We start from the raw sequence: 69,714 nt of genomic DNA, 5'->3' as shown, positions 1-69,714 counted from the left end.
AAGGTTAGCTTGCTGATAAACCCCTTTAATACAATCAGTTGAGCTAATTGTGTATATAATAAGCGTTATGTTGTATTTATATAATAGGTATCTAGGACGTTTAAAGCAATATGTTCGTAATAGGGCACAATCAGATGGCTCAATTGTAGAAGGCTATTTATCTGAGAAAATCCTGACTTTCTGTTTTAGATATTTAGATAATATTGAGACTAGAATCAATCGACTAAGGCGAGTTGATGATCAACCCGTTGATGTTACCCATAATTCAGGGAAAACTATGTTCCCAACTATTGGAAAAGCATTAGGGGATATTTCGCATTTCGAACTCACTCCAATGGAAAAACATCAAGCACATCATCATGTGCTAGTCAATTGCGATGCCATGGTTCGATTTGTTGAGTAAGTATATACATATATTTTTAAAATACCAATATAACTCTTTTCTCCTAGTGACTAGTTAGACTAATTTTCTTTTCTCTCATAAAGTACATTTAGGGAAAAGACAAAGCGAAGCTTGCGGACTCAGACAAAGTTGCAAGCTAAGATAGACAGTGTTGTGCATACGAAATTTCCTTGGTGGTTCAAGCACGAGTTGATAGAATATTAACCTGACCGATATGTGTTTTTAGCCTAGAATTAGTGCTTTATGAAATCCGATTTTAATATAAAGTATGTTGCAATTATGTGGTTCCAGGTTTTAATGGAAATTACGATTCATTCGAAATAAATGAAGTTGCTTGCGTGCGGCCCCATGATTCAGGGAAGACGTTTTGGGACGTATAACGTTAACAGGTACAAGTTTAGAACTATCACAAAGGAAGACGGGCTGAAAACTCAAAATAGTGGAGTATATGTATCATCTAATACAAGAAGTTATGCAAGCATTCGTGATAATAGAGTGGTTGTTGGCAGTGTTTTGTATTACGAAAAAATTGTAGACATAATTGAATTGAATTATATGTAGCTGTCATTTCACAGTGGTATTATTCAAATGTGTTTGGCTGATACCACTACCAGTAGAGGCATCAAACAAGACCATTTGGGCCTTACCAGTGTTAATTTCTCTCGTCCGATACACACTGGTGATCGAGAAGAAGATGGACTGTACATATTGGCCTCAGAAGCTCAGCTTGTATACTATATGGATGATGAAGTAGCTAAGGAATGGAGTGTTGTGGTTCATATGAAACCACGAGATTTGTATGACATGGGAGAAGAGAAAGAAGAAGTTGAAGTTTGTTTTTTTCCACAGCTAGGGTTGAACATGTCAGCGGAAGGTGACATTGAAGATTTACACAAGGGAGGATGATATAGAAGACCCACAGAAAATGCTTTAGAGAATATCGATGATGTTGCGTAATGCTTATATGAAAATTTTTAACATAATTTGAAAAGGATCTTTGTGTCATGAACTAAGTTAAATAAACTCAACGTTGTACGTTGTTTTCTTTTGTTACAAAAAACTTTGTGTATTTTCGATTTGCAATTAAGTATTTATTGTATTGTGAATTTTCATGAGTAAAAGCAGATTTTTTGTTTATTTGAACAATTTTTTTTATGAAAAGTTAGTTTACATTAAATCTTTAATGTTGCGTCAGTTGTTGTTTTTCTTAGTGTTGCAATTTTGATAATCTTGATATCTATTATTCAATATCAATTCCAATAGAGTTACGTTTTTTAAACATTAGTGAACATAACATGATGGTGGAACAGGACAAATGAAAACTGAGGATTTTTCATCATCCTCTGCAAGGACAACATTCGCTACAGAGTTTTTGTTTAAGAAATTTGTCCAAACTACCAACAAGGGAGATGGTAAATGTCAAAAATTTGCGTTCAGTTTTAAAAGTGTCTTAGCATATTGTCATCTGGTTTTTTCTAAATCAGTATTTAATGACTTGAGAGTTCTCAGTTTCTTTTATGTATACTTATTTTGTTGTATGCATGTTGATATTTTTAATATTAACTAAATATTCCGGAGAAATAGTTCCTGACAGTCTAGATGGAGAAGAGTCTGATTCAAAAGACAATTTAGATGATATCTCCTCTGTTACAATTGACTGATCCATGCAGTTTGATCTCAATAAGGTTCCGAAAGAAGACAATGAAAGTTTATAAGAGCAACAAAGAGAAGATGATATACATGTTAAGAAAATGTGCCTTGATCTGAACAAAAGGCCATGCTATGGAAATAAAACATAAAATCCTGTAAAACGTGAAGCCCATAGATTCTCGACAGAGTATTTTTCGCTAGGTCAATACGATGTTGAAGAGAAATTTTGATATTTTATTATAAGAGTTGCGTTGATTTCCTTAATTTAATGATTTGGGTCGCAGTTATATTTATCTACTTTTAGAGTTTCTTGATTTATGTTTAGTAAGGCATAACTTCAGAGAGGAGTAACTTTAATTTATGCTCGTTAGAACTTTATTTTAACTTTATAAATTCATACTACGACTTTATTTTCTTATTTTACATTTATGTTTGAATGCAAATTTAAATGACAATAAAGTAAATAAGAAAATTTTATTGGTAAATTTGTTAACATGACACTACAAGGGATACGGGACATTGTGGCGGTTCCTGGAGTGATTTGCGGTGGTTTTTAGCCGCCGCAAAACATGATTCCAGCGGTTCCTTAAGCGTCGCCTATTTGGGGCTGGTTATATGATTTTGCGGCGGTTCTCAGGAACCGCTGGCACAACCGCCGCAAAACCTAAAAATAGCGTCGCAATGTTTGGAGTCGATTTTAAACCGCCGCAATCTGCCCAACCGTGATCCACACGAGATAATCGACGGTTTGAAACCGCTGCTGTTTAATGGCCACGGATTTGTTCACATGTAATGGCCGGCGGTTTGCAAAAGGCTGCTGTTTACTAGCCACTGTTTTTTCGAATGTAATTGGCGGCGGTTTCAAACCACTGCTATCTCCTAACATGATTTTTCAAATTTCTAACGGTTATTTCGCAACCGTCGCTATTTTTCAGATAAATGGCTGCAAAAATACTGTATTTTACACTGGCAATCAACGCTCTTTTTTATTTTAATGTACAATTTATTTTTATTTTTATTTTTTTATTGAATCCTTAATATTAGTAAGTTAAATTATTTTATATCTCGAAAAATAAATTGCAAGGTAAACGACACTAGCAAAACCATTAATTTAATATATATAATTATCCGAATATCAATAAAGTGTACTCCTTACTAAGAGTTGCATAATCAACACCAAAAAAGTGTATATCTGAAAGAAAAAAAAAGTTCCACAATCCTAAGATCTACTTTCTATTCTGTCCCTCCAATGCACTCATCCATGCGGCAACGTCTGATGGCAGCTTCCCACCTTGCCCTTGAAGTAGACATATCAAAGCACTCTCCATTGGCTGCATCCTGACCTTCCCAGCTGTTACTTCATCCTCCACTGCCTGTCTTTTTGTCTTCTCGGCTGCTACTTCATCCTCCACTGCCTGTCTTTTGGTCTTCTCGGCTGCTACTTCATCCTCTACTGCCTTCCTTTTCAATTTCTCTGCTGCCAACTCTGCTTGTAGTTCAAGAAGCACCCTTTGGGTCTCCTCCCTTTCAAAATTATTGCTCGGCTGATGGGAATTCATATCGAAGACTTGAATAGAAGTCGGCCCCAACCCCATGCCACGCACCCTACCCGGGTGCTCCTTTTCGAGAGTTTGAGCAAGCGAATCATTCTGAGACAATAGTCTAGAGGATTCATCACGTTGCTCAATAGCCTCAATTCTTTCCTACACACATAGATAACCAATTATAAGCATTTATTAGCTAGTCGCTAACCGCACAGACTTCCAATAAAATTTTAAAAACTAAAACATAGGAGAAACTACTTCCCGATTCTCAACACATTACTTACTCCAATAGCCCGAGCTGCATCATGGACATAGGAGCCATTAGCTCTTTTGTGCGTTAAGAGATACAACTCTCCTCTACTAACTCTCCTCCCTTGTCGTTCCGACTGTACCAATAATGATGACAAAGTGAATAAGTAGAGGAAGCGATAGTTCAAAAACATTCCCAAAATTAGATTACCTCTTCTTCTCCGAGCCTTGCCAAGCTTTTTGATCTGCCAGTGTGGTTGTAAAGCTGCTTTGATCGATTCTCAGCATTTTTCTTACACTTCTCCTGTCATGCCATCAAATTAAGAGTTACTAGAGACTAGTTCTGACTAACTCAATGTGACATAAATGGACTTTTTCTGTTATGAAACAAAACTATATTACATGTGTCTCTTCGCTATTGCGATAATCGAGAAACCATCTCCAATGGTCTGCAGTAATTCTATCTGGGCGGTTTTCAATATTTTCTTCAAGTGAAAGTTTTGGGTCATAGCAGTGATGGTATAATCTGTTCCTCGTTTCCTTCTAAGCCCTTCCTAGCATTTTGAATATTATATGGTTGATAATTCCTCTACTATCTTCTTCAAAATGGAACATTTCCTGGAACATTAAAATTAAGTTGTCAGTAGTGTTCAAATTATGAGTTTGGAATGGTACGAGGAAATAAAAATAACATTTTACCTTTACACATTCATTATAGACCTTGTCCCTGGTGCGAACTTTCTCTAGTCCTTCTCGCAGATTGGGAATTTAGTGTAGTCAGATCCTAGCAGTCCCATAACGCCGCTCAGTAGACCTGCTTCATCCCCAACTGGTTGCAGTGCACTGTTAAACCTGAGTACGATCTTTCTTCCATTAGGTGGCTTCATAGCTTCTTTCACACTCAGTTTGACCTATTTGATTGTGCCATCAGATTCTGTAAAACATATTTATTCTTAGTTAGTTACCATTGGAGCCAAGCTGCGATGACATCATAGAAAAATAGCTAAATGAAAAATAGAATTAAATGAATTCTCTTATACCAATTGTTTTAACATCCCAAAATTCTGTGGTCTTGCGTCGCTTGCGCTTCTGAGCATCCGATGCAGCAAAAAGGTTATCAACATGTTGGTCAAAAGAATCTACCTCATCTGCCTCTGGGTCTAAGTCTTCGGCGTCTGGCTCCGAGTTTTGAACATCATTCGTGCAAGCCTGTGGAGTAGGCAGTGGTTCGCTGCAGGGCAGACGAAAGGGGCGTAAAGACGAGGATGCGGGAGCACCACTGCCATTGGGTGGCGGAATTGGACAGTCTGCTCTCTACGAAGTTGAGGCTGCATCAAATCCTACTTGAGGCTGCTGACATGCTATGTCTACACGGGCTTTCTTCGTGAAACGACCTATCCTGGGCATCTTTTCTAGCTGCATTCGGATCAAAACAAAGTGATAATAATTAATATATAGATAATAATATGTATTAACATGCAAAAATGACACTGGCATACTCTAGTTACTATTATTTGAACTCGGGTATTTATGACATTTTGATACTAAACAATTTATAAAATGAGACCAAAGACCGCAGTTAAGGGTGATAATAGATAATTTAATCAGAATTATGAAATACATTAACAATTAAAGGTATTAATAAGTAATGATAGTTATGGTAAATCAATATTATGTGATACTAAGCTTACTTGGTATACAGGAATTATGCCCAAATTTGTGGTTTGGAATACACTACCAAGTCATACCTATTTCAATTGTATATATCATCATATAGCTCATTATATTAATGGTGGGACATAGCGTGTCATCACCAAACAAAACACATACATATAAACTATAATAAGAATAATATATAGCATGTGCAATTCACAATTCATAAATTCATTCCAAGCTCATATATAGATTAGGAGAGTACATGAGTACATGAGTTGAGAGACTCTATTAACAAAGAACTCAAAGTTGGGTCTAAAAAGGTTAACCATTAATGTATTCATAATTACTCTATAATGCCTATAATCATCATAATATTCTGCACTATTGGAGGTTAATTTTGGGATTGAGACTTAGCAGTAGCATGTTTATCAATTAGAAAATATCATGTTTAGTTATAATAATTAGGGGAATGTTGGAGAGTTGAGACTTGAATACTAAATGCAAACTAACCGTACTAGAGAGGTCATTACTTATTTCTATGTTAACAACGTCACAAGTCATTGCAAAATTTGGACAATGAACATTGTTTGCAAGAAATTTCTATGTCTTGGGTAGCAACATTGATAAACCACTATTTTATGGTTTATCTTGTATTTAATTGAGTGGTTTCATCAAGTCTTTACCCACTTATTCATATGATTTGTATGATTTTACAATCCCTTCCTAGTTTTGTTCTATGGTTGAAAACTTGCTTCCTAGAGATCTTTAATTTGTATATTTTAATCCTCCTTTATACCATTCGATGTCGTGATCCATGTGTTAAGTGTTTCAGGCTTTATAGGGCAGGAACGGCTTAGAAAATGGAGAGGAAGCTTGCAAAAATAGAAGGAACACAAGAAACCAAGGAGATAACCAGCGAGCATCGACACGCACGCATGGCTCATGCGAGCGCGCGACATGGAGAAATTTGCAGTGACGCGTGCGTGTGCCTCACGCGTACGCGTGGATTGGAGTTCGTCACGAAGACGCGTGTGCGTGGATGACGTGTCACGCCAAAATGACCAGCGACGCGTGCGCGTGACTAACACGTATGCGTGACATGCGCAATCTGCAGAAATAACAAAAAACGCTGGGGGCAATTTCGGGCCGAGTTTTGACCCAGTTTTTGGCCCAGAAACACAAACTAGAGTCAGAGAACGTGCAGAGACTCAACAGACATTCTCATTAGCATAGTTTTTAGTTTTTAGATCTGAATCTAGAGAGAATTTACTCCTCCTCTAGGTTTTCTTTACATTCATAGTTTTATAGTTTTATGCTTTTGCTTTGGATATTGAAGAGTCATCATCTCCGTTGAAGATACTATTCTAGTTTGTTTTCCTATTTCCTGTTTATTTATTCCATATTCTTAATTCTTGTTTAGAGCTACAATTGGATTACTTTTAGAATTTATTTATGCAAAGGATTACTTTTACTTTTAATTAATTTTGAATCTCTATTTTATTTAAATTATTATGTCTCTTTTCTATTCCAAACTTCCAATAACGAAGATGGTATCCATGTGGATAGAGTAGTCTCCCAACTTGACATGGGGGTTGATTAAAAGGAGACACTTGAGTTGGAATGCTCAAGTGCTTAGTTAAATTGAAAGTTGTTGGCTAATTCTATATTTACTAACGCTAGACCTTCCCAAGGGAGAGGACTAGGATTTGCGAATAAGAGTTAGCTCAATCACTTGACTTTCCTTTATTTAGTAAGGGTTAACTAAGTGAAAATAACAACCTCTTTATACTACACTTGAGAGAATCCCAACAAGGATAGAACTTCCGATTAATCATTCCCTCAGTCAAGGCTTTTTAATTTGAATATATAAATCTCTTTTAATTTTTATTGCTTTAATTTACAATTATTTATTTACTCATTGCCCAAACTCAAAATCACCCAGAAACTCTTGATTGATAACTTAGCACCCTTTCTAGCAACTCGTTGGGAGACAACCTGGGACTCATACTCCCAGTATTTTTATTCTAAACTTTTGTGACAACCTTTCTAAATTGATGGAGCGGATTTCAGCCGGTTAAGAGCTATACTTGCAACGTATTTCCTATATTGAATTCTTAATCGGTCGACTTGCCGCCACGCATCAAACATCTTCCGTGGTTCACACTTTAAGTTGATTATTAATTTCTTCCTATCGCCTAAATAGTGTCACTGTTAACACTGCTCACTTATAGACCAGTCACTTCAAAGTTGAAACCTGAAATTTAAGTCAATAGAAGTATCTAGAAAAGTAAAAAACTCAAGGAGCACTACAGCCTTTAGAGAATTCATGTTTTGTTATTTGATTATGCTTATATTGATCATACACGTTATTCTAATACTACATTTTCTAAGTTTGAACTAAGACAATTCATTTGACCCAAAATATATAGTCATGGATACATAACAAAAGTGCAAAGTCTTTGATATATAGCAAACAATATTTGATAATTAGAATCCTAATTCTTGTATATAACACTCCATGCCCATTCTTATTAGTTTAAATCACCTCTCCTGTATTTGAAAGTTACTAATTTCTAAAAGATTGAAAATTTTCCCCTTTTCTAAGGTCTAATTGTTCGTGTCATCATCACCAAGCATTAGATATTTTTTAGCATGAAATATAAGTTAAAAGATCCTATATGGTAAGTGGGGAGTGGGAGACTTGAGAATTATGATAAACTGGTTTAGCGTTATTAGTATTGACTGAGAAAATACTAATCGCAGTCAAACTGAGAATAAAAAACGCAGGCAACCATTATCAGCAGCAATATTCAAATATAACAGTGAGAAAATAAAAAACGCAGTCAAACTGAGACTTAATACCCAACTTAGAACTCATGCTCCTCATCAACAAAAGCCACTCCCCATTAACAAATTAACTCAGCTAACCACATTAGGAGAAACTTGCATGTAAACTTTAAACTCATTATTGGCCTCTTTTTCAAACACTAAACAAGCAATTGAGCACAGGGTGTCCAGTGGTGCTTACCCGCAGGTGGATGATTGGATTGAGGGTGAGAGTGGAACCACCGGGCTTTGGGCAGAGCGAGAAGGGGCTCCAGGACACTGGATCGCCGCAGAGAAAGGCGTGGAGGAAAAGAACCAGGATGAAGAAGGCTTCTTGGTGGTTTGACAATATTGAATGGTTTAGTATTAGGTGAATAATAAGGATTAGGGATGTGGCAGTGGCTTTTCTGGTTTGAAATTTAAGCATAAACAAAAATGTGGTTTGAAGTTTGAACTTTGAATCGATTTAACAAAAACAAAAATAAAAATAAAAATGATCTCAATTACTATTTTAATTTCTTCGTCTTTTATTTTATTTTATTTTAATCTTGTCCGTATATTTTTAGTAAATTTTAATCTTTTAATTTATTGAAAGAGTAATTATGAAATTTTAAGAATCAGTTTAAAAATAATGAAAATAAATGCAACGTTTAAAAAATAGGTGAATGGAAATATCAAAGAAACTTCTAAAAACTTAAGATATGGAAATATTCTGCATGAATTATCGATTAGTTGCAAGCACACAGAACTCAGAAAAATCACTTATAAATCAAGTATATATCCTTCAAAAAAAGTGTAATAATATCTGCATCCAAATAAGTGAATTTATATCCTTTTACTAAGTTTTTTAGTTTAATGAAATAAAACAAGATATAAAAATTCTACAGACATATGTTTCAAAAATTATTCTTCTAAGGCAGATTGACCTCTCTTGTTCTTTTAATTAATTTTATAATATATATACATATTAGAAAAATAAGTTTTTAATAAATTTTATTATAAGATAATGAGATCTTCAAAAAATATGTTTTAACATAAATTATTCTTCTTCAAATTATACAGAATTAACCTGTCATACAAAAATAATTCTCAAAAATTTTTAAAAATTAAAAATTTCTTAAGACAAAAATGTTCCATTCAATTTTTTTTGAATCAATTTTAGGTATTTATTCTATAAATAATTTATCCTCTATAAAATACAAGGTACAAGTCAGAGAATGTCATTTTGTCAATATGATAGTCATGATTACAGAATGTAGTTCATTAAGCAATTTCACCACCTAGGTTTATGCATTTATATTTGTATTACATTTAAAAACGTATATATATGACAAATCGGTAATATAAAAGTCTTGAATTCGTATGAACCAGTAATCCAACAACTCACAATATAAATTAATTCAAGAATTATATACTAATTTGAGATTAATCTCCTCCGAATTCATAGCTACTTCATCAAATTCAACATCCAAAGGAAAAAATACAAACAGTCACTTTGTTCAATTTAGTCCCAACATTTCATAAGATAAGTCAGACTAATAATAAAGCGTTGAGTCAACAGATATCATTTTCCTCTGGAGTTTTATTGAGGTCAAAGGTTATGATGGAAGGTTGGTGTCCTTTAGAGACAACCTCATCAGAACTATCTGGCACAACGTCTTCTTCGAGCAATGAATCTTGAACTATCTCGCCTGTCTCTTCTGGAACTTCTTGAGTCTTTTCCCAAGCCAAATCTGACGGATACACCATAAACAACCAAGTTAATAAAATTTACAAATTTTACAAAAACCAAATCACAGAATAGCTCCGTGTTATAAACTGCTGGTTTGGATTACGTTCCCAAAGTTTTGTAAGACCTCTTTCTATAAGAGTGAATTCCTCTCGAGATGCAATTTCAAGTTCAACCTGCAGACTATTCTGATAGCGTGCCTGCACAAATTTAAAGAGGTTCCAGCTAAAAAGGTGTAGTAATTGGTAGCTAGAAGTCATCAACAACACTAACCAGAGGCACTTTCTAGATACTTCAGCAACATTTAATGCTTCACGTTTCAACTTAAGAACATGTCAAATGGACATCGTGGTATCTAAGTAACTAATAAAGTACCATTCAAAAACTCTCATTTTTAGAACCAGCTAGACCAAACAGAAATATAAATCAAGTATAGGTGTTCTATTCTACCTACACATGAATATGCTAAGGTCAACACCTGGAATCTGGAAGGGGAGTATAAGATAGAAGAAAAAAAAGGAATACAAGATACAATAAGGAGGAATAATGTATGAAGCCATCCTGAATCAAATTGATAAAATAATCTTCAAAATAAATTCCAGGAAAGATATCAAAATCATTCAAGCACACAAAGTACTAAACAGAAGAAAGAGTACAGAGAGTATCTTAGAGACACCAGATCATTCAATAAAACAGGAAAAAAAGAAGAAAGAGCAAATTACCGTGTTTGCACCTCAATAATTATCTATGGAAGTAAATTTACTAATATAACTTCTACATCAGCAAGTAAATTATAAAATAAAATCTGTATCTTTTCTAAAGCTTGATGCCAAGTGCTAGGTCAGCTATTGTAAATATCTTATTCCTAGGTCAGCTACCTGGCTGCCAGCAACTACATACAGTCAACAAGAGCTAGAATTCAACCCATTTATAATATTCAATCACGTTCATTGCACTAATAGGATACACTAACAATGTTCCAACTAAAACAAGAAAATATCACACTAATACAGTAATACTACAATTAATAATCTGGAAAATCCTTCATCATGCTTCAGTGTACAAATCATGCTTATTGCAATATTCAATGAAGAAAATTAACTTACTAAATTACATCCACCTCCAGTTCTTGGTTTTCAACTCTCTTCTTCCAAACAATCTCCTTAGGAAGTAAAAAGAAAAAAAATAGAACAAACTAAGAGGAAAAGGGAACGACTTGAGGTATACTAACTTAAATTGCTATGATCCTGTTGGAGTAAATAACAATTTACTATAACATGCTATCGTGCCTGCTCAGATTTGAGAGCCAATTATTCAACATTTAATCTATGAACATGCATATATTTATTTGCTTTCCCATTCAGTACCTCATTTCACAAAATAAAGGTCAGCAACCAGCCATATCACCATTGAATTAAACAATTGTACCCAACTAGATGGCTAAACAAATAACAAGAAATCCAAATTTTACCTGCACCTCCTCCAGTATTTGTTGCGAAAGAAACAGGTTCGTGCTAGTGACGAATCCGAAGCCGAATTTCTTGCGGTACTTTGTTGCAAATTGAAGCAATCCCTGCAATGTTCAGGGTTTCAAATATGTTAGGCCCTTCGAAAGTGCCTTGTAATTTATGATAATAAAATATCTGGATTGACTATGGCAGGTTGAAATATAGCCAAACAGCCGTTTTACGAGCAGACATATGACAACGTACCATCCTAACATCCCCATGCGCAATAGTAATAGCATCACCTATGTGCCTGTGTGTTGAGAATGTATCCAGCCATGACTGAATTGGCAATGTGTTGAACCACAGGTCTCTTGCGAATGATGTTGCATGCTCCAGCGAAGCAAACGGGGAGGCCTCAATCATCGCCTTACAAAACAAGATGCTAGAGGCACAAAGAAAGAGGTCCCTCTCTTCCAATTTCCCTGGCAACTCCGATCATGTCAGTCAATATATAACGTCAATTACAATCTACTAACATCTTGCTAAATTAAATAATTTGAGGACAAAATATGTTAATAAAATCACATTCTCCAGGTAAATTACGTGTAAATAATGAGCAATATACATCAAGTGTTTCCATGTTCTAAAAATCTATTATATTTTAGTTGCTAATTAATAATTATGTAAGTTTATAACCCTCAACAGTGCTATACACGGAAAAATACTGCACATGTCCTAAATTAGTATCTGAAGACATCTATATATAGGCAGCCTCTTCGCAATTATCGATGGCATCAGTGGTTGGTTCCTCTAAATCGTTGTCCCGTCTCAATGACAAACCTTCAACGTCAAACTCAGCCAACCCAGTCAGAATCGGTTGGGGAGAAAGTTCGAACTGACACTGTCCTATGTCTTCACCCATTTCAAGCATGTCCCTTGGGTTCACATGGACTACCACAGTCCATTCTTTATCAGCGTCATCCTCCACATAGTATACTAGGCGAGCCTCGGATGCAAGAATATACGGTTCATCATCGTTTCGATCACCGGTATGAATTGGATGAGAGAAGTTAACCACTGTATGTCCCAAAGAGTCTTGTTTTATACCTCTGCTAGAGGTGGTGTTTGCCCAGATACATCTAAACAAGATGACTGTGAATTGAACATTGTAATTTAACTCAATGATGTCCACTATTTTCTGTAATACGAGACGCTACCAACAGCAACATTACTGTCGCACTTGCTTGCATAACTCCTAATGTCAGAAGTGACATACACCCCACTATTTTGGGTTTTCAACCCTCCCTCTCTCAAGAGGGTTCTGAACTTAAATCCATTTACGTTGTAAGATGTATAGCGGCTAACTTGAACACTGGGCTCACATGCAAGCCACTGCAATTTGTTCGGGTGCATGCTGCTTCCCAATGGAACCTGGCAGTGAACAAATTAGATGTTCATTATCTTGGGTTACGAACAATATGACACCATTTGAATATGTAAATGGATTAATGATACCAGGATTCACCTGACGCTTGAACCAATCGGGAAATTCTCTGTGCACAACACTGTCTATGTGAGACTGGGACCTTGTCCTACTTCATAACTTTCTCTTTGTGATCACCATAAACTCACTGGAAACGTCACAACAATTTCATGTTAGGTTCTCCAACTATAGTAGATCATACGAAGTCAATACTTTCAAATGCACTTACTCTATAAATTTTTCCACGGCCAGGCAATTGACCAATACGTGACGGTGAGGCTTGGAATTTTTCAGTTGGTGTGAGGGTGTAAAAAGAAGCAGCCCCGACAGCCTTTCCAACCTCGGAGAACATGGTTGCACTCTCATCAGGCATAAGTTCACACGGTTGATCGTCAACACGCATTGGCCGATTAATCCTACTCTCGACATTATCTAGGTACCTTGAACAGAATACAAGAATCTCCTCAGATAAGTATCCCTTTTGCAATTGAGCCCTCTGGTTGTGATCTGTTATGCACGTACTGCTTGAGATGGCATAGGTACCTTTGGGAATATAACACGTGTCATAAGCACTGATTAAAAGAAAAATAAAAATTTTGTTTGATAATTACCGTTCGATTGGGTACATCCACTGATAATGCACTGGGCCACCGAGACGCACCTCCTCGACCAGATGCACTGTCCAGTGAACCATGACTGTGAAGAAAGAAGGAGGGAAAATCATCTCCATGCGACATAGCGTATGAACCACGTGATCTTGAAGGAGAGGAAGTTGTTTAGGGTCTATGGATTTTCTGCATAATCGGCGAAAAAAGGATGACAAATCCGCCAGGACAGAAGACACCGGGGCAGGCAATGCATTCCTTAATGCGATTGGAAGTAGATATTCCATTAGAATGTGACAGTCGTGGCTTTTCAGGCCCGACAACTTACGCTGTCGTAAGTCCACACAGCGGGAAATATTGCTAGAGTATCCATCCGGAAAGACCACGTTCTTGATAGTCCTTAGAAAGAGCTCCTTCTGTGAATTGGTCATAGTAAAGATGGCGGATAGGTACTTTCCATCTTCCTGTGGCCACAAATCATGCTTGATTCTCATTGACTGGAGGTCTCTTCGAGCTTTAATGTGGTCTTTAGACTTAGCTTTCTCATTCATTATGGTGAAAACTATGTTATCGCACACATTCTTCTCTATGTGCATGACATCAAGGTTGTGACGCAATCCATTGTTCTCCCAATATGGCAGTTTACTGTCCGCGTGTCCTTTTCCTCGTAACCGATTGCACCTTGCCAAGTTGCACATGCACACCCTCTAACTGCCGGTTTAATGTCTCCACCAGAGACTTTGATAGGTGGAACTCTATCCTCTATCTTTCCATCAAAGGAGTACCGGTCTTTTCTGTATTTGTGTTCATGATTCAGAAAGCAACGATGACCCATGAAACACCATTTCTAGCTGTGTGTGAGCCGGTTAGTTTTAGCATCCAAATTGCACGCAGGACAGGCTCTCCCACCGTACGTGTTCCACCCAATAAGTTGCCCAAGCCTGAAAAATCATTTATTGTCCACATCAATGCAACATACATCTTGAAGTGGGTTTAGGTACACATCTATGTCTTTTCCAGTGATCAACGGCTCTAGGTACACATCTATGTCATTTCCAGGTATTTTAGGACCAGCAATAATCATAGAGAGGATAAACGAAGTGGGTTTCATGCAAATCCAGGGGGCATGTTATACAGGATAAGAACCACGGGCCAAATTGAGTAATTCGAGCTCATGTTCCCAAAAGGGTTAAAGCCATTGCTAGCTAATGCTAGGCGAACACTACGCAGATCACCAGAGAAATCGGGATATCGTATGTCAAATGACTTCCATGCCTCGGCGTCCCTTGGATGCCTATACATACCATCAGAGTTAGGACCTCTCTTATGCCACAGCATGTCAACGGCTGTCTTACTAGACATATATAACCTCTGCAATCGTGGAATAAGGGGGAAGTAACGAAGAATCTTCACCGCTTGTGGTTTGCCGTTCTTCTTAACAACCATCTTGATCCTCACCCTAGAGTTCTTCTTAGTCTTATGCTTCCATCTCGATGTCCCACAATGCTTGCATTTAGTCAGCTCTTGGTCATTGTCCTGGTATAACATGCAGTCATTTGGAAATGTATCTATCTTCTTGTACGCGAAACCGAGTTTTCTTATGACTTTCTTGGCATCGTGCACAGTGGATGGAATCCGGGCATGCTCAAAGGCGTCCACGATCAACTCCAATATCATTCCGAAGGCCTTATCGCTCACTCTGCACATGGACTTTATGTGATAGAGCCTCACCAAGAAAGACAACTTAGAGAACTTTGAACATCCTGGGTATAACTCCTGCTCCCCATCTTCGAGTAGGTCATGAAAGTTGCGGATCTCTCGACTAGGTTCATTGTATAAGTAAGGCAACTCATCCACAGCGCCGCCATCATGTTCATTCTCAGAGTCTTCTTCATGGCCGGGAAGTCCTGAGAAGTTGAATGCCTCGTGGACCATATCAATCATCGGGGCGTTGAAATTTTGTTCAGATTGATCTTCTTGTCTGTCACAAGAGCTCTCGACCCCGCGTCTCTTACCGTGATGGATCCAAAATGTGTAACTAGACGGGAAAGGGTTTATCACCAAATGATCAAAAGCATCCTCTCTATTTTGTAAGAGGCGGAACCCACACTTCGGACATGGACAACGTATCATCCCATCGGATGATGCATTGGCAAATACAAAATCTAAGAATCTGGTTAAACCGTTCCTATATTCTGCACCAACTCGCGACTTTGAAATCCAACTCTTATCAATATCTAGTTTAATGAAAAAATAGAACGATGACAAATCATAAAACAAAGTCAGACCACGAGAAAAAAAGTAAATAATTAACACTTGATATAGAATGGGAGAATAACTCTTAAACCGAATAATAAAACACACATTTACTAGCATCCAGGATAATACACAGCTAACAGAAAATTGCAAGAAATTTGCTTACTCATTGAATAATTCTGCACTTTCAAAAAAAATTACTGAAAGAAAGAAACTCTGGGTCCAATGCCAAATATTTGAAATGGAAAATAAAATTCTTTCCTTAAAAAAGAAAAAAAAAAGAGGTATATTATATTAATCTGAGAAATAATAGAGAAATTAATATAGTATTACAATATAATGTATGGGTTGGCGAACTAACCAATATAGAAATGGAAATGGGTTAATCGAAATGGTAAAAGCGATAACATGGAGGATAGTTTTATGCTTGGAAACACGCAAAATGAAAGTATCAAAATTTATAGTAGAAATATGACCAATATAAAGGAGAAGCTGAACAACACATTCCGTATTTATCCACAGTCATATGCGTATAGGTGGGTTATTCTTACTCTTCTACTTTCACGTCAATAATTTGATGATACGTGGCTTAATAAGTAATTATCCGCTAGTTCCTAACCCAAATGTCTCCATGTTTCACAATTGAGAAAACATAGTCGTGTCAAAGCACATAGATAACTTGATAACTAATTGGAACATGATGATTGAGTTTATGGGGTGTTCAAGTTTAATTGACCTTTTTATGTTTAATATTTAATTCTTAAAGAACCAGTTTGAAGTTCTTATATATTAAAATTGTGGAACTGAAACTATATGAAATCTAACTGACCCATTAATTATTTCAAATAAGAACACAAGATATATAATAAAGTAAATGAAGACTTCACTTGAGTATGGAATACATAGGATTGACTCATTATTTTGTACATCTTGTGAGGTTGTAATTATCTTCACCTAACTTCTAAACTATTAACTGTATATTATTCAAGAATTTCATAACCAATAATTGCTTTCTTTCTTTCATTCGTTCAAGCATTTGCTGGTATAGTTCTTAAAAAATTCACATTAAAAGTAGTTAGCAAAGCAGAACTATAAGCCATCTTTGTTAATAGGATAAGATTAATTATTTGGATTCAATGTACCTCTAGAACCAGATATGGAAGTATTTTAAATTCATCATTATTTTAAAGTTTGATAGACTTATAATGTATAAGCATTTCTTATATAGTTTTAGATGCAGCATGATGATGAAATATAATGTATAAAAAGTTCTGAAATGTTTCAACTTTTAACCCACCTGAATGGACAAGTGTAAGCTGAAGGAAGCTTTGATTCTGGAGTAGGAACTGTGAAGTTATGGGATAATATAGCTCCAAGGACTGTGATAAGTCTAAGTCAATGTTATCAAGCTGAAACAAGCAGAAACATGAAAATATTAATGTGTGAACAGTGATATGATACATGTCACAGTCAACGCGCTAATAATTTACACATAATTTTCAACCCCTTTGAATTGTAAGTACCTAAGCTAAAGTCATATGGTCATCAAGCAATCCCATAATAACTGTAGTGGTTATGAGAAGAATAATGAATTTATAGATTAAGAGGGAAGAAGATTGTGTAAGGAGCACATTTCGTAGCATAAGAAAAGGGACTAGAGAAAAATTAAATAATGCATAGGAGGACAATCAATAATATTTAAAAGATGAACTTTAGGAAGAAAAAGAACTTAATTAAGTTTAAAAGTTCCATCAGAATAATATATTATATGGAAAATAATTATTTTTTTAGTGAGGAATATGATGCCTCGGTGTAACTGATCAAGACAAAGACTAAAATAATCTTGGAAAAGAATCAAAAGAAAAAGATAAGCTGACAATTCAGTTATACTAAGAGAAGCCAAGTTGTGAGCTTTTTTACCCAATGAACAAGTGTAATAATTTTAATCTTTGCCTCTTATTTTCAATGGCATAGAAAAACATTGAAATACAAAAGTTCTTTGAATATATATCACTTTCTATCAAACTTTAAAATAGTGATGAATTTAAATCCTAGTATAGAACATCTCAATCTCAGAAAAGATTAACAGGACAAGAGTAATTAATTGGATTGATTATTTGGAACATGATGATTGAGTTTAACTAGATTCCAATTATTGAAGTATAAATCAACAAGAAAAAGAAGCAAGAAGCTCTAGTTCAACTTCAGGGTCAATTGACCTTTTCAATGTTAATATTTCAGTCTCAAGTAACGACGTACCATATTCTTCCCTTTCAAGTTCAATCACTAAAATTACATTTATAATAATACCTGTCACAGTTGCAGGTACAGGAATACACCCAAAGTAATTTATTTCAGATCTCCGAGATATCCGCTCATCCAAGAACCTGCTTCAAGGCAAACAAATTAAGTTAAGACAAATTCAGAATGTAACTCCGAGAATTAGAGGAAACATTGAACAATGGTAACCAAGATATTGATAAGCTGATGAGAGATCTTGCGATTAAAACCATGGAAATTTTAGCATTGAAACAAGAAGTAAAAACATTCAAAAGAGATTCTCGAAAAGATGTTACTAAGGTGGTGAATGATCTAGAAAAGAAAAATGCAGAACTCTTAACAAAGAAGCAAGAATTAGAAGAGGCATTGAAGGAGAAATCAACGGTGCTAAAGAGGCATTGGAACAAGAAATAAAAACATTCAAAAAAGATAATCATGATGTTACTAAGCTGGTGAATGATCTAAAAAAGAGAAATGCGGAACTTTCAATGAAAATTATAGAGAATGAGGCCTTTTTTTATAAATAGAAACTTTACATAATCTCATCATTCAAATTGGGTTCCACTCGGTCAACCAAAACAACTAACCCTCATTCCCTCTCTCTATGATACACTTTTTTTTTACTTAAAAAAATGACGTATTAAAATTATGTTTATGCAAGAATAATTTAATAAGTTGGTACTCCCTTAGATAGACATTGACTCATAGAGCGAGGATCATATCTGAAACGTGGACAAGGGGGGATGTGAATATAATTCCATACTCAATAACACATGAGGAATTGATTCATCAACTAAAAATATGGTTGTGTTCAACATGTAAACCTTAAATTTAGCACAGAATATATTGCATTTTAATTCCATAATCAAATTTTTCTTGACAAATAAAAATAGTAACAATAATCACAAAGATTTGACTAACCTTTTTATTATGATTCATTCTCCACTAATTTAACTAATCCAATAAAATTTGTTCTAACTCACAAGTTGGGAATGAAGCTACAGTGTCCAATGTGTGGCCCTATAATAACACATAGCCCTTTCCCTTAGAGTTTGTACACACAAAGAACAATTTAGAAAAAAACATGTTGAAGATTATTCAGAGTCTTATTACCATGACTACTAGTACGAGACAAGAAGAGTTGCATGTCTCTCAATCAGAGTATAAAAATCTCTGTCAATACAAATTCTTTCCAACTAATTTAGCTGCTAAGGTTATCCAGATAAAAGTAGAAGATATACATCAAGTGCAATGAAGCTACTTCAAGATTTATAGCAGCAAATAATGGAACAGAGCTCCGCCAGAGTGGCTTACTTGGGTAAACATTATATTCATAAAAGTTGTAATCAGAGAGCTACAACTTTTCAGCTTAGTTCGATGAAGCTAAAACGACAAATGTGTTAATATCAGTCTTTTTATTTATTTAATTACATTATTTCAAATCTTACAACTTAGAGAATTTTCAAAAATTTAGGTCATGAAATTGTCTTAGGAAACTGTAGAGCAGCACATGCTAAATGAGCCGAGGCAATAAACACAAACACATCAGGGATTCAGATATTGGAAAAAAAATAAATTTGAGTGTTAAATTGAAGAAAATTTTGGCCAAAATTAATCAAAGAACGTTGTTCAAACCAAAATTTAGAAAGCACAAAGAGTAAATTGATGCAATATTAATTTCTCAACAGCCACAAAACTTAAATTGAGACATGGGAGAGGAACATACGACTGAGAGGGGAGTCTCTTGTAATCGGCAACGCACAGCAGGGCCAAAGGGGAGAAGGCTGCCAAAGATGACATAGGGACGGATGGTTTGGGACGACGCCGACGACGTCATAGACATGCACGGCAGAAGGAGAAGACTCGGACGACCCCTTCTACTTCACCTTCGTGCATCGGAGGTACACGGCTGAGGGAGGAGACTGGTGACCGGAACGAACGATGAATCGGACGCAGTTGGATCTGACAGCGGGAAGGGTAACGACGGCGGGAAAGGAGACCAGTGCTTGACTTACCTTGGCTCTGACGAAGGGTTCTCGCGCCAAATACTGAAGGTTTATGGCGCAAAATAATTTTGGTTTGGGTATTTTAGTGAAGCAAAACCCCCTTCCCCCCAAGATTATTTGCTGCGGTGAGGGCCCAACACTGCCTCGGGTCAAATTATTTGGAGCGGGGGTTAATTACGTAGTAGGAACCGCAACAATTCAACTAAATTGGGGCGGTTGGGGACAACGGCCAGCAATTTTTGGCTGCTAAGTCCCGCGTCTCTTGTGGTGTGAGTTAACATATATAGCTTATTTAACTTGTGCACTTTTTTACGTAAAACGAATCTAAAAAAGGTGTTACAAGTTTAAGTAACAATGATTAAAACATATATAATTTAAAATAGTAGTGTTAACTTAACTGGATTATATCCAGATAGTTGTTACTAAAGAAAACATTGAAATATTATACGCATTTTGCGGCGGTTGGAAGAAAACTGTCGCAAAATGTAAAACAATAACTCACCCGACGTTATACATAGTGGCGGTTCGAGAAAAACTGCCACTAAATACAATACTGATTGTAGTCGCACTCTTAACCGTCGTGATATACATCGCAGTATGTCATTTTGCGACGATTTTATAAAACTGCTGCCAAATTTCCGCTGCTATACATTATTATATTGTTGAACCCTTTTTGGTTGTGCATGTATAGATTTTGACTCTACTTAAAGGATAATAAGGCGTTGGTTGACGACCACCAAACATGAACATTATTATATTCATTTAATTTTTAGTAGGTAGCTATATATTCTCCCCCGTGAATGTAAAATTTTTATGACTCTATAGTCTCTACTTTCTAGGCTTCATGCATCTACATTAGACTTAGCTTACTTCACAATCCACAAAACTCATGATTTGGAAATGGAAAATAATATTGAAAAGTTTTTAAATGTATATGATACATTAATATTTCAATAATCTTAATTGTTGATTTTAATTAATATATATTATATATTTTTTATAATTAAAATTAATAATTAAAATTATTCAAACATTGGTGTACGATATACATGAAATATAATTTTTTAATAATATTTAATTTACTACACTACTAAACTCATGTTAGGCCGACCATGTAGCATTATAATTTAGAGTTAAATTGATAAATTATTTTTTTAGTCAATATTAATTAATATTTTAATATTATTTTTTATTTTAAATTTTAAATTCTCAAAAAAAATGTTACAATAAAATAAATTAACAAATATTAATTAATTAAAAATTAAATTTTTATAATTATTCTATTATTTATTAATCATGCCATATGCAATGAACCTCTTTATTTAATTTGTTTATTTGGATATGACGTTGGTGTAAATATGCATATTTTTCACGTCCTCTAATCTTTCCCTGTGAGCTATAAATTATTCCCGAAATTAAATAAAAGTCCTAATCCAAAATTACCCAATCAAGATGGCTTATAATTGACATACTAAAAAACGAAACATGTCTTAATCGCCATAATATTGTTAGGTTTGCATGGTTGAAAATTATCCACACATACAGTGATGCTCTCCGTGAGTTCCATCGTAACAAAAGTTGTTTATCGTCACATAATCCAAACAAAACTCATTAATTCACGGACAAATTACGCCTCTGCCCATTTTGGACTTCTTCCCTTTCCTTTTCATATATCTTCCACAAAATTCACAATATTTCACTATAATCAAAGTTCTTATTATTTAGAGTCCCGCTAGAAAACTAACAAGATATTTGTACAATGTGTACAATGGACCGTTTATTTAGTCATATGAGTTAAAAATAAAAATTACTCATAAAATAATAAATTTAAAAACTCTTATTCAGTTATTTCACATCAAATTTTAAATTTCAAATTTTTAAAAAATCTAATTAGTTATTTCAAAAAAATAACCATCTGAAATCCTCCAATACTCTCTTCTTTTTTAATCGGCGGCCTACCCACCTTCATCAATAATCATTCCATTTCACCGTCGTTACTTGGGTTGCCACACGCCACTCACCCTTAATAAAAATAACCATCCACTTAAGGATAAAAATAATCATCTGCATACCTAATGAATTGAACATCTAACATATTTTAATTATATATAACTAAACTCAATCCGATCAGAATAATCATCTATATAAAAATAAAATAATCATCTGCATACCTACTAAAATGACTATCCTAAATTGACCATTAAAATAGAAGAAGAAGATGAATAAACAGAAGAAACTATTATTGTAGTGAAACATAATTTTGAAGGACTAGTCATAACAAAAGCGGCACTGTTGTAAAGCATAGGGCTCAAATCATGAAAGAAGCTAACCATGCTTGGATCCGAAGAAGAAGAAGAGCATGGTATCATCGGTGAGAAGAAACTTGAAGGAATGGAAGAAAGCGAAGGCGTATCGGAGGAGGTGAGGATGGTGTCGGAAAGAAGGCACACACCAGCTGCGACGGAAGCGCTGGATGTCCGGATTGCTGCGGTGCCATTAGTTCGACCCACACAATATGCGCGTCCTCCCTTGGCGGTGGCCTGTGCGGCAACGACACCAGTTGGAACAGTGTCGGTGCGATTTCCGATGGTGGCTGGTGACCGTGGCGATAATGTACCAGTGAGACTCGATGAGAAACGCATAGAACGCTGACAAACTATATTGAGAGAGAGGAAGGTAATTTATTTGTTTCTAAAACCGACGGTAATCTTAATATTTGATTTAAATTTTAAATTGAAAACTATTTTAAAATTAATTAGTTACCTAAAATTTAGTTTTAATTTCAAATTAACTCTATTGTACACATTGTATAAAATATACATTGTCTCTTCATACTTTTCCTATTATTTATAATACTGCTATATATATATATATATATATATCTTCTTTATAAAAGAATTATAGTTATGTACAATAAAAAATGATAGTACACCGCCTGTCAATATTGCTGCTTAATTAAATTATTGGAACGCATATTTTCCAATAACTGTTTATTAACTGAATACATATATACATGCATGGATGCACGTAAGTATGTAACCCATGGTTATTGATTATTATTTATGAGATTCATGTGGTTGAATTCAATAATACACAACAAATTCGTTTAATGGTTGCATAACAAGTACCAACCAAAGTAACTAACAATGTGGAAAGGTGACGTTAAATGAATGTGTGTTAGCACTTAGCAGTGAATATATATAGTATAGTATTGAGTGGTGGTACCTGCCATATATATTGCGTGTGTTGGTATTCAATGAATCTTCAATGATAGAGGAGTTGTTTAATTACTGCTCCATTTAGGGCAAATAGTAATATTCAGAACCAATCCTAACAAATATACAACAATATAATTATAAGCCCATCCTTTTTTGATGGTTCGATTATCATTTTAATTTATACATCCACAAGTTTTAAAATTTCATAATATACTGATGTTAAAGGAGTAATAATTCTAATTCATTTTTTAAATTCTTGAAAAAGTTAAAAAAAATTCAAATATACATGTTATTTCTAAAATCATAAAATTAAAAAATAAAAATAAAAATTTTATTTATTTAAAATGTATTCTTAAAGTATGTATTAGAAAAAAACTTGTTAATAAAAATTAGAGTAAATATTTTTTTCAATCTCTAACTATTTGTGTGAAAAATAAAGTGATCTTCTACAATTGAAAATTCTAATTAATTTTCAATTATTGAAATAATTTGTCTAAACTTGCGGTCCTGTAAATGGCGACTTGCTAGTGTATTTATCCGGAAGTCTTTAGATTAATAATTAAAATTGTTTAAACTAATTACTTAAATAGTTAGAGATTAATTAAAAATGTTTAAATTGTAAAAGACTGATTTATATTTAGTCCAAATAATTATTATGGACCAAAAAAGAACATAGTGAAAATTTACATATAATTTGATAATATTAGGAGGACAAAAAAATAATTAGAATTTGTCTTATTTAATATTTATTAATTATCAACAATTAATAAATGTTAAATAAGATAAATTATAGTTATTTTTGATTATTTTTTTTACTATTAAATATTTTCGTATATAATTTATACGAAGTTGATAATTAAAAATTATTAAATAAAAATTTAGTCAAATTTATTAAATTATATAATAATTTTTAATATCAATTTCGTATAAAAACAGAAAGAATTGGGATTGCGTGTGATGTTTCGGTTTGTTATGGCTAGCGCGAAAATGGAATCACTGATTCATAAAACGAACTGGTTGGCTTCTTCAATCTTCGTTCCCCCAACTCGCACGTGAATTACCATTGCTCATTCTTTTCATTTAAACCAAAGTGGTATTTCTAGCTTTCAATTATACCGCTTCATTTGTTGTTTTTGTTTGATAATCTATCCTCATTACTTTCTTAATAATGATGTGATTGTGACTTTAATTTATTAAGAATCAAAGACTGGTGCATGAATCTTCATGGATTATCTCTACTAACTACTTTTTTAATTATAATCCCCTTCTCCTAATCTAATCTCATGTGGTGTGTGTTAGCTTTACCTTTAATAAATAATTTGTCTCTTTTTTTTTTTTGTTAAGCCACTACTCTCTCTTTATATGCATGGTTCATCATGTACTTCCCACCAATATAATAGACTAAACAAATTAAAGCGAAAACCACTTCTGTTCAAATTCTTTATTATCATTAATTCTTAAAAAAATTTATGGATATTAGTGTGATTAGGTCAATCTCCTCAATATACTGTTGGAAACATTTTAAGTGCACTGGAAGTACCGGTGCACCAGTTATTTTAACCGTTGATCTGAATTATAAAAAATATATATAATATATATTAATTGAAATCAACACAACTGGTGCACCGGTACTTCCCGGTGCACTTGAAATGTTTCCTATACTATTATATATATTATGAACAATTTATGTTTTTTAATCGAATGTTTTTTAAATTTATTTATGGCTGGTTTTTAGCACTTTTTATGACATTACAACACTCAGTTGTCTCGTACATCATTACTGAATCCTTATTTAGTACTGTTTTAGAATAGAAAATGATTGTTCATATTAAAAACAGTATATGTTCTTTTGAAAGACTATATATATTATATACATAGATAATCTATAAATATTAATTTGAATACGACAAAGTGGAAGGCCTATAAAGCAATAGAGAATTCAAAATGGCCTTTGCAAATATATTATAACTAAAGGCCAGGGTTCATCAAACAAGGAAATTGTCATTATCTTAATATCAAGTTGCATGTAAATTAAATAATGCTAAGGTTACTTGGAAGGTATCTGATAATGATACTTTCTCGCATTGTATCTTAATTAATAACTACACTGCCTAGCTAGCCTCTATGCAATGGAATTTTGGTTTATGTCTTTTTGAATTATCCAACAACCGCCAAAACAAATGCATGTACATCGATAATGATATTAGTGAGTGGCCATTCAGTTTAAGAATTATTCTATATATTGGTTTTCAATATCGATAAAGTGAGAGAGGATAAATAGTTTATTTTGTATATTATAAAAAATATATAATTTTTCATTCAATTTATGTAGTTGGCTGGCACCGTCCCATGCCATTATGTGCTTCTAGTGTTTAAAAAGTGAAAATTGAAACGCTGAATTTGCACAGTGGCCATCCAGATTCCAGACCGCACTATGGTTTTGATTTCTGAACCAAGTTGCGCTTCTGTTTTTAAAATTAAATAAAAAATCAATTAATAAGAGTAAATAAATGTGTTTATTTTATATCATTTATAATTAAAATAGTAATACTTTGACGTATTGAGTAGGATAATGGCTCAGAAGCCATAGTCTGGGGAACCATCTACTATTCTCATCAATTTGATTGCTCTACACTTTCTGATGATATGACGTCAGCTTCACGGGGACCCTCTGGCCGTCTGATTGGAATCAGAGGGTGCCCATTGCGTGTGGATTTCCACTAAACAGAATAACCAAAGCACTCTACTCTCAGTCTGGGGATTGTCAAACTTATTCAGCGTAGACCGCCACGTCACCCGCCCGATACTCCAGAACATCCAATCAGATGCTCCCACGTGGACCCTCTCCAACCATACCCGCGTATAAATACCCCCTTCCCTCCCGCTTTCCATTCACCTCATCCTTCAATCTTCATAGAATCTTTGACCTTCTAAGATGGCCTTTAATTACCACATTGCCACGCTGTTGGTTCTGCTTCTCGTGAACTTCACGGCAGGGGCGCTAGTACAGCAGCAGCCCCTCGTTCTCAAGTACCACAACGGCCAACTCCTCAAGGGAAGGATCACCGTTAATCTCTTATGGTACGGCACCTTCACTCCAATCCAACGCTCCATAATCGTTGACTTCATAAACTCCCTCAGCTCCGGTGGTCCACCACAGCCTTCCGCAGCATCCTGGTGGAAAACAACTGAAAACTACAAAGGTGGAGGCTCCTCTGCTCTCCTCGTAGGGAAGCAAATCCTACACCCGGCTTATTCCCTCGGAAAGTACCTCAAATCAACGCACCTCCTTTCTCTCGCTTCCAGCTTCAACGACGTGTCCGCCATCAACGTCATTTTAACGGCTAAGGATGTTTCCGTTGATGGTTTCTGTTCGAGCCGTTGTGGAACTCACGGCTCTACTCGTTCCGTCAACGGGAAGGCCCGGACGGCGTACGTGTGGGTTGGAAACTCAGAGACTCAATGCCCGGGCCAGTGTGCGTGGCCCTTCCACCAGCCCATCTACGGCCCGCAAACTCCGCCGTTGGTGGCGCCAAACGGAGACGTTGGAGTTGACGGCATGATCATCAACTTGGCTACACTTTTGGCGGGAACCGTAACTAACCCGTTCAACAACGGTTATTTCCAGGGGCCGGCGACGGCGCCGCTTGAAGCGGTGTCGGCATGCACCGGAGTGTTTGGAAGCGGGGCGTACCCAGGGTATCCGGGTCGGGTTCTGGTGGAGAAGACGACGGGAGCGAGCTACAATGCGAACGGAGTGAACGGAAGGAAGTTCCTGTTGCCGGCGATGTGGGACCCGGTGACGTCAGCGTGCAAGACGCTTGTGTGATAGTGAGAAAGAGGTTTGTACTTTGTAGTGTGGTGGTGTAGATATACTGATTTAAAAGTGAATTGTGATGAAGTTGGGGAAGGAAGAAGATGATGCAGGTTTCGTGTTGCTTTTGAAAATTACTAGTTTGCCATTTTAGATTGTTCTTGTCATTTACTGTATGACGTGTAAATTAAATTCTGTTTCGTCACTTCATGTAAAGAAGTTAAGGGGGGGAAAATAGTGTATGTATAAGTGTATAACGAGGAATAAAGAAAAATGAAATTTATATTTATTATTTATATCATGTGTTAATAATAAAAGTTCACATATAATTATTTTTATTTAAAATTAATAATTTTTTATTTTTTATTATTAATTTTACATAAATACAAATACTTGTAAGTTTTCACCATAGTTATTTAAGATTGTTCTTTTGGAATTTGAAAACCGAGAGAGAGAATTTGTGTTTGTTTTTCATTTTAAAATTTTCCTTCTATAGAAGTAAAGTGAGATGATCCAAAAAAGGTGATGGATGGTGAATGAATAAAGTATGAAGGGGTTTCTTTTTAAGAGGAAAAAAGAATGGTAGGAAATAGGAATGATGAATTGAGGGGGTGTGACATAGGAGGCCACATTGTTAAATGTTAAATTTTAGCTCCCCGTACTTCATTCATTGTTAATTGTTAAGTGAAAGCATTGTAGAGGAGATTAGGTTTATCTCGTTTTGTTAGTTACTACTGCTACATCTGCAATGTCTTTTCTCTCTTTCTATCATCTATTCTTTCTTTTCAAAACAACCAAATCAAATCAAATCTTATCCCCATCAATTATAAATTGTTAGCCTTGTGTATGCAATGGATGAAAGAAATTTGGTACTTGAGTGATACATCAATGTAAAGAAGAGTACCAATATACGGTGTTTCATTGATTTTTAAAAATTACTGAAATACCGATGTATCGGTATACTTAAAAACTTTTCTATCTTATGTGGCACTCGCTAGTCTATCGGTGGAGCTATGCATTAAGATTTGTTATTCCAAAACTTCTTTCATCCATCATGAATCCACGAACAAAACAAGATCCTCTTACTCTCAGATCTAGAGTGAGCTTAGAAACCCTTTATAAAAATTTTGTAGTTTTTTACTATTAGGGAAAATTAAACCCTTCAAAAAATTGTGACAAAAAATTATTGATTAGAACGCTATAAAAATGCGCAGCTTTTTTTCTCTTTTGGTAATTGTGTGCCCATGAAGATATACTTAAAAACATTAAATTTTCATTCATCACTCATTACTTAATCTAAAATAAATACGCACATACTTGTCCCCAACAACACTAGAACAAAACTTGCTACTATAACCTGATGCACCCCCTTCTCCATACTTTGACTTAACTGTCTTATAACACTTACACAGTATATAATTTAATAATTTATGTTCTTATGGCCATGGTGGGATTGCTCACAGAATTTGGCCACTCTATATTGGAGAGTGTAATTTATGTTCGTACAACACCATGCTGTGATCCAAGAACAAAGGAAGACACCTTCTTACTCCAATATTTAAAGTGAGGTTAGAGACTGCATTCTTTTCTTGCGCAACCTCTCAGCAATGTTGAATGCAAGCTCTAGAGATTGAGAGGCGTTAAGCCTTGGATCACAATGCGTGTGGTAGCGCGAGCTCAAGTCGTCATAAGTGATGGTCCTCGAACCTCCAACACACTCTGTCACGTTCTGCCCAGTCATTTCCAAATGAACCCCTCCAGGGTAGCTTCCTTCTTGGTCATGGACATCGAAGAATGCCCTCAGCTCAGCCTATTGCAAATAACAACATACAGGAACATGAATTTGTAGTCAGTTGCAATAGAAGTTATGGTAATATGCAATAGCATTCAACCTTGAGACTATGATAGAGCCAGATCGTGAATGCCATTAAGAAAGCACAAACATAACAGATAAATAAAAAATCAATTTGATTCTACTATGTTCAGTTCATCTGCATTTTTAATGTACTGCTGTAATTTTCTAGCACCTACGAAAGTAAATGAAGAGCCAAATAATCATTTAACTAATTATGTGTCAGATCCGTATACTCGCTTTGTTCATCATTAACCTAACAAGGATTACAGCATCTGGTATTTTCCATATTGGTAAAACACTTCATGGAAATTTTGATGGATCATGAGGGTTGGAAAAATCTTATTGGAAATTCTTATTTGAAAGCTGTTGCCAACCGCCAAACAAAAGAAATATTCCAATGATAGTTCTGCAGAGTGTTATGTGAGACAACACGAAAGTCTCTAACATCATGATCCAGAAGCAGACTTTTTTTCCCCAACATTTCCATAGGATCAAAAACAAGATGTATTATAGACCACATAGTCTTTTCAGTGAAAACTTCTGCATTGTGTGAAAATTGATATAAAACAAGTACATATATTTAGATGGAATAAAGTATATATGAAAATTACCCTGATTGCATCAAAAGAACGGGTTTTAAGTCCAGATGGAGCTTTGATGGTGTTGCCATGCATGGGATCACTAACCCAAGTGACAATTTGACCTGCTCCGCGCACTGCTCTGATTAGATGTGGAAGCTTCACTCGCATATTCTCTGCTCCCATCCTAACAATTACAGTAATTCTTCCAGGCTTGTTTTTGGGGTTCAGAATATCTATCAGCTTAACAAGTTCATTTGGATCCATCTTATCACTCACCTGAAAACCACATGGCCTTTTCAGTGGGAGCAAATGCATGCATAGCACATTAAAGATGCTCAGAACTAATTAACAAAGTCTATCAAATGCAAAAGTAATTTTGATAATCAAAACAAAGTTGGTTTAATACAACGTAATCAAACTAAATAGAAAAAAGCGCAAAAGTAATTTGATCAAGCAATATAGCGCTAAATCCTTTAAAGGGACAGTATACCTTAATTCCAAGTGGATTTGCAACTCCTCTCAGGAATTCAACATGAGCACCATCCAGTTGGCGGGTGCGTTCCCCAACCCAGAGCATGTGAGCTGAGCAATCATAATGAAGCCCGGTAGTAGAGTCCTCCCTGGTAAGTGCTTGTTCATAAGGAAGAAGCAAACACTCATGGGAAGTCCAAAACTCTGTTGTAGTCATGATTGGATGCTCCGATGTTAGTCCGGCAGCAATCATGAAGCCAAGAGCCTCATCGACTCGATGAGCCAATTCACGATACCTGTAACCCCACACCACCAAACAAGAACTAATGTAACAGGATGTTGAAAACTTTCTGAGAGAACAATCTCAAGAATAAAAAGTCTCTTTTTCAATTTAAAATGATCTGTAGTTCTGTATATCATTTGCAGAAAGCACGAAAAAGAAAAGTACTAATGCATGAACTACCACTTTAGATCAGAGATGTAAATTAGTAGAGGACCACTACAAGAAAGTTGAAGATATTGGAACAACATAATGAACATCATCCCATCTTTTATTGTTTCTACTTTTTTATTCTGATTTTTCTTCCCATATGTTTGTGCCCGAGATGCCATTTTCCGAATTAAAATTAAGTGCAAATAATCTCAGACTACTTCCAATTTCGTTCCCACTTATTCTAACCCTTTTGTTTCCATGATCTTTTAAGCAAGATGGGAAAAAAGTGCATTTTCAAATACATCCATCCCAAGCGCAAACCACATTAAAGTTTAACCATATAAGAATAAGATTTTTAAATATGGCCTGATTTGAGATTTTAGGGGATAGAAAAGATGCCTGTCTCCCTGCTCACTACGCTCCATGAAATCCAGATTCCATTGGTTGACCCTTTGCATGGCAGCATAACCTCCGGTGGCAAATGCACGCAACAGGTTCAGAGTAGCCACAGATTGGGTGTAGGCTCTTATCATCCTCTGCGGATCCGGAATTCTCGATGCAGCATCAAATGCATCCCCATTCACATTATCACCCCTGTAACTAGGCAGCTTCACTCCGTTCTTCTCCTCAAAAGGGTCTGACCTTGGCTTCGCAAACTGGCCCGCCATTCTCCCCACCTAAACCACCATATCCAACAGTTTTAAGAATATCATACATTCTGATTGATTCATAATATAATGCTAAAGCATACACATAAAACAAGCTAAAACTGAATGCCTAAATGGAAATTAAAAAATTGTCTCCAACTTTCCATCAAATCATTTATAAATGTAAAACATGATTCATGACAGTAGTTGTGTGCAAGTAATCATTGCTATTTATAGATCAAATCATTAATTGAGGGATTGGATAACCTCCAACCCAAGAAAGGCACCCAACCTTTTTTTACCAAGGTAAATTTGATCAACCACAATACAACACTCTCCTGATTCTTCATCAAAATGGCTCCAAATTTCAGATTTAATTACAATTTGAATGAATTGTTGAGAGAATTGAGTAAATTAGGGATGACGATAAAAAAAAAAAAACCTTGATAACAGGCATTTGACCACCGAACATAAGAACAACGCCCATCTGAAGAATGACACGGAAGGTGTCACGGATATTGTTAGCATTGAATTCCTTGAAGCTCTCAGCGCAGTCACCGCCCTGAAGGAGGAAGGCGTTGCCCATGGCGGCCTGAGCGAGCTTCTCCTCGAGGCTCCTGGCCTCTCCGGCGAACACGATCGGAGGGAAGGTCTCCAGAGTGTGAAGAACCTGATCGACGGAGCTCTGATCTGGATACTCCGGAAGCTGAAGCGCCTTCTTCGTTCTCCAGCTGTTGAGGCTCCATTTCGTGGATGCTGGAGCTGAAGCAGAGGCAGAAGCGGTTGATGGTGACGCTGATTTTGATGAGGGCTCTGCGGAGTTTGCAACGACAATGGATCTGCGTGGTTTCTGGAAAGGTGCGAAGAGACAAGGTTTGAAGCTGATAAGGGATGATGATGCCAGAGCCATTGCAATTTGCAGAGACACTCCTATATCTGATTCAGCGATAAACAACTTTATGGAGTAGTAGTTTAATATTACCCTAAATTTATACTATTATAATTTATAATCCTAAATTCTAATTTTTATAACTTAAATGTACACTGATAAATTTATTAATTAAAAAAATATTTAATATAAATGATATCTAAAATTATTTGTATTAGTATATTAAAATTAAATCTTTAATTTATATATATTATTTTTCAACTAAGTTTTGTTTTGTCTTAGTTGGTTTTTTCCCATGTGAGAGTGTCCGAAAGGGAATCTGACAAGGAGCGATGAGGATCTGCGCAGACATTAACGGTGTCTGAGTGAGTCGGCTGTAATCTTGGCAACTTGATACTTTGAAGGGTAAACAGAAACAGAATAGAGAATACAAAAGTTGGTATATTCTACTATTCGAGGGAGTAAAATAATGATAAATGTCCTTTTTGTGAGTTGAATAATTCAAGCCTTATCCTAAAAGTTTCCAAGTTGACATGCTAAATATTATAATCATCAATAATACTCTTCAATAGTGTGCTTAGATCTTTGTTTTGTCCTTTTGAGGGTAGAAATAGAATGGAAATTTCTGGGGGGAAGAAAAGGTTGGTTTAAGTAATTGATCATTTTCGGCCAAAAAAAAAAAATCTAGATAATATTAATTTAATCCTTTTATTGGATACTATTATTAATTCAATCATTAGCTTTCTATTATGAATAAACTCGGACAAATTAACGAACTCAACTACCCACCCATAGGTGCTCAAATGTTATGAATTTAAATTTTAACGATTTTATTTTTCACTAATTCAATCGTAAAAATGACCGTGACAGCTTAAAAAACTATAATTCTTAATAATCAACACTAAAGCCATCTGATTTACGTTTTCTTTTCACTTAATTGGTTTAGTGGGTTCATTGGACTAATTAAACAACACGCAAACAATGGGGTACAAAAGAGTATGTGACGTATAAAATAGCGAATGGTCACAGTCTATGCATGGCCCATTTTCATAAAGAAAAATATCGGCAACAATAATGCAATATAGATGAATAGGCAACTCAAAACAAAACCCACGAATTACCACATTTACCAAGGATAATTTTACAATAACTTCATTTTAATATTCTATACTAAAGCAATGCAAAGTAAAAGCAGGCCCAAGCACAACAATTTTACAAGGTTTGCTGTTTAAGTCAAAGCTTAATCCTCACAGAACAAAAGAACTCAATCAAATGAATATATGGTTGGAAAACTCCCACATAGCATGCCTAAAACCCTATGGTAGTTGGTACTAGATGATGGAGAAGTGGGGCATTCTGTTCATCCAACCAGAATTGGACAATCAATAGTAGGGGCTATAGCGCATTGGCATTCTGAACCTTGGAACCTTTCTGTAATTAACAGACAAATCTGGTTAAGTTTTACTATCGCAGCATAAAAACAGAACACATTGGAGAGGGCAAGAAGCCAAGAACTAAGTGCATATACCCATATCCATAAGGAGCATAGGCGAAAGGAGGTGCATATGGCGGTCTGCCTCTAAATCCCATGTGTGGATTAGGTCGGCGGCCACGGAACTGCTTCATCCCGGGTATGTTCGTCCTCTTAGCTGTTACCTGAAAAATGTTCAAATAAGCATACATGGTTAAAAAAATTGAAGTGAACGGTGAGAGCCTCTAGCTGTAACCTTTAATTGACGCCCATGCAATTCAGATTCATTCAGCAAAAGGGCCTCTTGAACAGCCTCTGTTTCAATAAACTCTACATACGCATAACCCTTGGGTTGGCCAAACTTATCAGTCCGAATGGTGACTCTGTTTACTGTTCCACATGATTGAAAATGCTGCTGCACTTCTTCAGGAGTGCATGAATAGTCCACCTGTGGAGTGTGTCAAATCCAAGAGATTACATGATGGCATCACAGCTAAGAAACAAGCAAAACCAAAATGATTATTAAATGGAAATGGTTTCAAATAATTGTCAACACTTAAACACCAGCCTTTCAGGATAAAAGATGAGTCATCAGTGTCCTATTTACTAGTACAACCAGATAACTTATTATCATTTGCCTAATTATCCATGCAACATTCAATGGAAAAAATAAATATATCTGAAAATACAAGCTTTATCAACAAAAGCATCTTAAGTATATATATAATAAGCATATTTTATAGTAATTTTATTGTGATAGCTTTGGTCACCATGCCAAAAAGATAATCAGCCTTATTTTGCAGGAACACTCCTCCTTGCAAGTTGCAAATAATTATGTTAGTACTGGTTTTCCCGCAACTAAAACGCAAAAGGCTTGATATGTCTTCAACCAATGGGCAACAGCAGGCATGCTAACATGCAGGAAACCTTCCGGGACAAAATACTTTGTCCTGGCCTATATGACTGCAAGTATCAAGATGCATCCTCCGAAATGCAAGGTACACTTTAAAGAATAGAGTACCATATTGCCATTAGACAACCACAAATGAAAAGATCTGGGAAGCTAAATTTCAAAATCCATCAATTAGTATTCAGATTCTTGGTAATTTATAAAAATATAAACTTTTCTTTTTTTTCCTTCACAGCTATCCATTGTGCAAGTTACTCTCTATAGTGCACCTCAATTCTTTTTCTTTCTTTTTTCTTTAGTTTTTGAGGTAAAAGCAGTGTTAAAACAGGGGAGACAATTAAAAAGACCCAAGTTAAAAGAAATCCCTTTTGATCCTACAAAAGGATAAAATAAGAATGTCGAGGATCTCTCACCATGGAAAAAGGAGGTCTACATATTTCTCGAGCACTAGGCACCACTAAAAGCATCCTTTGAACTTGCAACCAAAATGATATAAAGTCATATAGTACTTGACCTAGAGAGCATGTCCTCTTCTCACCAGTAGGAGTCCTGGCTCATAATCTCCAATCTAACAATTCCTCAGTCAATCCCAACGCAAAAAGTTGGCAGTATGCCAATTAAAACTTCTAGCTAAAGGCTTATCATTTTTATCCTTAAATATAACAAATTGATTTTTTTTTCCTTTTCTTTTTTTCTTGGTTCATTATTTCTTTTCCCTCATTCTCTCAAAATATGAAAATTCACAAAACCTCAAAGATCACTTCCCTTAACTAATTTTACCCTCTCTTCTATCCCTCAAAGGTTTTTTTTTTTTTTTTGCATTTTATATTTTATTTTTTCACTCTCAGTTAATTTCAAGTTCTTAATGAAAATTTTTTTCTCCTCCAGCCATATGTTATCCTATACTTTCAACGGCAGCATTACAATAGCAGAAAACTCGTAGATGGAAGCATAACCTGCGATTGTAGTCAAAACATCACGTCAAAGCAGGATGCCACCAAATGGAAACACAATCCAAATGCAAAACAGAACAAGCATATTCAACAGCAACGAAAGATTTGAACTTCCCAGGATAAAATATGCAAAGTCCAATGTATTTATCCACCAATACACATTGGCTCATAAACAAATGAATTAGACAAAAGTTATGACGTTGATATCTTCGAAAGAAGTTAAGACATTAATATATTCAGTCCATATCATGAGTGGTGAGGAAAAGACAGCCAAACAACATAAAAATTTCTCAAGTAAAGAGGGAATGAGAGAGCTCACATTGCCTACAAAGACTGAACGAGAATCTATCTCCTCTCTGTTGACCTGACTAGCAGATGCAGTTCCGAGATCTATTGGGAGATTAGAATCAATAACAGACAATGGAGTCTAACAATACACTGGAATAACATTGTTTACACATTAACATAGATAAGAATGAGAAGGGAATGAAAAAGAGAGAGAAAAACATAACAAACCACATAAAAAATGGTCTAAAAGTATAATGCAATAATATTAAGCATGAAGCCCTGTGAACTCTAAAACAGAGGTCAACAAAATTCAGTTTGAATTTGTTCATAACATGAATATTCAAATGAGTATACAAGAATATAGCTTCTCTTCACAGCCAAGTGAGAGAATGCTACTCATTAGCCAGTAACAAAACAAGCCAAATCGTAATCATCCAACCAGAAACAAAACATCTTGTAGGCAAAGGAGTTAGGACACGTTCTATGATCAATGCAGAACGAGAAATCATTTACAAAATAAAAATTAAAATAGCTACCCTGAACAGATCCCATTTCCTTCTCGACCTTGGCTTGCATCTCTTTAAGAGCAGCAGTTTCATCTTCTATATCCTTCAAGCGCTTATCCATGTCATCAAAATCCTGCACTCACAATAGCAGTGGCGTATCATCAAAATTAGGGTTTCGGATTCGAACATCAGCAGCACAGAAGAGGGAAGCGCGATTCAATGAAATCAGGTGAACTCAAAGAAACAGAGAATAGCAACAAAAGAAGAAAGAGATAATACAGGTTCGTTGTTATCTTCGGCGTTCATGTCGACGTCGTCGTTTTCCATTTCTCCGTCAAAAGAGAAACGCCGGCAGAAGCGCACCCTCCTTTCCCTTCGCCTTCTCTTTCAATTTGCGAATCAGGGTTCGTATAATAACTTGGGCCCCTACCAAGATATTTTTTCGTAATAATTCAAGTTTCAATTTTTCAATATTTATTTGAATAGAACTCGGATTCGCCACCATAAAAAAAAAAATAAAAAATAAAAATTTAGGTACAGACTACAGTCAACTTGATTTGAAGTTAATAATTGAGAATTATTAAATAATTTAATTAATTTGATTAAATTATTATGTAACGATTCTTAATTATTAACTTCACATAAAATAGATTACACCTAAATTTTCACCTTAAAAAATACAATTTTAATAAAAATTAATAAAATTATAAAGTTATATTACATAATTAGCTAACAAAAATATTGATCCCAATAATCCAACAAGAAAATATGGCTTTTCCACCCATTAAAATTGGGACTTATAGAAAATATACCATTGAAGTTGTCATAGCATATGTTTGATTGGATAATAATATTGACATATATATAAATTTTTTTACAAATAATGATTATGTTTATAAAAATTTTCAATTTACTTTTATTCTCCATAAAAAACTTTAGCATTTCAAAAGTTACTTTTATTGTAAGTCACTATCACAAAAAACAATGATTAATATCTTATTAAAACTTTAGTTGTCTAACCATTTGCATTTGTAAGTTACATTTTTTAATTGACCATAATTATGGCTTTGAACTTTTGATCATAATGATGAGTAACTATATAAAATTCTTTGCACAAAATCAAAATTTGAAATCTTAGTATAACAAAGCTAGATAGAGTTTTTGAAGTGATAAATTTTTATAATGGTATTTTAGTCTAGGAGTATCTATAGCAGAAACAAAAATAGTGTTTCCTAAACAATCATGCAAGATCAGCTTAGTTGTCATGCACTCTCATCACTCAATAATGCAGAAATTTTGCACCAATCTTATGCTATTTCCACTTGAAGGCTGCAACAATAGGCTTCACTTTTTCCATGGCCTTGATGATCACCAAGAACAAGACTCTATACAAAACCAACATCCCCAACAATATGAAAAGATCAACCCACTTTGAGTGACACATTTCCACTTCCCATAAGTCTCTTAGCATTTCTTCACCACTAATGTTCTTCATATGCTCCCCAACTTGATCATTATTATTTTTGTTGGTAAATATTAGACCTTCAAACTCATTCTTGAACAATCCTTGGTATGCATACTTGTGAATTGAAATGTAGTATAAAGGGTATTTCCAAATTGGTTTAGGAAGATCACTTGGCAACTTATAGAATCCACCATTTAACATCATTACTCCCAGAATTCCACAGCCAGTGATTATTCCAGTCAAGAAATTTGGAACCATGCTGGCAACAATCATCATAAGGCTCTCAACTAACATCACAGAAACAAAAAGGACACAAGTGAAGTACACAAAGTGTTGACAACTATGGTGAAGATTAGTTAGGTAATAAACAAGTGCTCCTGGTATCAGTGATATCAATAATATGTATGGAATGGATGATAATGTTTGTCCAATGATGTATGCAGTGACACCATAATGCCCATTAAGTCTCTCTTTTTCAAATACCTGAATGAAAAAAAGCAAGAGAAAATAGTCAAATACCCCATTAGTTAACTATATTTGGTGCCAAAAATTTGCATTTGCAAATGACATGAACATAAAAGGATTAGCCTACCTTCATTTCCTCTACAAAGGAAGGAAATCCACCAATGGTTATGAAAGTGAGGAATGTGGCCACAAACATGAGCAATGAGCCTCTAGCCTAAAATCATTAACAAGATTGATGAGTTGGTTATTCTTTGGTATATCTTTTGTATCTAGATATACATTAAGATTTGTGTTACCTGAGCTGATTCTTTGCTTGAACCAATGTTGTAGAAAATTGTACCAAGGCATATAGCCAAAGCGCCATAGATGAATAGGCGTAGCCAGTAGTAGCCTAAATCGCGATACATATTCAAGTATGATCTTCTTGTAAGAACAATGCATTGAGTAAAGAATGCAGCATTGCTTTTCTTCTCCATTGCACTAGAATCCTGCTCCCATTAAGTTTGTTTATCACTAGGTATCATATTTATACCAATCAATAAGAATGTAAGTAAATGCACTTACACCAGTTCTTATGGCAACTATTTCTGTTTGAATTTGTTGACTAATTTCAGATGATTGGTATGATTTTACAAGCATATAAATAGCTTCTTCTGTGGTAAGTCCATCAGTTAATCCTTGCTCAGGGTCCTCCTAGGAATATAAAAGTACATCAGCAAAATAAACAAATTAGTTCACAAGAGGTAGAAAAAAATTGCACTAACCAGCTCAAAATCCTTATTAATGGCTTTCACAAAATGATCAGAAGGATTCTGGAGAGTTGGGCAGGGAAAACCATTCAATGCAAAAAACTGCATGCAACTAAGAACAAGTTAGCTTCAAACTACACATGATAATAATTGTGCTGACACACATACTAGGCTTCTTCAAATTCGAACCTTATTCGCAGCAGAAGCAGGGCCAAAGTAGACTAATTTACCATTAGAAAGAAGACAAAGGTTGTGAAAGAGTTGGAAAACTTGAGTGTTAGGTTGATGAATAGAAGCAATAATAGTCCTTTGAATGCCATCAGTTTTATTCAATCTTGCTATTCTGTTCATAACATAAAAAGAAGCTGCACTATCAAGTCCACTAGTTGGTTCATCAAGGAATAGAAGGTTAGGACGTGTAATAATCTCAATGCAAATGCTAACTCTCCTTTTCTGGCCACCACTAATGCCTTTGGAACCACACCCTCCAATCCTTGTGTGAATGGCATCTTGCAAACCCATTTCCTTGATTGTGAATTCAGCTCTTTCTTTCTTTTCAAACTTGGACATTGAATCAGGTAATTGGAGTTGAGCTGAGTAGTACACTGCTTCTTCAACTGTTAGTGTGGTCAACATAGCATCATCTTGTGTTAGATATGCCTGTATATAACATGTTAAAAAAGGCTTCAGTTGAGTGTGGAAATGGTTAGAGGGAAACAAGAAAAATAATATTGTAGAAATAATTGTATTAGTCTCTTCTTACTGATGTTCCATAAGCAAGTGCTTGTTTTCGTCCATTGATTAAGATATCACCTGTCTGTTTTGCTTTTGAATTCAACCTACCTGCAATATAATTTGAACATGGCAATTAAGGCCTTAACTTGGAAGTTCTTCAGCTTTTGAAAAGGTTCGTTTTGTTGATATAATTATAATCTCTCTATGTTGCAGCACATTTTGTGTTGGTTTAGAAACTAAAGAAACTCATATTTGCCTCTATTTCTATTTATTACGATTTAAGAAAGTCGCACGTTTATTAAAATTTGGCCAGCACTTAACCAACAAAAGAAAAGTGAGTAATCCCACACAATTATATGTAATCTCACACCATTAAAAATACTAATGATGACTAATTAATGGCTATAAATCATAAAATTTGCTGACTCCTAACACTTCTCAGATAGGTACCTGCTAAGGCATCGAGAAGTGTGGTCTTGCCACAACCAGAAGGACCCATAACAGCAAGAAGCTGTCCTGGCTTGGCATACCCTGTTTGGCTTTCAAGGATTATTGCCTTCTTCCCATCCTTTCCACTTGGTTTTGACATTGTCACCCACAACTCCTCCCATGTCAAATAAACACCCTCTCTCACCACAATTGGAACATCTTGTCTTGATGACCCATCTTCAACATAACCACCTCTTCCTCTTCTTGTTCCAAGAGGTGCACAAAGAAAGGAACTCATGCTATAATTGATTAATTATTTTGTGTGTAACTTGCCTTTGTGAGTTGCGTAGCTAGTAGTTTGAGACGCAAGCTTAGTAGTTAGTTACTAACATAATGATCCAAGTGTATAGAAAATGACCTTGCATTTTAAGTCTGCTATGATGTTATGAACTTATGATGTTATTTAAAGCTGTGTTTGTTTATAAGGATAGGACATTGAGATATAGATACAGAGACATAAAATTATTTTTGACAGGTGAGATATGGAAAAAAATATTGTATCATGAGACACTAAATTGATGTATTTTGTATATTTTCTGACTGGAAAAATACAAAAATACAATATAGGTACGATCACACGTGATAGTCTTGTTATGTGCTTGATGGAGAGACAAAAAACTTAAAAGGTCAATTCTATAGTACCTATGAATTGGTATCTAAATTTTGCGTAACTTACCTTTGGTAGTAAGTTTTGATTTTTTTTAAAAAATATTTATTATTATATCTTTTAAATTAAATATTATTTTTTAATAAAAAAGCACTGTGTTTTAGACACCATAGTATTCACCGACTTTAAAAAACGTGCATTATCTTTTTCCACTGAAGAAAAGTTGGGGAAGTTAAGTAAGCTATGTATGTACTATGTAACAGTATATATGAAAGGAAAGTAGTCAGAAAAGAACAAGAGTGCGCAAATTACAGCGCCATATGCGCATATATATCCAGATACACATATACATACATGGTATTTGGTATGAGTAATTGTCTTTAAGTAGTCGCCGCCCCCACCCAATTATGAAGCTACGTACCCAATGCAACAACCAACAAGTTAACTGATCTCTTGTTCTCTTTTTTCTCTTTTTATTAGGATAGGAATAGAATATAGCACTGTACAATAAGAGAAAATTACACTCCCCTCCTTCGAAATGTTAAAATAACACTCTCATTCCCTCTATTTTATAAATGTACATTTTCTTTTCTTCTAACTTTTAAAAAACCTTCTCTTTAATCTATTTTAAACTTTTTGTATTAACTAATGTTAACTTTATCCATTTTTTAAAAAAAATATTTTTTTTTAAAAAATACCCATTAATAAAAATTTTATTTTTTATCATTAAATTTTGCTTACCAAAATATCTTTTAATAAATTATTCTTTTATTGATTAAATTATATTTTTTAAAAAATTTAATAATTATATAATTTTTTCTAAAATACCCTTCAATAATTTTTTAATTATTAAATTATAATTTCACCAAAATTTTTGTTAATAATTTTTTTATATTTTACTATTAATTTTTCGATATCTATATATATTAATTTAACATTAAATAAAAAATTTTAGTAAGATTATTTTTCAATATCAATATATATTAATTGTTATATATATATTAACAGTAGTAAGATTTTTTTAATTAATGTTAAAATAATATATATTGATATTAAAAAATTAATAGTAAAATATAAAAATAATTGTTAACAAAAATTTTGATAAAATTATAATTTAATAATAAAAAAATTATTGAAGAGTAGGTATCTTAGAAAAAAATAATTTAATTATTGATTTTTTAAAAAATATTTTAATAAAATACAATTTAATGAATAAAAAAAATAATTTATTAAAGGATATTTTGGTAAGCAAAATTTAATGATAAAAAATAAAATTTTTGCTAATGGGTATTTTTTTCAAAAAATAATTTATTTTTTCTTAAAAAATGGATAAAGTTAATATTAGTTAACACAAAAAATTTTAAATGAATTAAAGAGGAGGTTTTTTAAAAGTTAGAAGGGAGGAGAATGTACATTTATAAAATAGAAGGGAGGACCGTGTCATTTTAGTATCTCGCAGGAGAAGGGAGTGAAATTTTCTCGTACAATAATCGCCAAGGTTCAAGGACTATGGAAGCTGAAGTTGCCCCCACAAAGTTAAGATCTTTATTTAAAAAGCTCTACATGACTATCTTTCGGTCTTTACTCATATTCACTGTCATTGTCTATTTACATCGTCAAGTAATAGAAATGATCCTTCACTGTTTGTTCTACTGCTCTATAAGTAAAGAAGTATAGTCTCAAAGTTCTTTTAGAGACGGTCTTCTCTCATAAAATTTTGATAATTTTTGAACATGATGGATTGCAGCAATAAAAATGATTAACTCGTTGAAAAATATTGACTGAAACTCTCAATTGCTTATCATTATTTGTTGGCACTACTAAAAAACTCACAACTAGTTAGTTAGTCTTTAAAAACTACACTTCGATGTCATCTGCCATTTTTGCAAATTCGGTCAAGTTACTTTATAAAATTCCGAAAAAAAATCTCTTCTACCTCATCATGTCGTCATCTTCCTGAAGATAATTCTTAGTTTCACTCAATTCATCTTATTACTTTCTTTTTTCTAACTTATTCTTAATTTGTCTATACACAGTTGAATGTATATTATTAGTGTATTTTTTAAAAGATTCTCACCTTTTCCTATGCTATCCTATTTTAGATATCTTTATATTTTTTTTTTTTACTAATTAATAAAATATAACCTACTACTTTTCAAAAAAAAAAAAAAACAAAACAAAACAAAAGACGTTTATTTGATTGATTAATTTTTTTGCCTTAACGGTTTTTTCATAAAATGACAATATTGTGTACAATAATTTCCATCGTTCCTACTGACGTCGTGCTAGTTTAGAAAACAAACATCCTTGCTGAATTCAATGCATGGCACTAGTTCTCATAGTTTTTCATGGAAAATTTACTATTCAACTGTTCAGAAGTGATCTTTTCATTTATACAAGACTTGAATCATAATTATAATGATTGATTATTGATTATAAAATCAAATATTTTGATCATCTTTAACTAATTCAATAATTGTTAATAATCCTACAACATTAGTTATTTTTTAAATTATAACATAAATAAATAAAAGGGTGGATTAATAGGTATTTTTCACTAGTCTAAGATTTTTTTCAATTGCACATAGTTATTTATCATATTTAATTAGTTATAATTTAAATACAAATTAAAAACAATTGTCATAATCTTTGGAGCAAATGTTAAATTAATATGCTCCAAAATATCCAGTAATATTTATTTTTTTTGGACAGAAAATTTAAGCCCAAAGCTAGGAGGGCCTTAGGCCCAAAGTAATATTAAAAAGGCACAAACAGAGGGTCAGCTGCTGGATCTAGTAAGTAGTAACACAAGACATCAGCAAACCCTTCACCGGAGCAGTCCTGAAGAAGATCGCCGTCAAGCATTGAGGGAGGAGCCTCCCATCGCCGCCACCTTTTCCAACTTGTGCCCATTAACTTCCTTCTAGGTATCATTCAAACTTTCTCTCTGGGTCATTACTCATTAGGTATCATTCAAACTTAGAACCAAACAGAGTGTTTTTGGGCCTGGAAGAGCATGGTTCAGGCCCATAAATGACATCCAAAAACCGACATTGAGAGTCGGTTATTTCGCAAAGGATTTTTATTTTTCTAGAATTTCATCTTTGAATCTGTTTCATTTCTTCTCACTTCTCAGAACTCCGTTTTCGCCTTCTTCGTCACTTTCTCACTCTTTCAAACCCTAATCTTCAGACTCCCTAGGGTTTACGCTAATATCAATTAAGAAGCATCAGAAACGCAACGAAAATGGCGTCTTTGGATCAAGAGATTGCAAAGACGCAGGAAGAGCGCAAGAAGACGGAGCAGCAACTCGCATCCCTCACTTCTCTCACCTTCGACACTGACCTCTATGGCGGTTCCGACAAGGGCTCCTACCTCACCTCAATCCCTGCCAACGAAGATGAAGAGAATATCGATGCCATGGATAACGAGGTTCATCGCAAGCTTCCCTCCTATACTGCCCCCAAATCTCTGCTCAAGGAGATGCCCGGTGGTGATGACAGCGACGCCGGATTGGGATTAAGGAAGCCGCAGAAGATTATCGACAGGGAGGGTGAGTACCACCAAAAGAGGCTCAAGCAGGTCATCTCGCCGGAGCGCCACGATCCCTTCTCTGCTGGCGAGAAGACACCGGACCCCTCCGTCAGGACCTACGCCGATGTCATGAGGGAGCAGGCGCTGAAGAGGGAGAAGGAGGAGACCTTGAAGGCCATTGCTAAGAAGAAGAAGGAAGAGGAGGAGGCTGCTAAGGCGGCGCCACCACATGCTCCACCGGCGCAGCAGCAACAGCAACAGCAGAAGCGGAGGAACAGGTGGGACCAGTCACAAGATGAGGGTGGTGCTGCAAAGAAGTCGAAAACCTCGGATTGGGATATGCCGGACACAACTCCGGGGAGGTGGGATGCCACCCCTACCCCGGGGAGGGTGACTGACGCGACTCCGGGAAGGAGGAACAGATGGGATGAGACTCCTACGCCTGGGAGGTTGGTGGATTCAGATGCAACACCTGCTGGTGGTGTTACCCCTGGTGCTACGCCTGCTGGGATGACTTGGGACGCTACCCCTAAGCTCTCCGGCATGGCTACCCCAACCCCGAAGAGGCAGGGTTCTAGGTGGGATGAAACTCCTGCTACTATGGGCAGTGCAACCCCTTTGCCCGGTGCTACCCCTGCGGCTGCTTATACCCCTGGTGTGACCCCTGCCGGTGGGTTTGGATTGGCCACTCCAACCCCCGGGCAATTGCGTGGCTCTGTGACCCCGGAGCAGTATAATTTGTTGAGGTGGGAGAGGGATATTGAGGAGAGGAATAGGCCTTTGACTGATGAGGAGCTTGATGTCATGTTTCCTCAAGAAGGGTATAAGATTTTGGAGCCACCTGCTTCATATGTGCCTATTAGGACCCCTGCGAGGAAGCTTCTCGCAACGCCTACTCCGATGGGGACTCCTCTTTATCAGATCCCTGAGGAGAACCGTGGTCAGCAGTTTGATGTTCCTAAGGAAGCACCTGGTGGGTTGCCATTCATGAAACCCGAGGATTACCAGTATTTTGGTGCTTTGTTGAATGAAGAAAATGAAGAGGAGTTGTCACCTGATGAGCAGAAAGAGAGGAAGATCATGAAACTTCTGCTCAAGGTGAAGAATGGAACGCCCCCTCAAAGGAAAACAGCTCTAAGACAGCTCACTGATAAGGCTCGTGAGTTTGGTGCTGGGCCGTTGTTTAACAGGATTTTGCCTCTGCTCATGCAACCTACACTGGAGGACCAAGAGAGGCACTTGTTGGTTAAGGTAATTGATAGGGTTTTGTATAAATTGGATGAATTGGTTCGCCCTTATGTGCATAAGATTCTTGTTGTGATTGAACCTTTGTTGATTGATGAAGACTACTATGCCCGTGTGGAGGGGAGAGAAATCATCTCTAACCTTAGTAAGGCTGCTGGTTTGGCCACTATGATTGCAGCCATGCGACCTGATATTGATAACATCGATGAATATGTTAGGAACACTACTGCTAGGGCTTTTAGTGTTGTTGCTTCAGCTCTTGGTATTCCTGCGCTCTTGCCCTTTTTGAAGGCTGTCTGTCAAAGTAAGAAATCATGGCAGGCTCGGCACACGGGGATTAAGATTGTTCAACAGATTGCTATTTTAATTGGTTGTGCAGTTTTGCCACATTTGAGATCCCTTGTGGAAATTATTGAGCATGGTCTGAATGATGAGAATCAGAAAGTGAGAACTATCACTGCTTTGTCTCTTGCTGCTCTTGCAGAGGCTGCAGCTCCTTATGGTATTGAAAGTTTTGACTCTGTGTTGAAGCCACTATGGAAGGGTATCAGGCAACACCGTGGTAAGGTGTTGGCTGCATTTTTGAAGGCCATTGGTTTTATCATTCCATTGATGGAAGCTCTATATGCCAGTTACTATACTAAGGAAGTGATGCTTATTCTGATTCGTGAATTCCAGTCACCTGATGAGGAAATGAAGAAAATTGTTCTGAAAGTGGTGAAGCAATGTGTGAGCACCGAGGGTGTGGAGGCGGATTATATTAGAAATGATATCCTCCCTGAGTTTTTCAGGAATTTCTGGGTTAGGAGGATGGCTCTGGATAGAAGAAATTATAAGCAACTTGTCGAGACTACTGTAGAGATTGCTAATAAAGTTGGTGTTGCTGATATTGTTGGAAGGATAGTTGAGGATCTTAAAGATGAGAGTGAACCTTACAGGCGAATGGTTATGGAGACTATTGAGAAGGTGGTCACGAACTTGGGATCATCTGATATAGATGCAAGGTTAGAAGAGCTTCTCATTGATGGTATTCTATACGCATTCCAAGAGCAGACCAGTGATGATGCTAATGTGATGCTTAATGGGTTTGGTGCTGTTGTGAACTCCCTTGGGCAGCGAGTGAAACCTTATCTTCCTCAGATTTGTGGTACCATCAAATGGCGTTTAAACAACAAGAGTGCAAAGGTGAGACAGCAAGCAGCAGACCTTATTTCAAGGATTGCTGTTGTTATGAAGCAGTGCCATGAGGAACAACTGATGGGCCATCTTGGTGTTGTGTTGTATGAATATTTGGGAGAGGAATATCCCGAAGTTCTTGGGTCAATTTTGGGAGCTCTCAAGTCAATCGTCAATGTTATTGGTATGACGAAGATGACTCCACCTATCAAAGATTTGCTTCCCAGGTTGACACCAATTTTGAAGAATAGGCATGAGAAAGTGCAGGAAAATTGTATTGATCTTGTGGGGAGAATTGCTGACCGTGGTGCAGAGTTTGTGCCAGCTAGAGAATGGATGAGGATCTGTTTTGAGCTTCTTGAGATGCTGAAGGCACACAAGAAGGGAATTCGAAGGGCGACTGTGAACACTTTTGGTTATATTGCAAAAGCCATTGGTCCACAGGATGTCTTGGCAACTCTTCTGAATAACCTCAAGGTGCAGGAGAGGCAGAACCGTGTCTGCACTACTGTAGCAATTGCAATAGTTGCAGAGACGTGCTCGCCTTTCACAGTGTTACCTGCTTTGATGAATGAGTACCGTGTGCCAGAGCTCAATGTGCAAAATGGTGTCCTCAAGTCACTCTCTTTCCTCTTTGAATACATTGGTGAAATGGGAAAGGATTACATCTATGCTGTGACTCCATTGCTTGAGGATGCTCTCATGGACAGAGATTTGGTTCATAGGCAGACGGCAGCTTCTGCTGTGAAGCACATGGCGCTGGGAGTAGCTGGATTGGGTTGTGAGGATGCTCTAGTTCATTTGCTGAACTATGTCTGGCCAAACATTTTCGAAACCTCTCCTCACGTGATCAACGCTGTGATGGAAGCCATTGAAGGGATGAGGGTAGCCTTGGGTGCTGCCGTTATTCTCAACTACTGCCTCCAAGGGCTGTTCCACCCAGCAAGAAAGGTTAGGGAAGTGTATTGGAAGATCTATAATTCACTGTACATCGGAGCTCAGGATGCTCTTGTAGCTGCATACCCCATCTTGGAGGATGAGCAGAACAATGTGTACAGCAGACCAGAGTTGATGATGTTCGTGTAGATCATAGTTTAGGCACTAATTGATATCTGTTGTTTTAAGCACTTGTCAGTATTTTTATTATGTCCATATTAACAATAATGTTTTATCATAGCTGGACTTACCTAGTGATGCCTACTTTTGAACGCTAAATTTATATCCTTCTACGTCGTACTATTATTATGCATGAATGAATGAGGAATTCTTCTATCAGCGGTGTCTTGTTAATATGCAGTGGCTTCAAGAGTTCAATAAGTCGCTTGATGATTTTGATACATGAATAGCATTTAGGGGTCGAGTACAATGGTATATGCGTGAATTTCCTGTGTTCCAGTATATGACTAACTACTGTAATGCTTAAGTTATACCCTTGTGAGTTCTGTTTTGGATTGGTGATGTTATTAGCGATTTTTCGTGTATCTTATTTATACACTTCTAAGTCTAAACAAATATATGAACCCGTTGGACTGATTTGTTGAGAATTGATCTGAAGCATAGTCATATTATTCATTAGCCTACTGAGTTGGCTTCATCTCTTGGCAAGGTTAAATTTTTGGTAGCTGGTTAATGGGGTTTGAAGTGTGCTTTTCGAGGTTGTTAAGAAGTTATTTACTTATTTTCATTGTTTGATCAGCGAAACTAGAAAAGATTGTGTTTTTGAGAATGAAAATTGCCTTAGGATTACTCATAATGCTTGGTATAATTAGGACCAAAGATACCAATGAAAGCCTTAGATAGCTAGCTTTCTGAGGCTGTTATACCAAAAGAATACTACTGTTAAAATTAAATTCAATAATGTAAAGAACTGGAAGCATGACGAAAACTGATCATGACCCTGCAATTAACGCGTGTAATTTCTTGTGGTTTGTGATCATTTGCTATCAATTCTAATCAATAATGCAAATAAAGGAATAAGTTTGCCACGTAAGCAAGCAGTTCACAATATCCTATCCTTTCTTCTTCACAGCATGCTTGAATATAACATTTCTAATCCCTTTCAAATTCCGATTACATTTCACAACCACCTAGGGTCAGTATTGATAACTACGATCACATGATTGAATGTGGTTTTCGGGGAAATGAACCAGTTGCAGGATCTCCGATTGTCATTGCAAAAATTGTAGGAGGCAATGGCATGATTCGAAAATATCAGCTGCTAGTGAATGAATCATATGAATGTGTCTGAAAATCACTGCGGATTGGCGAAAAGATACTGAAGTAAGGGAGCAACAACTGCTATGCTTAAACTGTTTCCTAGCAAAGCATACCTGCAAAAGAAAGTAAGATTGATAAGATAAACAAAATCAATAGAATTAAGCATGCCAATATGGACACTTATCTGACCTTGGGTCATGAAAAGCAGGTAATATTGAACTCAAATTCTAGACAGCAATAACTACATCCAATGGATGTTTCTACATGGAATTGACGCTAAGGTATGAAATAGTAAATGGCATACCGTTGTTTGAGACTAATGTGATCTGGAAACTTGAAATCTTCAGGAAACGAATGAATGTTTGCAACCTAGTCATGGGACAGCAAGAAGTACCTTGTAGATTAGTTATATGCACTGAAATGAAGACAATACAATTTTACCGAGCATTAATGCTAAGTACCAAAATAGAAGCTATAGAATAATGGGATATAAAGAAATCACCCACCTCTCTAGGGGTAAAATATCTAAGGCACTGCTCCTTCAATGATGCTTTGTCCCTCTTCTCTGGCTAAATGTACAAAATGGATGACATCAAAGAGTGAGAACAGTTTCATAGGTACCCAATGTGGTAGACTGGTAGTAATCCCAAAGATTGTATCAACAATTTAGTCCATCAAAGTCACAACTATGAATAGCTACCAAAAATGTTAGATATAATGATGATTGTAAAGCACAAACAGCATCATAGTGCTTGAAAGGCAATAACATGAATTACATTGTTATGAGAATACATTAAACAATACATCAAAAAAGATTTCTACCAATTAGAAATCCTACCTGAACAGTCGCCAAAAGGGATCCAGTTCCCTTCACATATCTGTAATAACTTTTTGTAAAACAGCAGCAGCGCTTTGAATCAGGATAGACAACATCTAGGCTCTTTTAAGGAAACAAGAGTTCAGAAATAATACTACTACTAAACACCCCCCCCCCCCTCCCCAAAAAAAAAAATTATAATACGCCGATTTGAATATACTGCAATAATTAATGTAAGGGTGGATACCCATAGCACTTCCCCACCGCTCAACCAAACTCAGGGGAACATAATACTGCTGTAAAGAGTCACAGACATTATCATCACCTTTGCCCAAAGTTGCAGATTCAGCCTCAATATTATTGCTAGGATTCTTTAACTCAAGAAAACTTTCAATAGGTTGACATGACTGCAACAACTTATGCCTGTCCTCTTGTGATAAATCATCTTCAATAAAGGCTGTATCAAAATGCTCATATAATGGTCCTGGAGATTGAATCAGTTGTCTGTTCCAAATTTCATTAACAAAAGAGTAGGGCTTTCTCTTAGCCTGAAACAATTAGATAACAATCAGATGATCGTATCCCAAAGCATATAGGATAGCTCCAGCTGTTTCCTTGATGACATAGAATACAACCGAAACCTTTTAAAATTCTCATTTAAGATAAAGAAAGCATACATCAAGGACCATAATACCCTACCAGACAAAAATATCGAGGCCTAGAATATGGGATTCCAAACTGTAGTGGGCTCAAAATGAACTCCTGTGTAACAAAATTTGTTCTGTCCAATATTTCAATCAGTTTTGCATGTGTGTCAGATGTCTGTATGCAACACGAGTACAAAGAAAAAGGAAGTGAATAGAGAAAATCATTAATGAAACGAGACTTGTACTTATGAGTTAATCCAAGTTGACAAACCTCGAAGCCTACAACATTTTCTACGAATAACAAGCTTGGAGGCTTCAATAAGAATGGCATAAGCTCAAGAATCTGAAGAAAAGAAAATGCCCGAGCATCACCAGTGTCCTTCTGGAGACCTAACACAAGATCATTGAGCAACTTTGGCTAAAATAAGATAAAGTAACCCATAAAATAGGAAAAAGAGAAGGAACAAAAAAAAGGTTCACCTTGCCGCGTGTAAGGTTGGCAGGGAGGAGAAAGAAGCCATGCATCTGCGCCATAGCCGTCGAGATCAGCCGCAGTCAAGCATTGAATATTTCCCTAAGCAAAGAAACATAAACAAAACCAAGATCAGCAGCACAATATTTTTATCTCGGCTATGTCTCTGTAGCTAAGTATCCAAATTCATGTAGTATCGAAAACAATACCCAAAGTCAAACTCCGAACATTGAATGACGAGAAGACAAGCCATTCATCTAAATGAAGAATAACACTAAAACCTCATAATCTACAAATAAATCCCATTCATTTTGAACTTAAAGCGATTACATAACATAGCATACTATACTAAAACCTGACTATTACTAAGTGTGAATAACCTGGAGACACTGAACTAACTAGAACTATGCACAAGCACGAAACTTTAATTACTGTACCAGAATTCATTAACTGAAAGAATTAACCATTACGCAGAAGCACAAAAAGCAAAAAACCTGATAAGGACGATGACCGAAATTATGCTCGTAAACGTCGTTGGCTCTGTCGTTGATTTCAAATGCTTCAACCACTTGAGCTTTCACCCCTGCTCGAATCAGAGAGTACCTCTAACAGAAACAAAGCATTTGAATTCAATGAAAAGAGGATTATAGGTTTTTATGGGAGGAGGGGGGAAGGGAGCGTTAGTTACCATGCCGCCGATTCCACTGTAGAACTCCAGCACTCGCTGGGGTTCGTTTCCGCCGCCATGGGACTCTGCTGCATCCGCCATTAAAGCCGATGTTCGCTGCTTCTGCTAAGGTGTGTTTGGCTTCATTTCGGGAAAAAAGCGTTTATAGTTTGGGTAAAGTTTTTTCAACAGAGATACTTAAATATAATAAATATAAATAAATTAATTTTTTAAAGTAAGATGTTTATATTTTTATGTTTATTAAAACTATTTTAATATTAAAAATAATTTTATCAAACAACAATTTTTTTTGTAATGTGTTTATTGAAAATCATGTTTATTTTAATTTATCAAACACAATTGACAATTGCTATAAAACATTATATTTAAGAAATTAGTCTTAATAAACTAATTGTTTTTTTCACTTTTTTTTTTGGTAAAAATTAAAATTTGGGACCTAAGTCCAAAAGAAAATTACAAAATGGGAATAAGTTGGGATAAAGTTCTCTGTCTACAATTATCATTTAGGATTAATCTAAGATTATAAGGAGGATTATCAATAAATTGATATCGTAATTGATTTTTCGCTATTTTAGATTAGGCTAATTGTAATCAGTTTAAATTAGTCGAGCCATCAGCTCAGTCATCTGCAAGTAAGCTTTTTCATAACAGATTAGTAGTTGACTTGGGCGGTTAAGAAACACCAGGAGCAACTAAAAATTTCAGGCTAATTGTTTGCGCAGGAAAAAAAAAATAGGCCCATTGACATTTGCCAACAAGTCCAAATGAAAAACAAAAAAGTTGTGACCTTCCTTGATTTGGCGCCAAAACCCGCGACGATTGCAGCAGTGTGAGAGTGATGGAGGTGCAGTTGCAGAGCGATCCATGGGAGTGGGAGAAGCCAATGGCCACTTATCTGCTCCGCTACCACTCCGACCAGCTCCGATCCATCGCTTCCTCTCCCGATCCCAATCTTCACTATCCTCTCTTCATTGAGTAACTCTTCTGTTTCATCAATTTCACTTTTTACTTTCTACAACGCATATTTAAAACTGAAACAAACCTCTTTACTCTTTCTTTAGCTTCGCAGAGTTGATGGAGGAACATCCTCACCTTGCGCGTCTCATATTCTCCCAACCCACCCCTTACTTGCAAGCCTTCGACAATGCTGCTCTCTTGTCTCATGTTCGTTTTCTTTCTTTTTTATCTTTTCATATTTTTATTCATTTGGAGGAGAAAGCTGCAATTCACTTCGATTTGTGTTGCGAGTCGTGCAGAGAATTGTGGTGAGAGATTTAGAGCAAGAGAAGAATGTTGTTGAGAAAAATTTCATTCATGTTCGAATTAACATCAGTGGTTCTCCCCTTGAATGCTCTGGTTTGTTAGCATTAAACCTATTTGTTGTAATTCCCCTTACTTAAGGAATAAGGACACTTTATATTTTGACATTTTTTGGATGATGGAATTAGAGACGTTTCCGACCATAGGGCGTGTTCGAGTGCAGCATCGCGGAATTCTTCTCACTGTGAAAGGGACTGTAATCAGGTCTGGAGCAATCAAGATGCATGAAGGAGAGAGGAAGTATATGTGCAACCAATGCAAGAAGAGGTCAGCACTTTTTTTCTTTTTTCAATCCATGTTTTTCGTTAAATTATATGTCCTAAGAATAAGATTAGGGATTATCTCAGGATTATCACGTATTCACGTGTGATAGTAGATGTTAAGATGAAGTTTAGTAAATGATCGTTAGCTTTGCTGCATTTTGTTCATCACATTAAGCAATATGTTAATTGGATTAACAAAGCATTCGTACAGCTTCACAGTTTATCCTGAGGTTGAAGCTCGAAACTCCATATCATTACCTTCAATTTGCCCCATGCAGGTATCTTCTACATCTGAGATTAAATATTTCATTTCACCACAGATGGACCATGTATTAAAATGTAACATTAGAAATGTGTTCGCTTGCACTGCTGTGTTAAGTTTCTTTCTCTAAGTTGGGGAGTGCAGCATATTAAACCTGCAAATTTTCCCAGGAAGCTTAAAAATTGATTTTGGAAACTCCATCCCGCAGTACTATGTCTTTGTTCTTCTGTAGATCCGATGATAGCATATCTTTCATTTGGTTATTTTAATTGTTCCTAATGGCAGAAATTGAAGCCCTGTGGAGGCACAAAATTTCAGTATGTAGAAAATACTGTAGTATGCCATGATTATCAGGAGATAAAAATCCAAGAAAGTACACAGGTGCTAGGTGTTGGGGCCATTCCTCGTTCAATTCTTGTCATCTTGCATGATGATCTGGTTGATGTTGTTAAAGCTGGAGGTATTTACATCAGCTTTGATTCTTTTTCTCTTCAATATGATTGCATGCATGCACATGGTATTTTAACAACTGTTTTCTTCCTAGACTAAGAAGTATGTAAGAAAGCTGGTTAAAATAACTTAATGTATTATGTCTCTACCTAGATTGAATATTCTGGACATACATTCTTCTATTTTTAGTTAAAATAAAAGGTAACCTTTTTTTCCCCTTAACAATTGATGATCTCTCACAAGCTAAAGCTAGAGTGCTGGAACATAAATGCAATTTTTTTTTTTTTTGGCTGGTTGAGGACTTCAATTCTCTTGTACTTGCAGATGATGTGATTGTCACTGGTCTCTTGACTGCAAAATGGTCTCCAGAGTTGAAAGATGTGCGCTGTGACCTTGATCCTGTATTAATAGCCAACAGTGTAAGGTGAAGAAGTTCTCTTTCTTTGCCTTTAAAACCTTGTTAAGCAAAAAGAACTTACTAGCATTTGTCATTCTTCTTGTTTCTTTTCATGGAAAAATGTATAAATATTTATTTATGCATCTCCTAAACTCTCTCCCTTACTCATAATTTATGGGCAGTCTGGTGATACTTGTGGTTGTGATGCAAACCTTATCTCCTAACTCGGCTAGTCATTCATTTCTCATGTTCTTTTAACTGGTACTGTTTTCTTATGAAATTCCTCCTCAAGAAGATGAGTTTTTCTCAACCTGCCGTTGAATGATGATAATTAATGCTAACTACAGTTCATATAATAGAGTAATCATTTTGGTTGATTGTGTTTTGGCACAGTAGTTTCTGTGTCAGCGCCCCTTTGGTAGCTGGTCTGAGGATAGATCCGTGCCACCCATATTCTTCAGGACTTAATTGTAGATTTTTCTGGCTTCACCATCTTCCACCTTCAAAATGCTTTCTTTCCTTTGGCCGTGTCTTCATTTGCAAAATTTGGTCTATCATGAATGTTCCTTAATGATTTAATTATTCCTAGGAACTGATTTGCCACTGCTTGTCTGCTTCCCTTTTCTGTCCTATTGCAAACCACATAATAGGTTGTCAGTCAGAGAGTATAATTCACATATTATACGTATAAAATCCTATGTGGAGCACACATTGAATGATTTCATTAAATTAAGTTATACTATAAATTGAAGTCAGTTACTCTCAGTTTAATGGAAGCAGAGCATTCTCCTTGTTTCAGGAGGACCAATCAATTGAAGTCAGAAATGGACATTTCTGATGACTTAGTTACAAAATTCAAGCAGTTCTGGGACCATTTCAAAGATGCACCCTTAAAAGGTGGTATCCAAGAACACGTTTCGTCATTTAATTTCATATTTTCTTAACTTCTTGGATGTTTCAAAATGATCCAGGGAGGAATGCTATTCTTCGAGGAATTTGCCCACAAGTATTTGGCCTGTTTACTGTCAAGCTGGCCGGTAAACACATATTTATGGTGATGGCTATTTATATATTGCTATTTTTCTCAAGGATTTGTTGTTGCTTTGACATATTTTATATTTTCCATTTTGATAAACAAATGACGTCTATCTATGATGGATTCTGACTTTTAAATTCCAAAATCCCAAATACTTTTGTGCATGTTGGAAAGAAAGTTTATGCAACAGACTTAAATATGATACAGAGAAAGACAAGGTAGAAGGGGTTAAATTTATGAAAAATTTTAAATCAAAACAATTTTTTTTGCAAACCATAAATAAGTACTTAGATTAGATGCAATAAGACTCAGTTGATCTAGGCATGTGGAAATGAGGATCTTATAGATGATAACATGATCTCTATAGGTCCCATTTAGTTTCTTTCAAGAGAGGAACCTCATAAAGATCGTAGATGGAAATACTTGAATTTGCAAAGATTTTATATAAAGAAATTAGTCCTGGACTGGAGTTAGATGGGCAGCAAAAGTGTGATATGGAGGCTCTCATTCATTTTGTTTCTATATTCATGTCAGTAAACTAAAATACTACTATCAAGATATCAGTTATGATCTTTCTCATTTCATGTCTGTTGTCTTTCAATCAGTTGCATTAACACTTATAGGAGGTGTTCAACATGTTGACGCTTCTGGAACAAGGGTAAGAGGGGAATCCCACTTACTCTTGGTTGGTGATCCCGGTATGAAATCTATTGCTAATGTGATTTATATGAGCAATGCTACTATTGTTATTACTTGTTTCAAGTTTGTAGCATAGATGGTTTTTTTATTGCTTCATGAATACTACAACAACCCGTGAAAGTGACTTCAATTAGACAAAGAAAGGGGAGTTCTACCAATTAAGTTCTTTGTTGTGCTTCAGTTATGCCACTACTTGTTTAATGATGTTCAACCAAGAAAAGGAAATTTGAAAAGTGATCACATAATAGTCGGACTTATACTAGAAATTTCTATATGCTGTTAACTTTAGTGCAGTTTTCTTAATTATATATCTGAACTGTTTGTTAACTGTTCTGTCAATTCTTATCATCGACTTAACGAGATGACAAAATAAAGTTGGTCCTCGTTTTCTCTAACTTGCCTCTTTATGTTTGATATAGGCACTGGAAAGTCTCAGTTTCTGAAATTTGCAGCGAAATTGAGCAATAGATCTGTTATTACCACTGGGCTGGGAAGCACAAGTGCTGGATTGACGGTTACTGCAGTCAAGGATGGAGGCAAATTTCCATACATCAATTTTTACTGATAAATAGCCCACATTATTAACTCATCTAAATGTAGACATGCATGAATCTGTGTATCTTGTAATTGGTTTAGCTAAGTGCATGGCCAATTTATGGAATTTTTAGGTGAGTGGATGTTGGAAGCTGGAGCCCTTGTTTTAGCAGATGGAGGATTGTGCTGCATAGATGAATTCGATAGGTAAGCACTTTATGAAGGATACAAGAATGCATATAGTCACAGTAAGAGGGTTAACAAGATTTACATCACATTTGTTCTACTCTTCATCATCATACCAAATTTGTCACTTCAAGTTGGTCAGGGTAGTTCTCAGTGGATGCATTTATGAGAAGTTTAGATTTATGGAAATTCCAGCAGAGTTGTTTATGATACTTAGCATTGTTTATATAAACTTCCTTTTTCCCAGCATGAGGGAACATGACAGGGCAACAATACATGAAGCCATGGAGCAGCAAACAATAAGTGTAGCCAAGGTAGAGTGGAATATTTGAATATTACGCAAAACCTGAATGAACTTTGCTTTTCTCAATACAGACGTGTATCTTGTGGTCAAAAGCATCGCTTACATACTCTCATGCTTTGTCCAGGCTGGTCTTGTAACAACACTCAGCACTAGAACAACGGTATTTGGTGCCACAAATCCTAAAGGGCAATATGACCCCGATCAACGTATCACTTCAGTCAATATATATTTGTGTAATACTATTCTAAATTGACGTTTAAAAATTGTTCGGTATTACTGATGTACAATTTCTAGTCCACGAAAATTTTTCCTCTAGCTGCTAGCTTAGAAATTTCTGAACTATCAATGTAGTAATTATAGCAACCTCGTTTGCCGCTAAATTCTGAATTTACAGTTGCTTCAGTTTATTACTTGTCCAACTTAACACAAGGTAGCTCTGTCTGTCAATACAACACTCTCTGGTCCTTTACTTAGCAGGTTTGATATTGTCCTTGTGCTCTTGGATACAAAGAATCCTGAATGGGATGCAGTAGTTTCATCTCATATTCTTTCTGAGGTAAACTATAACCATGTGCATTAAAAAGCTTCCTGTGGGTACAGATATAACACTTTTATGAAAACTAATATTCAGGCAGAACCTGATAGAGCCAACAACGATGAAGATCTAGCAAAAGTCTGGCCACTTTCTACACTCAAGAGGTGAAATATGCAGCTGACGACCATGGATAACATGCATAAAAAGGAAAAAGAAGTTTGAATGCTATCTTGCATTGGTTTCTCTACATCCCAACTTAATTTCTTGCTTCCTTTTTTTCCCTCTTGCTATCCTAATTAAAAATAGGATAAAGCATTTCTTTCTCATTTAAAATAGTGAAGTTAGTTGTATACCAAATCAGTCTCAATTGAATTCTTTTTGTCCCATAGAACGTTTTCAAATTAGATAGAGCTTTTAAGTTTCTGAATTTCTTAATTTTTATGTAGTTGGCTCGGTAAGAGACTCTTGGTTATTTCTAATCTTGCAGGTACTTACACTATGTGAAAGAAACTTTCAAGCCAGTACTTACAAGAGAGGCCGAAAGAGTCATATCTAGCTATTATCAACTTCAAAGGAAGTCTGCAACTCATAATGCAGGTTTCAGATAAATATGTCCCTTTCTAAATCAAGTTTAATACTCATCAATTTATGTCGTTAAATTAAGTTGCAAATTTGCAATGTAGCCAGGACCACCGTCCGGATGCTGGAAAGTTTAATACGCCTAGCTCAAGGTATGTAACTGGAACTATGGTGAATTTACCCATTTAACTTCCTTAACCTCTTATGTGCTTTTGATCTTTAATGACAGCTCATGCAAGGCTGATGTTCAGAAATGAAGTGACCCGATTAGATGCCATCACAGCAATTTTATGCGTAGAGTCCTCAATGACTACCTCAGCTATAGTGGATTGCATTGGGAATGCCCTGCACTCCAATTTTACTGAAAACCCTGATCAGGAATGTATCCTTGCTAGGTATCTCTCCTTGCATTATGTAGCTGTATATAAATTGTACAATCAAACTTGTCTTCATCATGAACCTATGCTCCACTAGAAAACCATTTTTTCCAGAAAATCCATTGGTAGCATGGTATATTCTTTATCTAGACATTTTTCTCGACGGCATTTTGATTTGCTTTCAACAAGAACTTCTTAACTACGTGCAAAACAGATGCTAAGCAAGAAAGACTGATCCTGGAAAAGTTGGGATCAATAGATGACTTCTCTGATATGAACAGAATGGGAGACTGAAGGACAAGGGAGGATAACAAAATTGAAGTCCTGTATATTGAATCATTAAAGTGATTATTTTTAGTTAGCTCTGCTATTAGTTGGCACAGGATAACAAAATTGAAGTCTTGTAGATTAATCACGAAAGTGATTACTTTTAGTTAGCTATGTTATTTAGTTGGCATAAGGAAGGGGACAAAACATTTTATTTCTCTTACTAGACAATTAGATAGATGCCTTTCCTATCTTTGTCTTTTCTATAGTCTTTATTTACTATGTACTTTCGGTCTGTTCAGAGGGGCACTCAATTTGAATGATGATTTTGTTGTATTAGCCTGAATATAAATGTTTGTAGGTTTGCAACTCTTATTTGGCAATTAAAGCGAGTGTTAAGGTGAATTTCTTTTCAAATTTTTACTTTCATTTAATAAATCTCAGAAGCCCTACGCTTACTTTGCTTAATGAAACTAAATTGACTCAGTTTAATTTCATTTAATATATATTCATTGAACTAACACTTCCAAACCATAACTAAAATTTGACATGTAAATTAGATAGGTAGGACAGCTAACAGTCAAATGCCACTGTTGAGTCCTTTTGCTTCAAAATGGCTTGAAGAATAACGGTTAAACTCAACCTTGTGACCTTACATTCATATCCATCTTTGCAGACAATAAATGAATCTCGCAGAATATCAAGATTTCAAGCTTCACTTACTAGTCTCGTCTTCTGAATTCTAATTCTGATGTGGAAATGCATAATGACTAATGAGGTATTTCTTGCAGCTCTCTCAAACACGTTTATTTACCTAGTAGTACTCATTTCTATTCGACTGGATAAAGTATAGTAATAAATATAAGATTGAGTATTGTTGTTATCGAGAGTTAATACCTCCTAGTTCTTCCTTTCACATTCCTCAAGTGCATCACAATTGAGTATCTGAGTCTTCTGCAATGTCTCAGATACTCATACAACAGCAGCAGCAGATTACACATTTCAAAGCTCATCATAACCTCATTTATTGATGAGTAATTATTGGATAACATTATTTGCAAGTATTGTATAATAATTCAATCTGTCACACTACAGTACAGGATAAGAATGATGCTGCACCGAAACCAGAGCTTCACCTATCACAGGGCCACTAATTCATAATTAACACTAGTAATCAACTTAAAAATGATATTAGTGTACTCCATCATGGTACATCCTTGAATGTACGACATGACTTGTTCAATGCAATTATATTTTGTCAATTTACAGTATCCTAAGTGGGAAGAAATAATAACATATAGTCTTAATGTTTATTAAAATGCCATGAATAAAGTAAGCTTGAAAATAGCACCACATTATAGATAACACTGACAAAAGAAAGAATAAATCACAAATAGGAACACCGTCAAACCAGGCTAAACCTCCATCAATGAAGATCATATCGATTTCAAATCTTGAATGTAGGTTTCCATAAAACCCTTTATCAGAATTTCAATTATTGTTTGTAAACTAAATGTGACCCTGCTAAAACTAAGAAGACAAATAAAGCTGAAGGCAGAAAATTGAAAAATTGTGTTTAGCTCAATTGTCCTTTACATGAAGGACCTTTTCTTTCGTTTTCTTTTGGCCGGGAAGAAGAAAGGCCAATTGAAACTGGGAAAAACTGATATTTACTTACACTGAAATGGGAATCAATACAGTCCCAAAAATTTCCACCAGAAAGCGCCAACACCTCCCCAGATGATAGCATTGATAACAAACATAACGAACCCCATTTTGAATATATCAGGAAGGTCGATATAACCAGCTGCCAAAGAAGGAAAATCACAACAATTTCAGCCAAGAAATTCCAGATTAGAAATATTATGCACGGTATGAAGAACGGGGATAGAATAAAGTTGCTAAACAAACACAAGCTAAATAATTGAATAGCCGGAAAGACAAAAGAGAAAAGAAAAAGACGGACAAACCTCCGAAGTATACAGCAGCCTGACCACTACTATAGTGTGTTATTGCACCAAAAAGATTTGTGTTGTAACCTAAAGCGAGCGCAGCCAGAACACCAGGAACACCAGCTGCCCTATGCATAGCAAGAAATGCAGAGTATAAAGCCCCCACGTGTCCTGTCTGACTTGCGAAAAGGTAGTGGATTAAGAAATAAGCTGCCTGAAGAACAGCTAGTGAAGCTGGCCAGCTCAAAGAGAATGACCGAAGCGAGTTGGCTACACAATCAGACATCCAGGTTACGATACCAAGGTTTGTCAACTGGCCTGCCATGCCCACAAGAATGGCAAACCAAGCCAAGGTATCCCAAGCCGATTTCTCATTCAAGCAGTCATTCCAGTCAAGAACTCCTAATACAAGTAGTATTGATAACCCAATCATCGCAGCTACAGCACTTGCTATGCCGAGACTGTCTCTGCAAGAACCCAAAAAATAATGATGATTCTGAATTCAATTCAATGATAGTTTATACAATCCAAAAATGTCAACAAACCAATAAATCATTCAAGAAAAAATTCATGTATATTTATAGTATGAGTATACCAAGCATACCCAAAGATCCACAAAGAGACGGCAAGAAGCATCGTAGAAACCATAATCCATTCATTTTTTGTGACAGGGCCCATAGTTTCGAGTTTCTTTGCAGCCAGGGCAGGAGCTTCCGGTGTGTCTTTAATTTCAGGGGGATAGAGCTTGTATAAAACCAACGGTGTAACAAGAAGACAAACAAGTGCAGGTAAGCTAGCTGCCTTGAACCAAGTAACCCAAGGGCTAGAAACAATGACCCCAAGCTCCTCTGCTAATTTGATACACAGCAGATTTTGAGCTGCAGCAGTTAGGAAAAGAGCACTAGAGTTACCAGCAGACTGTCACAGGTCACAAAGGCAATGCACAAGTCACTTCATTATCTCATGATCGCAATTTGCAAATAAGAAACAAAATACAGAAGAGTAGAATTCAGCTACATCAAAATAGATTATGATCATTACTATGACACATTTGTAATACCCAGATATAGTTGCAACAGCTTTCATAAAACAATACTTATACTAAAACCAAAACATAGCCAATAAAATTAAAAGAAAATAGTAATTTATACAAATCATTGAAACATACAGCAATTAAGCAATATTTAAGATAGATTTTCAGTTCTTTCACAAAAGCCAAGCTGAAAAAGAACCTAAATTCTATGTTGCACAAATACAAATACAATGCAAGTATCACACAGTCCAGTGTGATACTAAATATAAGACATTTTATGAAAACTCACAAATTTAAGAATTTTAGGATAGCAGTATTTGATGCAGATGCTCATATGCTAGTGAACATGTAGCATTTGTGCATCATAGCTAAAAACCTTATGAAATCTCTGCCTGAAATGGTTAGAAGTTTTATAGCGATAATTCTCATATAATACTGTCCAGACATTCCGTTAACCAAAATCCATTAATTATTCTAGCCATGATTACAAATCTGTGAATACTATTAACACCAAACCGACCTGAAACTGGTTCTGAACGAGATAAGCACCAAGCCTCTTAGCAGTAGGATTGCCAGGTTCACTGCCAGCGGAGAGTGACAGTGACTTGATGATCGGCAAGAACACACCACCAGCTCTTGCGGTGGTGCTCGGCATTGCCGGAGCAATAAGCACTTCACTGAATGTCAAACCGTAAGACAAACCCAAAGTGCTCTTCCCCATCCACTTCACAAAGTAAGTTGCAATTCTATCTCCCAAACCAGTTTTCACAAATCCACGGGCAAAGAAGAATGAAATCACAATCAACCAAATCACTTCGTTGGTGAAGGCACTGAAGGCTGCACCAAAGGTTAAAGTTTTGGTTACCACAGCAGTTGTAAGGCCCAGAAAAGCCCAGGCTCCAACGGGCAACGGGCTCAGGACAAGGCCCGCGATGGTTGAGAGGAAAATTGAGAGCAATTGCCATGCCTCTGGAGTAACTTCCACTGGCTTGGGAACTAAGAAACGAACAATGAGGCCTATACATACGGAGATTACGAAAGGAATGGGCTTTGCACCCTGCAGTGGCGGTGGCGGTGGTGACGGAGAATTTGAGGAAGATGAAGAAGCATGAAGTGGATTGTAATGGGGTCTTGAAGAAGTGTTAAATTTTGAAGCTTTGGAGGGAAAGGAGAAAACTTGAGAAATGAGGGGTGATTTGGGAGATGGGTTTGAGCGTGGTTGTGGATTCAGTGGAAGTGAGAGTTGGGATCTGTTTGTCATGATGGGTCGAGAACGGTGGTGAAGGGAGAAGCGTGAAGATGAGAGTGAGAAAGAGGTTGAGGTGGAGAGCGAGTGCAGCGCAAAGCTCTCCATTGCTAACAGCAACAACGGAAACGAGTGATTCTCAGAAGGAGAGAGTAAGAACCAGCAAGCAAGAAGGCGAGAAACAAGCAGATTGGGGAATTGGAGAGAGCCTTTTGTTTTTTGAAGTTTTATGACTTATATAATAAAGTTTTTTTGTGATTTAATTCGGTAATTCCAAAGTGGGGTGTGGCCATTGTTGTGGCAGAGGAATGGGATCTTTTAATCTTTTGATGTGAGGAGGGAAATCATAGGAAGTTTCTTAACATCTTCTGTTTGTTGGGTTTTACACAAAATATGCAATACTCTTATTTCAACATTTAGGTACCCTCATGACGAGGATTATGTTAAAATCTAAGAGCTAAAAGAAATATCATTTTGGATCTCATAAAGTGAAAGAGAAGGTAAAAATTTCATTAATTTTATATAGAATTAATAGTTAAAAATTATTAAATAATTTAATAAATTGATTAAATTATTATCTAATAACTCTTAATCTTAGCTATTAACTTCGGGTAAAATTAACTATATCATAATAGGAGGTTCTCTTATAAATAGAGAAGAAAACTATGATGTAGATTCCCTAACTATTATTGGTGGCTTACATGATGCATTTACAAAGTTACATTACTATCATATAGTAACATTTTTTTGGGCACGTACGCAGGCTCCATTTTTCTCATGGTTTGGGATTTTGCTTGCTTTAGTTGAAATTTTTCTCTTGCCAAAATTTTGTGACTCATGTTCCATTTGTTAGATGTCAGTTTCTGCTATTTCAGACAACAGGATGAAAAGACTTTCATTTTTCCTCTATTATCCTCATGTTATAAATATTAAAAATTCCAAACTAACAAAATTTCTTGACATATGTGACTAATTTTCTTATGTTGTTCTTTTTGGTTACCATGTATTTGAAGAAAGAATGAGAAAGTGATGTGAAAAAGAAGAAATTACAATATTGATCTGCGTAAAAATTTATATTTTATAAACAAAAATTACAAATTTTAATGAAAAATTATATTTTGCTTTTATTTAAGAGCAACAGGAGAAGGGGATGACAATACACAATTTTGAGTTTAAATGAAATATAGGAGATTTAATTACTAAATTATGAGTTTAATAGTTCTTCTAACAAAAAACTTTTTATTTTAATAATTTGAGTTAAGTTTTAAAGTGGTATCTAAAGTTATATTTGAAATTTAAAGTGGTCTCTAAAATTAATATTTACTTAATTTTGTCTTTAAAATTATACGCGAGGATTTATAGTAGTTTTTCGGACAGTTTTCGTTCATCACTGATCATCGAAAAATTAAGGTGGATTGATTTCTGTCATATTAACACGCGAACAGTTATTAATGTGGCAAATAAAATTTTTTTGTTTGAGGGAGTTAGAACATTGTGTGTAATAAATTGATTAGCAATATGCAAAATTATACAAAATTTTTTTTTTTTGAATGAACAAGCTCAACACAACAAGTGGAGCGATGAGAATAAATAAATAGGAGAACACCAGTTAAAGGCATAAACTATTCAGTACTACATGATACCCCTTGTCATCTTCGGCATTGCCATCAACAACAAAAGGGATCCACACCTAACCACTCCTTAAAGTTCATGAACGACTGGTGGATAATATCTTCAACCCCTTTTCCTTTATTCTGAAAGATCCTCCTGTTCCGTTCAAGCCAGATATTCCATATTATAGCACAGAAAGATACCATCCACCTTTTGCGTTCCTGCTTACTAGTTGATAACTCAGTCCAGCTCTGAAAGTGTTCTTTTAGTGTCCCTGGGCATGACCATTGCCTCCCAGCAAACGTTAGCCATGCACACCAAACCTGCCAAGCAAACTCACAAGCAAGAAACAAGTGGTGACCAAATTCAACACCTTTATTACACAAAACACAGACCACATCTTCTTGGTTAACCACTCCCAACCTACTCAGTCGCTCCTTTGTATTGACCCTTCCAGTCAAGACGAACCAGATAAACAATTCAACTCTTGGTGGGACTAGACCCTTCCATATTGTCCTAGTAAAGCTGAAACTCGCTATATCCTCTGGAAGCAACTCCACCTGCAATTCCTGCACAAAGGAGTTAGTCGAATATACACCATGTTTATCAAACTTCCACACCACTCTATCCTCTCTCTCATATACAAGATTAACCAGTCTTAATGTTTCATGCATCTGGTTCAGAAGGTCCAGCTCCCATTGGAACAGCTCTCGCCTCCATTGGAAGTTCCATCTCCACTCTAACCCGTCCCAAAATCCACAATCCCCTATGACGGATCCTCTTTGGTTTGAAACTGAGAAGAGCCTCGGAAACATATCTTTCAGGAGCCCACCACGCAGCCAGATATCCTCCCAGAATCGAGTTCTTCTCCCATCACCAATCTCCATAGACAGTCCATTAATCATCTTCTGTCTTACTTGTTGATCCTTGAACTGTATATGGCAGATATCCTTCCATGCCCCCCCCCCCGAGTGGGTAATGCCTGGGATGACAGCATCACCCTAGGGTTCAGATTGTAGCAAGAGCATACCACCTTCTTCCATAAAGGGCAATCCTCCTTCGAAAATCGCCACCACCACTTAAATAGAAGGGCCGTGTTACGCACCATGGCATCCCCTACACCTAATCCGCCTAACTTTTTGGGGGCCTGCACCACCTCCCACCTGACCATGGCCATACCAATCCTACCATCCTCCTTGCTCCATAGAAACCTTCTCTGTAGAGAAATCAGTTTCTCTGCAACAGTCTTTGGCATCTTATACAAACTCAAATAATAGACAGGCAGACTGTTTAAAACAGATTTAATAAGCACCAGTTTACCAGCTTTATTGAGAACCTTGGATTTCCAGATGCTCAGCTTCTCCTCCATTTTTTCTATAATGGGTTTCCAAGTCTTCACCAACCTCGGGTTTGCTCCTAGTTGGATGCCCAAGTATTTTACCGGAAGAGATGCTGCCTTACAGCCCAGTACTCGACACATACGCTGTACCCACTGAGCGTCACAGTTAATAGGAATCAAGCTAGACTTATCAAAATTAATACTCAGTCCTGACATAAGCTCAAAGCAGCGAAGCATCCTCCTGTAATTCTTTATGGTCTCTTCCTCTGGGGGGCAAAACAGAACAGTATCATCCGCAAACTGAAGATGTGATAACTCAACATGGTCTCTCCCCACCAGCAACGGCGAGATTCGCTCATTTCTCACCGCCTCACCAAACATCCTATGTAGAACATCAACCACCAGTACAAACAGAAACGGAGATAGCGGATCCCCTTGTCGCAAACCTCTTTCCATCTTAAAAGGCTTAGATGGCGATCCGTTTATCAGCACTGACATAGAAGTAGTACATACACACTCCATAACCCAACTCCGCCATCTCTGTCCAAAACCCATCTTCTGCAGCACCAGGTCAACGAAGCTCCACTTGACTCTATCATATGCTTTCTGGAAATCTAACTTTATGATTACCGCTTCCTTCTTCCTCGCTTTTATCCATTGAACAGTTTCGCAAGCGATCAGTGCCCCATCATGAATCTTACGTCCCTTAACAAAGGCGCTCTGAGTCTCCCCTACTAGTCGTGGCATGATTGCTCGCATCCTCCTAACCAGTATTTTCGAAATGACTTTATACACACAACCTACCATACTGATTGGTCTCAAGTCTTTGATCTCCTTTGCACCAGTGAACTTAGGGGCCAATGCTACCCAAGTGAGATTCGCGTCCGCTAGTAGCTTGGATGTAAGGAAAAAATTCATCACCGCTGCCGTAAAATCAGATCCAATTTCAGCCCAACACTTCTTTATAAAGTTCATGTTGTACCCATCACTTCCCGGTGCCTTGCAAGATTCACAATCCCACACTGCTTCTTTAATCTCTTCAGGATTCGGCATCACCTCCAGAGCCAGAGCATCATCTTCACCAATTCTTTCTACTAGTCCATCCCTGAACCCCACCAAAGGAGACTCTTCCTGATGATACAAACTCTTGTAGAAGTCTCTAATCGCAATCTTAATCCGAGCTTGATTCCTTACCAATCTTCCATTAATGAGCAGCACATCAATCCTGTTGTTTCTCCTTCTTGCAGAAGCTAAATTATGGAAGTACCTCGTATTCTTGTCAATGTCCTTCGCATGTCTAGATCGCGACATCTGCTTCCAATGTAGTTCCTTCCGTACATACCATTTCTCACAGGAAGTCACCAGCGCCTTTCTTCTAGCCTCCATTGTTCCATCATAAACACCATCTCCCACCTTGTCATCAATCTTCTTGATCTCTTCCTCAAACTTCATGATTTTCTTGTCCATCTCCCCAAAGTTATCTTTATGCCATCTTCCCAGAGGAACTGTCAGAGCCTTCAACTTATCAGTAAATTGTGCCTCACCAAGCCCTCTCCATTCCTCCTTAATCATTCTTAGGAAACCTTCATGGGTAAACCACGAATCAAGACTTCTGAAAGGCCTCGGCCCGTCACTCCGCCTCCTATCTTCCACTATAATAGGACAATGATCAGACAAACCCCTAGGACCACCTCGCATTCGAGTCTCTGGAAATTTTTCAAGCCATTCCAGGCTAACCAGAACCCTATCAATACGGCTGCACGATCGACCTCTGAACCATGTAAACTTGCGATCAGTAATCGGCAAGTCCACCACACCCATGTCATGTATCCAATTCTTAAAGTCTTCGGCTGATAAGGGTAATGTATCGGTCCCCCTTCTTTCTTCCACCTGTACAATCTCATTAAAGTCCCCCATGAAACAACAGGGAACCTGACATAACCCAGCTATGTAGCTCAACTCCTCCCAAACAACAAGCTTCTCATCTCTAGTATGCGCACCATAGACCAAAATAAAAGCACAATTAAAACTATACTTCACCATCTCCCCTTTAACACACAACCATCTCTCTCCTTTATGGCTATTCCTTATTTTAAAAAATTCTCCATCCCATATTAATAACAACCCACCAGATGCACCATCAGATTCAACAAATTCCCACTCCGCGCAACTATTCCCCCAAATATTTTTTATATCAAATTTAGTCACTAACTGTCTTTTAGTCTCTACCAGGCCTAACATGTTTAATCTAAAAATTCTTTTCAGGTCCTTTATCATCCTGAGCTTACCATCCCCCCTCAACTCCCTAACATTCCAAGAGCCAAAAATCATTTCAAAAACTTATTGCACACCTTTTTATGAGCTTTTGGTCTGCTTCGCCTCGCTTTAGCCCGTTGTTTCGCCAGCTTTTTTTTCAGAGCAATTTCTTCATTCTGCTGCTGTAGGATCGCCATAATGTCATCTTCTTCGTCATAGAACACAGCTCCGGATTCCTTTGCTAAGTCCCAAGTTCTTTTGTTTTCTAACATCTGTTCCTCCAATGTTAATCCCTCATTGTCGCTGGCTTCATCGACGTTGACCTGAGCTACATCCTCCAAGCCACCGTTGTCCACGTCATAATCAACTTTCTTGTTAGGCTCCGGTAAGATTCTGACATCAACTGATCTTATACCAGGCCCATTCTCACCAACCTATGCATCTTCTTCACCGTTCCAATTATTATCATCACCGTATTCAGCATTTTCTTCCGCGCCCATAGCTACTGGACTGCCATCAGGCCCTATTCCATGGAATACCAATCTGCCTTCTCCCACCTCCACCTTCTGCTTATTCGGTCGCAGCACGTTATGCCCACCAGCACGCTCCAAACCTGTCACGGCGCAAGGGAGAGATTGGGCGTCTTCTGACTGGGAAGCCACCGCCGTTGACGTCTCGCCGATGCCCTTCCCTTCTCGGCCTCCTTCTTCTTGGTTTCCTCCAACCGCGTTCGCCCAACATGCACCACCAGCAGTGTGATCTGGTCGACGCAGAGATCCTGAGCTCGCGGTCGCCAGCCGTTCTTCCAATGGGCATGATCGAGCTGCTCCAGCCGTAGGAATCGCGGCCCCAAGCTGTCGAAGAATCCCAGGTCCAGGCAGTTTCTTTCCGGGTTCAGCGAGGCGTGTCTCTCCTTCAATTCCCCTACCCGCTGGCTGCTCACCCGACCCGGTACAGATCCGATGCGGGCTCTCCAAGTGAAGCCCACGATGGAAATTGGCTTCACCCAGCTGCTTGCTTCCTTCAGCCCATAGACTATCAAGGCCCAAAACACAATTGCAGCATCTATAACTATGGATGGGCTTCCTTGCACAAACAGCTATGTTGGTGTTTTTTTTCTCTCTACCTGGCCCATTATGTTTATCACCATAATCCCATGAAGTAGTCATTTCAGAATCCTCCTTGTCATACCCCACGAAATCCGCCATGCTTTCATTACCTCTTTTATTAGGTTGATAAGTTACTAATTCCGTTTGATTGTGTCTTAAATTATCATAACTCCATTCATTCAAAATTGTTTCTGAAAGTACCATTCTATCCTCATCTTCAACCTCCTCTCGCATCACTCCGATAAGCACTTCCGCTACCTGATCCGCACTGTGTGTCGAAGTTATGGGCCTTACCACCGGTATAGCTACGTCATCACAAGGCTTTGTAATTAAAATTCTCTGCTGTTTACCGCTATCCTCACCATCCCTCATCATTCCCACCTTAGCGTCCACACCATATGTTTCACAGCCTACTTCTTTTACCAATATGTCGAAGCCACTGGTGCCTATTGTAATATGGACCCATTCTTTGATTACGTCCA

The 69,714-nt window shown here is 36.4% G+C and overlaps 8 protein-coding genes across 16 annotated transcripts; 3 read left to right on the top strand and 5 right to left on the bottom strand.

The window, feature by feature from the left end:
• The first annotated feature begins 26,237 nt into the window (after positions 1–26,237).
• LOC112785003 (protein EXORDIUM-like 2) lies at positions 26,238–27,463 on the top strand. Its single transcript, XM_025828401.1, has one exon. The coding sequence runs from the start codon at positions 26,289–26,291 to the stop codon at positions 27,180–27,182; it is 894 nt and encodes a 297-aa protein (XP_025684186.1). The 5' UTR covers positions 26,238–26,288; the 3' UTR covers positions 27,183–27,463.
• A 957-nt stretch (positions 27,464–28,420) lies between these two features.
• LOC112785002 (phospho-2-dehydro-3-deoxyheptonate aldolase 2, chloroplastic) lies at positions 28,421–32,719 on the bottom strand. Its single transcript, XM_025828400.3, has 5 exons — positions 31,597–32,719; positions 30,907–31,184; positions 30,094–30,370; positions 29,634–29,879; positions 28,421–28,977 (listed from the first exon to the last, which is right to left on the bottom strand). The coding sequence occupies exons 1-5, from the start codon at positions 32,062–32,064 to the stop codon at positions 28,726–28,728; spliced, it is 1,521 nt and encodes a 506-aa protein (XP_025684185.1). The 5' UTR covers positions 32,065–32,719; the 3' UTR covers positions 28,421–28,725.
• A 422-nt stretch (positions 32,720–33,141) lies between these two features.
• LOC112785004 (polyadenylate-binding protein 2) lies at positions 33,142–36,702 on the bottom strand. 2 transcript variants are annotated; one of them, XM_025828404.3, is made up of 7 exons: positions 36,451–36,620; positions 36,202–36,304; positions 35,697–35,767; positions 34,838–35,380; positions 33,771–33,962; positions 33,572–33,699; positions 33,142–33,474 (listed from the first exon to the last, which is right to left on the bottom strand). In XM_025828404.3, the coding sequence occupies exons 4-7, from the start codon at positions 34,889–34,891 to the stop codon at positions 33,426–33,428; spliced, it is 423 nt and encodes a 140-aa protein (XP_025684189.1). In that variant the 5' UTR covers positions 34,892–35,380; positions 35,697–35,767; positions 36,202–36,304; positions 36,451–36,620; the 3' UTR covers positions 33,142–33,425. The 2 variants fall into 2 exon arrangements, with proteins under 2 accessions (XP_025684189.1, XP_025684187.1); XM_025828402.3 differs by lacking the exon at positions 34,838–35,380 and having other exon boundaries at positions 36,451–36,702.
• A 624-nt stretch (positions 36,703–37,326) lies between these two features.
• LOC112786742 (ABC transporter G family member 1) lies at positions 37,327–40,446 on the bottom strand. Its single transcript, XM_025830113.3, has 8 exons — positions 40,036–40,446; positions 39,614–39,693; positions 39,040–39,510; positions 38,866–38,952; positions 38,666–38,794; positions 38,398–38,589; positions 38,229–38,315; positions 37,327–38,119 (listed from the first exon to the last, which is right to left on the bottom strand). The coding sequence occupies exons 1-8, from the start codon at positions 40,310–40,312 to the stop codon at positions 37,484–37,486; spliced, it is 1,959 nt and encodes a 652-aa protein (XP_025685898.1). The 5' UTR covers positions 40,313–40,446; the 3' UTR covers positions 37,327–37,483.
• Positions 40,447–43,353: 2,907 nt separating this feature from the next.
• Positions 43,354–47,908, top strand: LOC112785317 (uncharacterized). The gene has a single exon (XM_072230821.1). The coding sequence runs from the start codon at positions 43,928–43,930 to the stop codon at positions 47,720–47,722; it is 3,795 nt and encodes a 1,264-aa protein (XP_072086922.1). The 5' UTR covers positions 43,354–43,927; the 3' UTR covers positions 47,723–47,908.
• A 604-nt stretch (positions 47,909–48,512) lies between these two features.
• LOC112785319 (tRNA (cytosine(38)-C(5))-methyltransferase 2) lies at positions 48,513–52,000 on the bottom strand. Of its 7 annotated transcripts, none has more exons than XR_003194226.3 (10): positions 51,478–51,670; positions 51,284–51,394; positions 50,798–50,891; positions 50,589–50,707; positions 50,370–50,492; positions 49,918–50,218; positions 49,692–49,786; positions 49,360–49,422; positions 49,158–49,268; positions 48,513–48,966 (listed from the first exon to the last, which is right to left on the bottom strand). XR_003194226.3 is itself a non-coding variant. In XM_025828780.3 (10 exons), exons 1-10 carry the CDS (start codon positions 51,556–51,558, stop codon positions 48,888–48,890), a joined length of 1,131 nt encoding a protein of 376 aa, XP_025684565.1. In that variant the 5' UTR covers positions 51,559–52,000; the 3' UTR covers positions 48,513–48,887. The 7 variants fall into 7 exon arrangements, 2 of the variants coding, with proteins under 2 accessions (XP_025684565.1, XP_025684566.1); XR_011879220.1 differs by having other exon boundaries at positions 49,360–49,539; positions 51,478–51,644; XR_011879219.1 differs by having other exon boundaries at positions 49,158–49,222; positions 49,360–49,539; positions 51,478–51,644.
• Positions 51,981–59,103, top strand: LOC112782781 (probable DNA helicase MCM9). Of its 2 annotated transcripts, none has more exons than XR_011879216.1 (21): positions 51,981–52,109; positions 52,200–52,452; positions 52,539–52,641; positions 52,734–52,833; positions 52,926–53,064; positions 53,272–53,338; positions 53,608–53,782; positions 54,097–54,196; positions 54,969–55,066; positions 55,141–55,206; positions 55,811–55,903; positions 56,324–56,440; positions 56,573–56,645; positions 56,872–56,938; positions 57,053–57,134; positions 57,363–57,484; positions 57,560–57,627; positions 57,951–58,060; positions 58,151–58,194; positions 58,272–58,424; positions 58,634–59,103. XR_011879216.1 is itself a non-coding variant. In XM_072230822.1 (21 exons), the coding sequence occupies exons 2-21, from the start codon at positions 52,316–52,318 to the stop codon at positions 58,711–58,713; spliced, it is 1,998 nt and encodes a 665-aa protein (XP_072086923.1). In that variant the 5' UTR covers positions 51,981–52,109; positions 52,200–52,315; the 3' UTR covers positions 58,714–59,103. The 2 variants fall into 2 exon arrangements, 1 of the variants encoding a protein (XP_072086923.1); XM_072230822.1 differs by having other exon boundaries at positions 58,147–58,194.
• A 996-nt stretch (positions 59,104–60,099) lies between these two features.
• LOC112782782 (dicarboxylate transporter 2.1, chloroplastic) lies at positions 60,100–63,317 on the bottom strand. Its single transcript, XM_025825363.3, has 4 exons — positions 62,192–63,317; positions 61,243–61,556; positions 60,657–61,105; positions 60,100–60,493 (listed from the first exon to the last, which is right to left on the bottom strand). The coding sequence occupies exons 1-4, from the start codon at positions 63,023–63,025 to the stop codon at positions 60,378–60,380; spliced, it is 1,713 nt and encodes a 570-aa protein (XP_025681148.1). The 5' UTR covers positions 63,026–63,317; the 3' UTR covers positions 60,100–60,377.
• Between the last annotated feature and the right edge of the window lie 6,397 nt (positions 63,318–69,714).

Source organism: Arachis hypogaea, chromosome 20 (genome assembly GCF_003086295.3).
Source record: "Arachis hypogaea cultivar Tifrunner chromosome 20, arahy.Tifrunner.gnm2.J5K5, whole genome shotgun sequence".
In the NCBI taxonomy this organism is placed as follows: domain Eukaryota; kingdom Viridiplantae; phylum Streptophyta; class Magnoliopsida; order Fabales; family Fabaceae; genus Arachis; species Arachis hypogaea.
This window is presented reverse-complemented; position numbering and strand designations above follow the sequence as displayed.

What these genes read in the sequence shown, in the direction of transcription:
- LOC112785003 (XM_025828401.1), top strand. Translation starts at nt 26,289, where the DNA reads ATGGCCTTTAATTACCACATTGCCACGCTGTTGGTTCTGCTTCTCGTG.
- LOC112785002 (XM_025828400.3), bottom strand. Translation starts at nt 32,064, where the DNA reads ATGGCTCTGGCATCATCATCCCTTATCAGCTTCAAACCTTGTCTCTTC. An exon ending in GTCAAATGCCTGTTATCAAG is followed by an intron (nt 31,185 to 31,596) that starts GTTTTTTTTTTT and finishes ATGGTGGTTTAG; the next exon opens with GTGGGGAGAATGGCGGGCCA. An exon ending in CGTAGTGAGCAGGGAGACAG is followed by an intron (nt 30,371 to 30,906) that starts GCATCTTTTCTA and finishes GTGGGGTTACAG; the next exon opens with GTATCGTGAATTGGCTCATC.
- LOC112785319 (XM_025828780.3), bottom strand. Translation starts at nt 51,558, where the DNA reads ATGGCGGATGCAGCAGAGTCCCATGGCGGCGGAAACGAACCCCAGCGA. An exon ending in TCGGTCATCGTCCTTATCAG is followed by an intron (nt 50,892 to 51,283) that starts GTTTTTTGCTTT and finishes TTCTTTGCTTAG; the next exon opens with GGAAATATTCAATGCTTGAC. An exon ending in AAAATGTTGTAGGCTTCGAG is followed by an intron (nt 50,493 to 50,588) that starts GTTTGTCAACTT and finishes TGTTGCATACAG; the next exon opens with ACATCTGACACACATGCAAA.
- LOC112782782 (XM_025825363.3), bottom strand. Translation starts at nt 63,025, where the DNA reads ATGGAGAGCTTTGCGCTGCACTCGCTCTCCACCTCAACCTCTTTCTCA. An exon ending in GTCTCTTTGTGGATCTTTGG is followed by an intron (nt 61,106 to 61,242) that starts GTATGCTTGGTA and finishes GGGTTCTTGCAG; the next exon opens with AGACAGTCTCGGCATAGCAA. An exon ending in GGCTGCTGTATACTTCGGAG is followed by an intron (nt 60,494 to 60,656) that starts GTTTGTCCGTCT and finishes CTTCTTTGGCAG; the next exon opens with CTGGTTATATCGACCTTCCT.
- LOC112786742 (XM_025830113.3), bottom strand. Translation starts at nt 40,312, where the DNA reads ATGAGTTCCTTTCTTTGTGCACCTCTTGGAACAAGAAGAGGAAGAGGT. An exon ending in CAAGCAAAGAATCAGCTCAG is followed by an intron (nt 38,316 to 38,397) that starts GTAACACAAATC and finishes TAATGATTTTAG; the next exon opens with GCTAGAGGCTCATTGCTCAT. An exon ending in CCTTTGTAGAGGAAATGAAG is followed by an intron (nt 38,120 to 38,228) that starts GTAGGCTAATCC and finishes TTTTTCATTCAG; the next exon opens with GTATTTGAAAAAGAGAGACT.
- LOC112785004 (XM_025828402.3), bottom strand. Translation starts at nt 36,498, where the DNA reads ATGGAAAACGACGACGTCGACATGAACGCCGAAGATAACAACGAACCT. An exon ending in GGAAATGGGATCTGTTCAGG is followed by an intron (nt 35,768 to 36,201) that starts GTAGCTATTTTA and finishes ATCTCCCAATAG; the next exon opens with ATCTCGGAACTGCATCTGCT. An exon ending in TGCATGGGCGTCAATTAAAG is followed by an intron (nt 33,700 to 33,770) that starts GTTACAGCTAGA and finishes AACATTTTTCAG; the next exon opens with GTAACAGCTAAGAGGACGAA.
- LOC112785317 (XM_072230821.1), top strand. Translation starts at nt 43,928, where the DNA reads ATGGCGTCTTTGGATCAAGAGATTGCAAAGACGCAGGAAGAGCGCAAG.
- LOC112782781 (XM_072230822.1), top strand. Translation starts at nt 52,316, where the DNA reads ATGGAGGTGCAGTTGCAGAGCGATCCATGGGAGTGGGAGAAGCCAATG. An exon ending in CACTATCCTCTCTTCATTGA is followed by an intron (nt 52,453 to 52,538) that starts GTAACTCTTCTG and finishes CTCTTTCTTTAG; the next exon opens with CTTCGCAGAGTTGATGGAGG. An exon ending in CTTCAATTTGCCCCATGCAG is followed by an intron (nt 53,339 to 53,607) that starts GTATCTTCTACA and finishes TCCTAATGGCAG; the next exon opens with AAATTGAAGCCCTGTGGAGG.